The sequence below is a fragment of the Myodes glareolus genome, chromosome 24 (genome assembly GCF_982192425.1).
Source record: "Myodes glareolus chromosome 24, mMyoGla1.1, whole genome shotgun sequence".
Lineage (NCBI taxonomy): Eukaryota > Metazoa > Chordata > Mammalia > Rodentia > Cricetidae > Myodes > Myodes glareolus.
The window spans coordinates 44,906,015-44,968,643 of NC_142049.1; the positions used below are offsets into that span (position 1 = coordinate 44,906,015).

The 62,629-nt window shown below is 39.3% G+C and overlaps 1 protein-coding gene and 2 pseudogenes across 1 annotated transcript; all 3 read left to right on the plus strand.

The window, feature by feature from the left end:
• Nucleotides 1-2,297: 2,297 nt before the first annotated feature.
• On the plus strand, nucleotides 2,298-3,303 carry LOC146889954 (mas-related G protein-coupled receptor member B2-like). Its single transcript, XM_085683035.2, has one exon. The coding sequence runs from the start codon at nucleotides 2,415-2,417 to the stop codon at nucleotides 3,279-3,281; it is 867 nt and encodes a 288-aa protein (XP_085539161.2). The 5' UTR covers nucleotides 2,298-2,414; the 3' UTR covers nucleotides 3,282-3,303.
• Nucleotides 3,304-17,390: 14,087 nt separating this feature from the next.
• LOC146889955 (mas-related G protein-coupled receptor member X2-like) lies at nucleotides 17,391-19,271 on the plus strand (annotated as a pseudogene).
• Nucleotides 19,272-41,240: 21,969 nt separating this feature from the next.
• Nucleotides 41,241-45,465, plus strand: LOC148118199 (mas-related G protein-coupled receptor member B2-like; annotated as a pseudogene).
• Nucleotides 45,466-62,629: the final 17,164 nt, after the last annotated feature.

Here is a 62,629-nt window from a genome sequence, read left to right on the forward strand (position 1 = left end):
TCTGATAGGTTTACCTTTATAAGTTACTTGACCTTTGTCCTTTGCAGCTCTTAATATTCTTTCTTTATTCTGTATGTTTGGTGAGGGTATTTGTTTTGATCCAATCTGTTCGTTGTTTTGTATGCTTCTTGTACCTTCATAGGAATATCCTTCTTTAGGTTGGGAAAGTTTTCTTCTTTAATTTTGTTGAATATATCTTCTGGATCTTTGAGCTGTAATTCTTCTCGTTCTTCTACCCCTTTTATTCTTAGGTTTGGTCTTTTTATAGGATCCCAGATTTTCTGGATGTTTTGTGATGAGAATTTGTTGGATTTGCTGTTTTCTTTGACAAGTGTGTTTATTTTCTCTATAGTGCCTTCAGCATCTGAGATTCTTTCTTCTATCTCCTGTATTCTGTTGGTTATCCTTGTCTCTGTAGTCCCTGTTCATTTATCCAGATTTTCCGTATCCAGCCATTCCTCAGTTTTTGTTTCTTCATTGCCTCCATTTCAGTTCTCAATTCTTGAACTTTTTCCATTACCTGTTTGATTGCCTTTTCTTGGTTTCCTAGGGTATCTTTTAGGGATTTATTCATTTCTTCAAACTTTTTGTTATACTTCTCATCCATTTATTTAAGGGAGTTTTTCACATTCTGTTTAAGGGACTCTATGACTTTCATAATGTTTAAAGTTTTAAACAACCTTGAAGACATTTAGTCTATTTCTTCTACTTCTTCTGGATTAGGGTGTTCAAGTTTTACTGTTGTATGTTCTATGGATTCTGGTGTTATCATGTTGTTTTTCAGATTGTTGGAGGAATTCTGGCATTGGCATGTGCCCATCTCTTCCTTCAAATGCTGTTAGGAGAGTCTTGGTGGCTTGGTCCGATCTTTGCTGTGGCTACCTGTTGTACTTGGGTTTTTTTCTTGGTCTGCCCTCTGTTAGGTCCCCTCAGTACTGGAGTTGTCTCTCAGATCCTCTCCACCCTGAAGTAGGCCCTCCAAATAGATCTTCTGGTACAGGATTAGGGCCCTTGCTGGCCAGGGACCTCTCAGACAAAAGGGCAGGCTTGCTGGTTGCAGACTCAGTGAAACAAAGAAACTCCTGCAGCAGTTGGACTCACCACTTTGTCCCCAGACCCTCAACCCTGAAGCAGGGTGAGTTGGGAGATTCTATGACCTCGCAGATGGGAAGGGGTGCCTAGGGGCAAGCTGGGATGGAATAGGAAGAAAAAGGCAGTAGCAGGGAAGAGAAGCCCTGTTGAATGGCCAGAAAGTTTAGGGGATTGGAGGATGCCTGTGCTCCCTTTCCAGGGCATCCGAAAGCCAGTCAGGCACACACTCACTTCTCCAGATGGAACTTCTGGTACACTTGCTGGCCAGGACCCTTTTTTAAAAGAGGGTTAGAAGTTCAGGTAAACTCAAGCCAATGCCTAAATTCTAGGCTGAAACTCTTTTAGGTCACCAATGTCGTCATTTTTTTTTTTTTTTTTGGACATTCATGGTTTGAGGCTCACAAATCTCATCATTGGTCATCTTGCAGCAGAAGTCAGTCTTTCAAACACACTAGAATTTCCCACTGACAGAAAGCTCAGCAATAAAATTTTCTTCATTTTTTATGTGTTTTATGGCACCAACTTGCTCTAAAATATATGCAAAAAATTTACTCTCAATCTGTAGCTACTCTTGGGTCTATTATTAATTTATTCATTTGTTCAGTGTAAAGCCTTAATTTATCACTGTGTCTCAATAGAGAAATGGATAGTTGTGATTTAACAACAAACAACAGAAATGTGTTTAATGTCTTCAAAGGCTTCCATAATTTCTAGTTTCAAATCTGAAATGGAGACATATTTGCTTTAGCCTGTAGGTCTGCTTCTTTTCATACTGGTCATAGTAAGATTTGCCATTTCCTTCATGATTCTCATTCATGATTTCCATCTTTTCCCATTTGACAGCTTCCCCCCCGCCAGGACTAAAATCAGTTGATGGTCATGCTTTCTGCATGAGAGAAGGAGCATTCTTAGCACAGAAAGGGATTTGGGTTCATGGTTGTTTTTCTTTCTCACATGGTACGAGACACTGCGTGTCTCTACAGGACCATCAGCTACTCTTATTTCCGTACAGTGCATGGGTTGGAGATAGCCCAAAAATACAAACTGGATTTAAATTAAGGTCACAGAAATATTGGATTTGATAAATTATTTAATCTCTACAATCCTGTTTCTACTCCTCATGATCCAGCTCAGTCACTACCACAGAGCAGGGTAGTCCTGGGAATCAGAGAGTACACAACATGTGCTCATATCTTTTTATTTTTTCTTCCAGGAGCACTAGTGCGTATTTCCTAAGCAAGGACTCCAACACCTCAGCCTGGAATACTACCATCACAGCACCAAATGGAAGCATCTATACTAATTCTTCATTTTGTACCATCATGTTCCATGGCACAGTTTATCTTTCCTTCTTCTTTGTACTGGTTGGGTTGGCAGGAAATGCCATAGTGATGTGGCTTCTGGGCTTCCGCATGTGTAGGAATGCCTTTTCTGTCTACATCCTTAACCTGGCCGTCGCTGACTTTCTCTTCCTGAGCTTCCAGTTTGTATATTGCCTGTATCTTGTCATTTACATCTTCCACTCCATTTTCATCAATATCCCTTTGTTTTCTTTTGTTGTGGCAAGATTTGCTTATATTTCTGGCCTGAGCATTCTCAGTGCCATTAGTGTTGAACGCTGCCTGTCTGTTTTGTGGCCCATCTGGTATCGCTGCCAACGCCCAAAGCACACATCAGCTGTCACATGTGCCTTGCTTTGGGCTCTGTCTCTGCTCTTGAATCTCCTGCACGGGGAGGCATGTGGCCTTCTGTTTAATAGTATTGACTCTTTTCGGTGTCCGACATTAAAAAACTTCATAACTTCCTGGCCAATTGCTTTATTTGTGATTCTCTTTGTGTCCAGCCTCATCCTGCTGTTGAGGATCTTCTGTGGCTCACAGCGGATTCCTGTGACCAGGTTGTGTGTGATCATTGTACTCACAATGCTGTTCTTCCTGATCTTTGGTCTCCCCTTAGGCATCTACTTTCTCCTCGACCAATTGTTTGGGAGTTCGCATTTAAATAAAATGTGTCATGTTTCTTTTATAGTATTTCTATCCTGTGTTAACAGCTGTGCCAACCCCATCATTTACTTCCTTGTTGGCTCCATCAGGCACCACATGTTCCAGCGGAAGTCTCTGAAGTTGTTTCTGCAGAGAGCCCTGCAGGACACTCCTGAGGAGGAGGAAGGTAGAGAGAGGGGCTCTTGAGAAGAGCCTGTAAACACATTGGTGCAGCAACTCAGAGATGCTCTGCCTAGAGAGAAGTAAATTTGAGAGAGATTTTTTCTTATGTGTGGGCTATTTTCATAACCTTGTTCAGCTTGTCATCTGACTTCCATCAGCTTTTAAAAAATCATTTTTGTCAAAGCTGAGTGTTCCAAAACTTTTTATGCAAACACTGACTGCAATATTTCTGGAGCTATCTTACACAAAACCTCATCATATCCATTTGATGGGGCTCCTTGTAAGTGTTCTGGGGGCAAGGACTGCTCCTACTCTTGGAAAAATCCCTCCTTCATGAGAAGGCTGAAGAATGCAGAAAGGTGTTGCATTTCATTAGTCACTGAAGTTATACTGGTTAAATATTGTTATAATTTGCTAAACTTCTTTTCTTACAAATGATCTTTATCAGTCCTTCAAACATGAAATAGATATACCTTACAATACCAGTTCTTATTAATTGCTATAAGTTTTGAAGAATTTATAGAGTTATAGTTTTCTTTTATGTAGCTATAAAATTTCTTACACAGTTTGCTTAGTAAACAAGTAAACATTTTGAAGAGAAGTCTGTTTTAAACTTCTTTACACCCAGTGCTTTCCTTACCTTCAATTTTACTTTGTCTGCCATTTTCAAAATTGGAAGACTCTGGTGAGGTAGTGTATTGAGATCCATAGACATGCAAGCACATCTAAAGTTAGAGGGAGAATGTCATCTGTGCTTCCTTTCACAAGGCCTTGCTTAGCAATTTTGGTCAAGTCGTTTCTCTTTCCCTCTTTTCTTTGCCATGATTACCCTCTCCCTAACTGTCTAATCCCTTAAGACAAATTCCCAATGAGTTTCTATAGACCAGGTTCCCTTGAAATCAAACTTGTTTCAAATTTATGCCATTAACAGAGTCCACATCTTTACTTCTTAAATTATGCCTTTTTTAGTGATATTTTTCTGTTAAATAATATTTCTATTTTAAAGCTGATGTAGGCGATAATCTCAACTGAAGCACAATTAAGAGAGCACAGTTTGACCAGATCAAAGAGGAAAACTGACAAATTTCCTTACGTGAGTTGGGGTAGAGGACTGAGAGTCAGTGAAGACACAGATGATTTCTTTCCTCTGCTCATTACATTTTTTATTAAGTCATAACTCTTTGACTCAGAGTTAGTACTGTCAATATTTCTGTTCTGAACTAAAATTTAGATTATAGATTGGAGATTTGTAACATGAAAATTGGTATACATGTTGTGAATTGGTTGTTACAGTTGAACAAACTAATGTAAACATCATCTCATGTAAATATTCATTTCTTTCCTTGTGATGAAACTTCAATTTTAGCAAAATATGTGTGTGCAGTGCACTGTTATTTCATAGAGATCTCATGCTGTTTACAACTGTGGTGGTTTTAATTACAATGGCCTCCATAGGGCTATATATTTTCATTATTGGTCCCCACTTTGTGGAGCTGTTTAGAAATGATGAGAAGGTGGGACCTCAGTTTTGGAGATGTGTCACTAGGGAGTGATGAAAGACAATAGTCTATATTATGTCAATTATGTTTCAAATAAACACTGATAGGCCAGTAGCCAGGCAGGAAGTGTAGGCGGGGCAACCAGACAGGAAGTATAGGTGGCTCAATGAGAACAGGAAAATTCTGGGAAGGAGGAAGCCCATTCCTCCCAAATCCTGTCCCAACCACAGAAGAAGGAAGATGTGATTGCCCTGCTGAAAAAGGTACCAAGCCATGTGGCTAACATAAATAAGAATAATGGGTTAATATAAGTTATAAGAGTTAATAAGAAGCCTGAGCTAATGGGCCAATCAGTTTATCATGAATATAGACCTCTGTGTGATTTCTTTGGGGGATAAACAGCTGTGGGACATGGTGGGAGGACAGAAACCAGGCAGGACAGAAGGCTTCCAACAACAGGGGTGCACTATGAAGTTTTAAAAACCTACTTTATTTCCATTTCCTCTCTTTTTTTCTTCTTTCTTTCTTAATTTTCCTTTCTCTCTCTGTCTTAAGCTTGTGGACCAGATGAATACACTCAGCTATTTATTCAGTACTATGCCTGCCTACTTGTTGGCCTACTGCCAGGCTCTTATGATAACAGCAAAAGCCTATGGATGCCAGTGAGTGAATTGTTCTGGTTTGAATAGAATGAGTCAAATAGGCACATGTATTTGATTGATTGGTCCAAATTTATGGAATGTTTGAGAAAGGCCATGAGATGAGGGCTTCTTGGAGGAGATATGTCACTTGGGGTAGGCTTTGGTGATTTTAAAAACCTGTCCTTCACAGTTTGGTCTCTCTCCTTCTCTCTACAACATTCTTGTGTTTCAGAAGTAAGCTCAGATATAAGCTTTTGATACAGTTCCCTGCTTGCTTGACTGCCTTCTGATAAGTTCTCTGCCATGATGGTCATGGACTGAAGGATTAGTCCCCAAATTAAATGCTTCCTTTTGAAAGTTATATTGTTCATGGTGTCTCATCACAGTAACAGAAAATTAACTAAGACAATGAATGTTACTTTATCTTACATTTATAGTACTCAATGTTATTGACCTATGCTTTTCCTTTTCTGTACCTTATTCACCAAAATACTTAGCTGTTAACATCTTGTCATTCTCTATACATTGACTCTTTAATATGTAGTCTACTTGTAAATGAGATTATGTGTTACATAAGGGGGCCTGATTATTTGTGTTTTCTGTCCTGCCCAGTTCTCCACAGCCTGCAAGCCCCAAATAAAATCACTCAGAGATCTCTATTAGTTATAAAGCTGATTGTCCCATTAGGTCAGGCTACTTATTTGCTCTTGTTGCTTATATTAACCCATTATTCTGATCTATTTTAGCCATGTGGCTCAGTACCTTTTCTACTGGGGCAGATCACATACTGCTGCTTTGGTGATCTGGGTAGGAGTGGGAGGAATCAGCTTCCTCCTTCCCAGAATTCTCCTGTTCTCATTACATCATTTCTACTTCCAGTCTGGTTTTCCCACCTATACTTCCTGCCTGGCCAATCAGCATTTATTTAAAACATGCTTGACAGAATACAGACAATTCTCCCGCACTACTTCCCCCTCTTTTTAAAAAAGAAAAAGGAAAATATCTATAGTCCATTTTTTGGGAATGTGGCCATAGTATTTCAGGCTACTTCCAGCTGGTTGGGGGTGCTGATAATCTTATGGGGACCTAAAGAAAATTTAGAGTTAAGATCAAGTCCCAACTGAAGTATTCTGTGAGTCTTGATCATCTCAGGAAGCAGTCTTGAACCTGTTCTGGATGAAGAACTAAGACATCTGGGCCATCTATTCCTACCGGAGATTTCTCAGGTGGTCTTCCTTGATCAAACTGAATTTTTCTTAACTCTGAATAAATCCAAAGCCTCTAATTTTCTGTGGAAACAAAAGCAAAACCTCTTCTCCAAAGTAGCATACCTTTTGACTTCAATTTTGAAGCCAAGGTATTTTCTAAATACCTATCTTGGATTAATTCTGCAGCATTTATAAGCAAATATATTTTAGCAGCTGTTACTCCTTTCTCAGCATTCAAACAATTTAAAGAGAGTATAATAGCATACAGTATCAAGATTCTCTGTGTATTTTCCATCTTTATGCAGCTTTATTTTAACCTCTATTTCTTTTATTTTTACTTTTAACTTTTGGCTTTTTGAGATGGGTTCTTTGTATATCTTTGTTCTGGAATTCTCTCTATAAACCAGGCTATCCTTGAACTCACAGAGATCCACTTGTCTCTGCCTCCCCAGTGCTGGGATTAAAGGTGTATGCTACAACACCTTGAACTCACAGAGATCTGTCTGCCTCTGCCTCCCAGGCATTGGGATTAAAGGTATGTGCTACCATACCTTGAGGTCACAGAAATCTGTCTGCCTCTAACTCCCAGGCATTGGGATTTAAGGTGTGTATCACACACATCCAATTACTCTATTTTTTCACTTTAAGAACTTTAAACTTTAGCCTGCAAATATTTTTAACACACTGTAAACCATTTAGAGGTTTTCTTCATCTTTGAATCTCTCTTTACTATATATCTCTCTTTTTCTGACCATATGAGTCTATGGAGAGAATTAAAACTGTGGCTTTGATGGCTAGATCCATCCCATTCCTTAGTGGAGGTACTGGCTGTAGCCATTTTTATTGCCATAACTTTATGGTGTTTCAAGGTCCCTACCAGCAAACAAGCTGCAGTATTCTGCTCACAGACTACACTCAATTGGACTGCCTGCCTGAAAGAGTCAGAGTTTGCCCTGGCAGGAAGGCTCAGAAAGCCAGCATTTTTAAATGGCACAGTTTATTTTCCTGCTATGGTTGAAAACCGAAAAGCATGCATCCAGCTTTTCATCAACACTATTTAAGTATTTTGTGGCAGGATCTCTTAAAAGAGCTGCAGGGTTTTGCAGCTAAAGCTGAGTCTGGAAGCGTCTCTTAAATGAGAGTGCTTGCTTGCCTCTAGCAAGCAGAGCAGACCCAAGAAATTGCTGCTACCAAGAAGCCATGCTTTACTCTATTCTTTTTTGTCTTGAATTACTTCCCAATCTCTCTCAGGATTTATGTGGATTCAGTAATCCACATGTTGGTGCCATCTGTAAAAGGCGTAGCGGGCTGCTTTTCATCCAGCCCAGCTCCCGGCAGCCGGGCTAGCTTTATTCCAAGATGGACATGGGTTAGGATCTTTTCCGGTAAGCCACGAGCTTGTGGTGATATACAGATTATTAGAAATGGGTTGAATCAATATGTGAAAGTTAGGCAATAAGGGGCTGGAGACAGTGGGCCAGGCAGTGTTTAAAAGAATACAGTTTCCATGTAATTATATCAGGGGTAAGCTAGCCGGGAGCCAGGCAGGACGAAAAGCAACCCATTTCTTTTTCTACAGAATGGTGCCCAATGTGGCAACTAACTCCACTTAAAAACCTAAGTGGGCTTTAAAAGGAATTCTAGACACAAATATAGAGGGTTTTTTTTTGTTTGTTTTGTATCTGACCTGGAGGCTTCACATAGTATCCAAAGGTACTGTGCACTGTTAATGCCAACAAAGGAAAACAATCAATAATCCTACTGAGTTATAAAGTCTAGAAACCACAACAATTAGCAGAAGGCCAAGTTGTTCTCAAGTATGCACTAGTGAAACATATATCTTAAAGGACAGCCAATAGCTTTCTAATTACACTTAATGAATAAGGCCTGCTCAAGAGGAGGTAGCACAAGCCTGGTAATCTAAATCTGTCACTGGTATTATGGGAGAGCTGAGAGAAGAACCTATGAAGATCACTTTTCTAACCCCACTGGAAGTCAGGACCGCGAAGTGTGCATTCACCTACTGATACAAGGGGACTGATCCAATGAGATCTCACCAAGGTCAGCTGGACTGGGACTGAACGAGCATGTGATCAAACCGAATTCTCTGAATGTGGCTGACATGGGGGCTGACTGAGCCCCCAAGGTCCAAATGAAGACTGAGAAGCCATTGACAATGACACTGGGTCTTGTTTCGTCTGCATGGACTGACTTTTTGAGATCCTGGCCTGTTTGGATGCTCACCTTCCTGGACCTGGAGGGAGGGGGAAGGAACTTGGATTTCCCACAGGGCAGGAAGCACTGACTGCTCTTGGGAATGGTGAGGGAGGAGGAGAGGGAGTGGGGGTGGCGGGAGGGTATTGGGAGGAGGGGAGGAAGTGGAAAGAGTGTTTTTGGATACTTGAATAAACAAGTCTAATGGAAAAAATAAATAAATAAAAAAAAACTAAAAAAGAAAATAAAAAAATAAAAATATGAAAAAGAACAAATATAGAGTTTAACACAGGTTTTGCTGTTTGCTAGGATGTGCCATAGAGAGATTTCCTGCTTCAGCAATAGCGGCAGAAAAAATGCTGTGTCATTTTAAAGCACAGCTTTCTGGGCTCTGCCTACAGCTATGGAGCATTTCTGGGCTTGGATGTTTGTGTGCCTGCTCGGGATCGGCAAGAAAGTACTCTGAGACCATGTCAATGGCTCAGTACTACCCACCTGCACTTGGGCAGACAGCGGAATAAGGCTTAGGTAGGCAGGAGAGGATGGCAGCTTTTGGCTGTCATACAGAAAGATGTTTCCAGGCTGCACAGTGCTCTGTGTGTAAGATTTGGATGTAACTTGGATGAAAAGAGTTTCTATGCTGCACACTCAGTCACAGAGTTAAAACTGCTGAGTGTGGCTCCTACCTGTCGGCCCCAGGGCTAGGAGAAATGGTACATTCACCATTATGAAATTGGAGAGAGGTGGAACCAACATCCAGAGCAGCCTGCCACTGTGCAGCTCAGAGGTGCAACTGATTCAGAGTCACAAGTGGCTCCACCATGTTGGACTGGGTGGAACAAGCAGGCAGTACCTGTTTTTGACCTAGGAATGTCACAGCTTAGATTCTTAAGTGCTTAGTGATTTAAAACTGTAAAGCAAAAAATGTTCCTGGACAGTAAAATATTGCAGATTCACAATAGGACAGATTCCGACATAAAAAAAAACCTTTAAATGGGTCACAGTGTTGGATGAGTGTACATAGGCTTGGGAAAGAGCAGAAAAAGAATATAGAGAATAAAGTTAATGCCTTAAAAAATGGTAAAGTCTTTTAAAGAGACAGAGTACAGATAGTTATAGATTAAAAGAAATAAAGAAAAATAAGCCACGTAAAAATGGAAAATTCACAGAGAATTTAGATTCTGTATATTGTACTTTCTTTGAATTTCTTGACTGTGAAGGAGCTAAGTACAGAGAGACATTTCATTGTATAAGCTACTAGGCTAAACCACCATGTATATTATTATAAGGGTATTATGACTTCGGAGTTTGGATCTAAGGTTATGATGCTTTGGAAAAGTTCTTCTTTTGTTTTCACAGAGGATGAGACCCTGTGGATTGCTTCTATCCCAATATGGTATGATAGACCACACCCTCCTGAAAGGTTGTTGTGAACACCCTCAAAAAATTACTTCACTCAACTGCCGACTGAGATGAATCTGGCACACAGGATACACCACAAAATACCTGATTAACAGTGCCCCTATACAGCAGGAAGAAGTTTGGAGAAAAATCACTACGTCCATATTCCCAGATATTGTTTATAAATGTTCTTTTACATTTAAAGGGGGATATGATATAGATATGAATAATTTGCATTGGTATGGATTTTTAAGGTCAATTTTGTTACATGTATATGTATTTCTGCTCTTGATTAAGGTATTGTGATTGTGTAGTTCATTTAAAAATGTAATGTATAATTAGAAATATAGGTTAATGAATAATCATTGACAATAGTCAAGCTTGAAGTCATGTTAGATTTTCTAGATATGTAGAGATATATTTCAGTTCAATAGGCATTCTTCAAATCTTTCAAAGACTACAGAATATGGCATTTTAAATGCTTTAATAATGTAGGGCTTTTCATGACAATGAGACACGTCTGGTCCTGGCAGCACCAATCAACTTTAAGAGTAAGATGGGCATCGAAGAGGCTCCTTATGGAGTTGGTTAGCCATTTGGGCAAGAAACTGTTCTTGCCTGGACTGATGCATAAACTGGACACAAATAACCCTCAGAAAGAGGACTGCTGAACTTGCCTAAAGGTGAGATGGTCTTTCAGGGTTCCTGATTTATGAAAGAGTTTATGAGACATTCTGCAGAACACAGAAAAAAGTGACTGAACTGTCTTTGAATTTTCCTGCTTTTTGGAAATGTCTGCTGGATACTATGGGCCTGTAGGCTGAAGATGGATGCGCCAATGGTACAAAAGAACTTTGGGTGACTGTCCAGGCAGCGAGATGTCTCTGTCATTTCTAGAGTTTGGAAGTTACTTATTTCTTGTTTACTTAAGTAATATTATATCCCTCTGGAGTCTTTGATGGAGTTGAAGAATGGTTAGTTATAGTTTTCCTTTGTTATTATAAAAGATAAAATAGATATAGATATTTGTGGCTACCAAAGTTTCTTCCCTTCTCTCCTGACGATTCGCAGGGCCGCGTGACCTCCGACTTCCTGGAGTCTCTGCTCCAGCTCTGGCTTGAGGGGATAACTTAGCAAGAACCTGGCTCTCTTTGTTATGGTGATTCCACCTGTATTCAAGGTCTTAGCAGTGAGCCTTAGCCTGCCTCCCCTGGCTGACCCTGCCAGAGGGGCCAGGAAGCTTTAATCTTCTCCTCCTGCTTCTGGTTGGGAGGAGGCCTTGCCTTTTTGATCCTGGTTGTCCACTGGTGTAAATATCTGACTTGAGTTTAATAAAGTTGCCATTTACTCTTGTAGATGAACCAGGTCTCTTTGTGTGTGTGTCTTCTTTCCCAACCCTCAGGACAATGTCCCTTCTCGTGGGCCCGAGTTCAGGAAGCGCGCAGCCTGGGTCGGGCGCGGGTATCCATTGAGAAACGCAGACTCCCACAGATATTGTAGTTGTAATTCTTGCTTGATAACTGTTTTGTTATATGTAATTTTACTATGTTAAATTTAAAGCCTTTCTTTTTTGTTTAAACAGAAAAAGGGGAAATGATGTAGGTGGGCCTTCTGTCTATGTGTTACTTTCATTGGTTAATAAAGAGACTGCCTTGTCCTTTTTGGTATGCCAACCCTTAAGAGGGTGGAGTAGACAGAACAGAATGCTGGGAAGAAGGCAATGAGGCAGAGACTATGGAATCAGCCGCCAGGTCAGACATGCTGAATCTTTCCTGGTAAGCCACGACCTCGTGGTGAGATACAGATGATTAAAAATGGGTTGAATCAGTATGTAAGAGTTAGCCAGTAAGAGGCTAGATATAGTGGGCCAGGCAGTGTTTAAAGGAATACAATTTCCATGTAATTATTTTGGGTGTAAAGCTAACCATGCTGGAGCTGGTTGGGACAAAAAGCAGGGCTGCTTGCCTCATCATTACAACTATGTGATATTTTCTCCCCCACATTCATCTTAAATGGCATAGAACAACGTACATTAAATCATACATACTACAGCAAATAATCAAGACTTCTTGCTCTTAGCATTTGAGTAATCATGTTCAGTATGTGACTTCCACAGATTCATGTTAAATAATCCATTGTTCCTTGTCTTGTTTAAAACTCTGTCTTGGATATTGTGAATAATTATTCAATAAACTTGCAAAACATACTTTTTGTGTGTAATGATATTTATTTGTCCATCACTTAATATTAAGCTGAAATGGTTTTGGTTTCAAATATGCCTCTGGTGACAAAATTTTTTTGTTCTTTATGTTCATGTTATATTTTTCTTTTATATTTTGAGATTATCATAATTTCCCTTCGCTTTCCTCCCTCTAAATCATCTCATACCTCCCTCCTTGCATTGTATTACCATAATAATCTCTTTTATTGATGACTGTTGTTATATATATACATACATACACATATATCCCTATAAATAATGTGCCTGTTTATATTTTATTTGTTTTCACACTTGATACTTTTGTAGGCAGTTGGTGTGTTCTTCCTAGGCGGACATTATTTCTCCCACTTTCAACATTCCTTAGTCATTTGAAGTTTGTTATGTATGATCAAGGCCTTGTGGTTTTACCCCCATCCAGTTTGGCATGTTTATTTTTGTTATCTTTGTTCAGCTCATGTCTAGCCAATCACATCAGTGAGACTGCATGGGTACAGCTTTTGATATTACCAAAACATACTATCTCACAACAAACTTCTAAGTCCTCTTACTTTTAATAACTTTCTGTCACCCATCTCACTTGTTCTTCTTCAATTATACCAAAGCCTTAGGTACATGAGTTGCATTATAGATGTATTTAATAGGACTGGCCTCCACAACTGTATTTTGATTGCTTGTGGTTTTCTGTATTGGTCTGTCTCTTGAAAAAAGAATTTTTCTTTTTCTTTCTTTCTTTCTTTCTTTCTTTCTTTCTTTCTTTCTTTCTTTCGTTCTTTCTTATTTTTTGGTTTTTTGAGACAGGGTTTCTGTGTGACTTTGGAGCCTGTCCTGGAACTAGCTTTTGTAGACCAGGCTGGCCTTGAACTCACAGAGATCTGCCTGCCTCTGCCTACACAGCGCTGGGATTTAAGGTGTGTGCCACCACCACCCAGCTTAAAAAGAAGTTTCTTTGATGAGGGGTGGGGACTATACTTATCAATGAGCATGAGTAAAGAAAATCAATGTTTTAGTTAATGCTTTTTCTGCTTTAGTCAAATGATGGTTATAGATTCTCCTCCAAGATCAATGACTTAAGTATCCCTGGGTTGATAACAAAATTTTCAATACTAGGCATGAGTCCTTTCATGAAAAGAACTCATTTCAAATGTGATTACAGAACTGTTGGTTATCTCCTAGGTATGTTTACCACTATTTACCCTTATGGTAATTATAACATGTTGGACATTATTGTAGTTTATAGCTGGAAAGGACTATTGGTTGTTCCTCTCCTTTGAAATTTTGTACATTACCTTCTGGTCTCTAAAACTAGTTCTCATGGAGGAGGCATTCAAGTCAGTTCCAACTCAGGGGCCTCTGCACTCTGTGTCTAAACTGCATTATGTCCTCAACACTGGTCTAACCTTCTGATAAAGGTAGGGAAGCAAAGAGAAATAAACTGTATGTTTTAGGAGTCTTCTAGATAACCCTGTTGGTCTTTATATTTAATGAACCTCAAGTCTATATTTAGTTTCCATATTAGACAATGCATATTAAAATGCATATTCATATAGGTAAATTATTATTGAAAATACATAGCTCTTATGTGTTTGAGATATTTCACTCATTTATATATGTACTTGTGTGTATTGAGCACAGGTTTTCATGAACAATGAACTATAATCTCTCCTTTATTCAATATTTTGATCTTTTGCATTCTGATATTCTTTAATCTTCTTTGGCTCAATTGAATGCTTTTATTTATAATATTTTTTGCCCTGTCATGATATTCTTTTTAATATTTATTTATGGGCTGACTCACGGCAGAAACTCTTGCTTCCAAACTGATGATTAGAGATTTAATTCTGATTTTCACAAAGTATCTCTGGAGAATTAACTCATGAGGGTATCATTCTGACTTCCAAACCTTATTCAGTGTATCTACATCATTGCATTTATAAATATACACAAGCATATAGAAAATAAAAGTTTAAAATTTTAAAATATTTGTTTATTTATCAACCTAGAGTTTCCAATGTGTATATGAAGTTAATAAAATGAGAAGAGAGCAGTATTTTGGCTCAGTATGATTCTTAGTGACTATTCCTTCATAGTCACATGAAGATGCACAGCTATTAACAACAGCTAAGGAAATGAGTAAACAACAAAGTTTATCATTGTAGTATGATTAAATTACAGGGTACATTAATGAAGATAAAAAGGAAATGGCTGCTTGTAATACTACTCCTAACTCTGACCACCATAATATGCACATGGATAAGTTTGGGGAACTGAGATAAAATTAAGTCTAAGCTTTAATTCAAATGCTACTATCATATCTGCTTTGTGAAGTTCAGTGTTGGATAGAGCCCATGCTTGACTACCTCCAAATCTATGATCACAGTTGAGTCTCTTGAGCAACATTCTCTAATAGAAAACATATTTCTTTAATACCCACCCTTCAATGGTGTGTGGGAGACTGAGGGAGGAGTAAGATTTTACCTGTTGCAAAGAATGCAATGAGAAGAGTAGAGGGTTTTGTTTAGAGCTCCATGCCAAGTCTTTCAGAAAATGATCTAGCACTACTAGCAAAAGAAGCTCTGAACACAGACCATGACTAAAGACAGAGGTGCATGCAGCAGCATATGAGACCTATGCACTCATTAGACAACTTTGAGTATCTTCCCACATCACTGCCCATCATATTGTAGGTACATGGTCCCTTGCAAAATAATGTATGTATTGCTGTGGTTATGAGACTGAGCTAAACACATTTGTTAGTTGTCTTGATGGCCAAGGGAGTGTCTCCATCACTTACCCCCATCCTTGAGTAACACAACTATGACCAAGCTAATGGTCATATACAAAAATCTGAAAGTATTTTGGACCAAGCAGAAAACTCTGCTCAAGTGATACAGATCAATGGTTTGACGTACATCATGAACAGATTTCCCTTATGATGTGGGATTCAAGTCTGTATGCTGTGACTATGATTTATTACCATTAGTTAATAAATGGTGTGGGAGAATTATCTGTATTCTGTCAATCATGTATTTTAATAAAACGCTGATTGGCCAGGCATGCAGTATAGGCGGGAAAGCCAGAGAGGAAGTAGGGGTGGAGCAAAGAGACTGGGAGTATTCTGGGAAGCAGGAAACTCCCATTGCCACTCCTGCACAGATCACTGAAGAGGCAACATGTGAGCTGACAGCTGGAAAAGGTACCAAACCGTATGGCTAACATAGATCAGAATAATGGGTTAAGATAAGTCATAAGAACTATTAAGTAGCCTGACCTAATGGGCCAATCAGCTTTATAACTTATAGAGATCTCTGTGTGATTGATTTTCTCTGGGACTTGCCGGTTGTGGGGTACTGGGCAGGAACAGATACCCCAACAAGCCGGCCCTCATGTTACAAATAAAGAAACTGCTTTGGGCCTATGGCAGTGCAGTATAGAGCAGGGTGGGAATTCCAAGCAGATATGCCTATGGAAGAGTCAAGGATGATGTGGGATTCCCCTCTATATGCTGTGAATATCCATGAATAATAAAGGAACAACTTTGGGCCTATAGCAAAGTATAGGAGAAAAGAGCTAGGTGGGGAAAACTAAACTGAGTGCTGGAATAAAAGAGGAAGAGAGAAGCCATGGAGCTGCTGCCAGAGCAGACATGCTAAAATTTTGTTGGTAGGCCATGACCTCATGGTGATGCACAGATTAATAAAGCTGGGTTAAATTAAGATGTAAGAGTTAGCAAATAAGAAACTAGAGCTAATGGGCCAAGCAGTGATTTAATTAATATAGTTTCTGTGTGATTATTTAGGGGCTGAGCAGCTGGGAACCAACAAGTGGCCTCCTGTTACAAATTGACTTGCCAACATGGTGGACTAAATCTGTGTAAAACCTGAGAAAGCTTAGAAAGGAATCCTTGATACAGAGGAAAAGAGTTAAGCATGATTTGGTAGCATCATTTTCTTGGGTGGTCTCTGTTTGCTAGACGCAACCAGAGGCATGGCTCCTTTAAGAGAGTTTTTCCTGATTCAGTAATAGGAGAAAAAACCTGCTTTTAAAATGCCAGCATTCTGGGCCATGCTGCCATTGCGACCTCTGGCTCTTTTAAGCTGCCGAACATTTAAATAAGGCTTGTGGACAGCCTGCTGCAAGTTACTTGGTGGCATCATGGGTCAACTGGTTATCAGAATTTAGATGGTGAGAAAGGCTCCTGCCAGCAGTCTCAGGCAATGAACAGACTTCAGCCATGTTGGACTGTATAGAACAACCAGGTAGGGATGTATAGACCCTAGTAATGACACAGCTTAAGTTTTTAGGAAGAACTTAGCATTTTAATAAGTGCTCCTTGCCTTAAAGGAGCCTTGCCTCTGCTTGCTTCTAGCAAACAAAGTCCATTCAAGACAATGCTACTACCAAACCATGCTTAACTCTGTTTTTTTGTGTCCTTGCTTTCTTTTTAAGCTTTCTCGGGTTTTTATGTAGATGTAGTTACCCATGTTTGCACAACAATCTGTTCCAGAGAGGACTACTTGTTGGTTCCCAGTCACCCTGCTAGCTTAGCCCCAAAATAATCACACAGAAATTGTATTATTTAAATCGTTGCTTAGCTCATTAGCTCTAGCTTCTTATTGGCTAACTTTTACATATTAATTTAACCCATCTTCATTAATCTGTGTATCACCACAAGACAGTGGCTTACCAGCAAAGTTTTGGCATGTCAGACTCTGGCAGTAGCTCCATAGCATCTCTCTGACTTTGTCCTCCTTTCTTCCAGCATCCACTTTATTTTTCCCTGCATAACTCTGTTCTTTTGCCCTATCACAGGCTAAGACATTTTCTTTATTCATTAACCAATAAAAGCAACACATAGACAGAAGGACCTCTCATACCATAGCTTATACAATGTAATGCAAATCTCTAGTCCTTGAAAATTATTACTACCAACTGTTTAGGATAATAAGGAAATGCAGGTTAGTAATTAGTCACCTATATATTCAAACTTGTACCTACACTAGGTATGCTTTCAAGGTCAAGCAGATATATTTTAGATAGACAGGTCATTTTCAAACACTTCAGAGTTCTACAGAATATGGCATTTGGGATGTTGTTATAGACTAGGTTCTTCTTTTTATGACAATGAAACATGCCTGCTCCTGGCAGCAGAAATCTACTTCCAAGAAGATAATGGACATTGAAGAAATTACACATGGAGTTTACTTTCTTTGTGACAAAAGTAAGCCACTTGTCAAAAAAATGCCCTGCCTTGACTGTTGAGATCATGCAGTCATAATTAGACAACCAGGACATAATATTCTGCTTCATAAAAAGTCTGTCAGATATGATTGGCCCGTAGGTCAAAGATAGGTACCCCAACATTACAGAAGAACTTTAGGTGACTGTCCAGTGATCCAACTGTTTCTGTCATTTCTCACATTTTTTGGAAGTCACTTGCATGCACTTTCTGCTTAATCAGTTAATATTATTTTCTTTTTTTGGTCTCTGAGGAAGTTGAAGACTAGATAGGTATAGTTATAGCCTTCCTTGTTTACCTGATACAGAAAGCAAGTTATGATAGAAAAAAATAGGTATAAGACTCTGGACTCAGCACATTAGGATAGATATGTAATATTTTCTCTGAATTTGTCAGATGCAAATGGACTGGACATTGTTGATGCATTTATTGCCTATGTATATTTTATGTAGTTATTGTACTTATAAAGCTTACCTGAAGATCAGAGAGTGATACAGCCCCACTGTTCACCCTTACAGACTGGGCAACAGAAACACACACATTTAATAACAGTAATCACACTAGTTATCCTAGAAACCAGGTGGTACATGCCTTTCATTTCAGTGGCAAACAACTTTAATCCCAGATATAGAGAGGATTATAAATTGGGAAGAGATAGCTCTCAGACACAGTCTCATTCTGAGATTCTTGGAGACAGGATCTCCATTTCAGACTGAAGTCAAGGTAAGAACCTGTGACTGGTTGTTTTGCTTTTTCTGGTCTTCAAGTGGAACTGCAATATCTGTCTCTGAGATTTTATTGATTATGCTTCAGGAGATGACTTCCTATTCCCCTGTTATCAGAATTCATATTCCCTGGAGAATATATATAGCATCCCCAACTATTTGAAGATTTTGTTAAATTTTGCTTATCTTGCAGGTCTGTGCATGATCACCACCATTAGTGTTGAGCCCTGCCTATCTGGTATGTGCCTCATTTTGCAATGCTGACAAAGTCCAAGACATACATTAGCTGTCATGTGTGCCTTGCTCTGGGCCTTGTCCCTGCTACTGAGCCTCTTGTAGAGGAAAGCATATGGCTTCTTCAATAGTTTTGATTATGGTTATTGTAAGAAACTAAACTAGATTTCATCATTTTTGTTTGGCTACTTCCTTTATTTGTGGTACTCCCAGGATCCAGACTGACCCTGATATTTGAATTTTGTGTGACTCAAGACAGATTCAAGTGACCAGACTGTATGTGACTACTGCCCTCACAGTGCTGGTCTTCACACTCTTTGGCTTGCCCCATGGGTTCAACTGGTTCCTCTTGAAAGCTATAGGGGTTTTATATAATTTTCCCTTCCAATGTTTGTGAAATGAGAAAATTTCTATCCTGTGTTAACAGCTGAACCAACCCCATCATTGACTTCCTCGATGACTACATTAAGCACCACAGGTTTCAGTGAAAGACTCTAAAGCTGTTTCTACAGAGAGCTCTGCAGGATACTCCTGAGGAGGAAGAAAATGGAGAGAGGGGTTCTTTTGGAGAAACTGGAAAATTGGAGTCTAGTGTAGCAGCAGGGACATGCATTGGTAAGACAAAAGTCACTTAGCTTACTGTAAATCTGTTAATAAAATAATTATGCATATGAAAATTGAGTGATTTGGGGATTGTGAAATTGGTGCTGTGTGTAGTATACCTGAAGCAGCTACTAGGAAGCAGAACAGCACTCACTATGGACAATCCTGCCACTCACCCACCCACCATATTCCTAGCAGATGGGTCAAGGCAGTCCAGGAAAGGTCAGGATTTCTTTGATCATTGAACTTGGCAATGATGTAATGAGTGTTATATTTTGTCAAGATGTTCTCTTTTTCTTTTTTTCAATGTATTCACTATGTGTACTTTATCTTCTAATGAACCTCTAATAGATTTAAATTGTTACCCAGGAGTTTATATCATTTTATTGGATAGCCTTACTTCCAAAACTCTAATTTCTGAAACATAAACAGATTAGGCCATCTCCATTATTGCTTTTGTTTATTCTTGAATGCTTTCAAATTGCTCTGACAGCTCCACTGTTCCGGAGTTTCCACTGCACATATGATGTCTCATTCCCAACTTCATACAGTCAGCAGAGCATCTTTTTGGGTACTGCAGTCCTAACCACAGCTGACCTCTATGTCCCCTCAATCTTTTATCCTTCAAAACCAATACTATGAAGAGGTCAATGTCAACTTCTAAGACCAGTAGGAGATGTATTCTGGCCTTTTATATCACAGTCTAACAGCTTCCGTATGTGGCCCCTCGAGAAATTCTTCTCTATTGTCCTAGTGTAGAGCTCAGGGTCTAATCTCTCTAATAGTTACTGCTTCCTCAATGTCCTCACTCTCCTTGCCAAAATTTTATTTTTGCCCCAATCTCTTTCTTTCATCAAATAAATTAGTCAAGTATTATTAAATTCAACTTCAATAAAGTTCTCTGAACAAGAGTAGGATGATCCAATAGTTTTAGACAAAATATTACTGACAAGGACCCTAGCTGTTGCGGAATTTAATTTACAGTTTTTTTTTTTAGTTATTATACATACCAACCACAGTTTTGCTTCCCTCTTCTTCTCCTTCTCCTCACACTCCCATCTGCTCCCCTACCCATTTACTCCTCCTCTGTCTCCATTTAGAATGGCGCAGGCTTCCAAGTATGAGCATGGCACATCGAGTTAGGTAGGACTGAACTACTCCCTCTGTATCAAGGTTGGCAAAGGTAATCCAGGATGGGGAATAGATTCTAAAAAGCCATCTATGTGACAGAGACAGGTCCTGATTTCATTGCTAGGAGCCTTACAACCACACCAAACTACACAACATGCAAGAGGGCCTGTCAGTCCCATTAAGGTTCCCTAACTATGGATCCAGAGTCCGTGGGCTTTCACAAGCTCAGGTCAGCTGTCTCTGTGGGTTACCACACAGTGACCTTGACTTCTCTGCTTGTACAATCCTGTGGCTTTCTTCAGAAGTCTTCTCCAGAGCTCGACCCAGTGCTTGGCTATGAATCTCTGCATTCAGCCACAGACTCTTAATACATTTCACACAAATGACCTCTGGCCTGTTTCTTAATTAAATCCTTATTCCTTCTGAAACCTCAGTAGTTCATCATCCAAGCTCCTACAATAACTTCTTATTAAGTTCTGAAAATTCACCAGAATTCACAATTAAAAGTTCTAATATATTTAAGATAATTTTCTTCTGATTTTTCTGGGTGGGGGTGATTAGGTCTTCCTGTTGTATGACCACTGGGTTCTGGAGTTACCATGTTGCTTTTTAGACTGTTGAATGAATTTTTGCACTGGCGCCTACCCGTGTCTTCCTCTAATTGGTGCCAGCAATTGTCTTTGCTTCTTGATCCAATCCTTGTAGTTGCTCTTTGTGTCTTGGGGAGCTTTTAGTCTATTCTGTGCAGTCACTGTCTGTGTCCTAGGGAGCTGCTGATGTCTCCCTTGGCTCACGCTCTTGTTTTGCTCTGTGCAGTTGCAGCCTGTGCTTCAGAGTTCTTCTGAGTTTGCAGGTGATAGGTGGGTTTAGGGACAGAGTGGACCGTGTTGCTTACAGGGTCTGATCAAAAGGGAAGGGGGTGTTGGAGCAGCCTACCTATAGGAAGCTTGACTGCTGGCTGGCTAGTGAAGCTGAGGCGGGTGGGGGAGGGGCCTGGGGTTTTGCCCTGGTACTCAGGCTCTATCTAGAGAATGGGGTGCCCAGCCTGATGGCTGATCATCCACCTCTTGCTTCACTGTGAAGTTGTTACAATATTTCAATTCTAAAGCTTCAGTATGTGATAATTTCAACTGAAGTAGAAATAGAGCAGCACATTGTGAGCATATCAATGGAAAGAAATCCACAGATTTTCTTAAGTTCGTGTGTCTACAGGACTCAGAACCCAGCCAAGACACAAATCATCCTCTTACCTCTTTAAATATGCATTTCCCATCCAGACAAACCTTTTTGCATGAGATCACTGCTGTGCAAATTTTCTGTTCTAAACTAAACTTTAGAGTGCAAATTGAAATAGTGCAGCATAATGCTTGATATACATGTGGTTAGAGGGTAGTTATAGTTGAACAAAGTAACTGATACATTATCTCATATGAATATTCATATTTTCCCCTTGGAGCAAAAACTTCAAACTTAGAAAAATTCCCAAGTGCCATTTACTGTTTGAATGAGAATGGCTGCCATAGGCTCATATGTTTGAATGTTTGAATTAGCATAACTGTTTGGACGGGGTTAGAAGGCGAAGCCTTTTTGCAGGAACAATGACACTAGGGGGTCATCTTTGGGATTTCAAACACTGTAGCTATTCTCAGTGCCCATGCCCTATGTCTTGGGTTAGATGCAAGCTCTCAAATACAGCTCCAGTGCCCTGTCTGCCTACCTGTTGCCATGCTTCCTACCATGGTGGCCACACACGTTCACAATCTGAAACTATGATCACCCAAATGAATTGCCTTCTTTCTGTAAGTTGCCTTGGTCATAGTTTCTCATCACAGGAACATAAATGTAACTCAGACAGAAGCTGGTTGCAGAGAGTGTTCTATTGCTGTAACCTGCCTAACCATGCTGCTTTTCCAAGGAATGCAGCAAACTACGGAAGCTTGGATTAGGGAAGTAGTTGAAAGTTGTAAGTGGGGCTTATCGAGTCATTATAGTTGGAACTCGGATGACACTTATGAGGAGATCACTGTAGACTATGGAGGCCCATTCTGAGAGTTTTCAGTAGGGAACAATGTTAGCAATTGTGCTACAGAACATTATTGGTATATTTTGTAAAGAAAGTTGCCTCTTTCTGTCCTGTCTTAAGTATCTGCCTGAGGGTAAATGGAAGAGTGTGGGACTAATTTTGTTTGCAAAGGATATTAGGTAAACAATGAAAACAAGTAAACAGGGCAAAAAGAATACAATTGCAGAGAAAATGATCCCCAGGGAATTTAATGTTGGAGCTAAGTCTTGTGCTTAGAGTAGTCCAAAGAAAGCCCTGATGTGCAATGGCATAAAGGAGTGCTGCTCTCAGGGCAAGAACTTGCCCAGCTAAATTTCCATCTTGCAAAAGGGAAATGCCTAAGGACTATCCTAAAACAAAGAAAAACTATTCAACAATGAAAGCAACACATTAAAGCTTATGTAACTGTTACTCAAGGAAAAGGTCAGGTTACATACTAAGCAGAATATAGAACTTGGTGGCCTCAACCATGTGGTTCTGGTCTTTCAGTCAAGAGGGACTCAGGAGTAAAGTTGCTGTGGAATCTTCCCTCTAATTTACTTTCTATCATAACTTACATTACCATCTAAATCTATCTTTTGTTGTCTCTCAACTTTATACACTTTGCATTACCTTAGTGAAATTATTTTCCAAGTCTCATAAGCAATGAAAACTATAACTCTCTAGTCTACAATTACCTCAGATACCCAAGAAGGAAATAATATTAACTGAGTAAGAAGAAAATGCAAGCAAGCAACTTCTGAAAATTGTGAGGAATGACAGAAAAGGCTGGGTGCCTGGACAGTCACCCAAAGCTCCTCTGCAACTTTGGGGCATCCATCTTCAGCCTATCAGCCTAGAATATCTGACAAACTTTTCTATGAGGCAGAGTTTCTGAAGGATTGCCCTATCTTGTCTGCACAAGTCGTGTCAGTCACTCTCTTTTGTGTCCTACTTTCCCCACTAGGACAGCATACTGTTAGCAGTTGAGGCTAACAGTGGCTTACTTTTGCCACAAAGAAAGCAACCTCCATGCGGAGGTTCTTCAATGTCCATTATCTTCTCTGAAGTAGATTGGTGCTGCCAGGACTAGACACGTCTCATTGTCGTTAAAAAGAACTCGTGTTATTAACACATCTTAAATACCATATTCTGTGTATCTCTGAAATGTTTGAGGATGACCTGTCCATTTAAACTATACCTCTACTTGACTCTCTAATGTGAGTCTACAATTTTGAATATAATAGGTAATTAATTACTGAACTGCATTTTCTTATTATCCTAAACAATTGGTAATAATAATTTTAAAGGACTACAAATTTGCATTGCATTGTTAAATGAGTTGTAGAGGTGTAATACCTTGAACAAGAGTAGAAATGCATGCACAATATGTTTTAACAAAATTAATATCAAATTTGTATCAATATACAAAATTTGTAAACAATATACAAAAGTCCAATACAATGTAAAATATTTAAAACTAGTAGTTGTTTTTTAAAAGTAGATTTAATAATCTACCTTTTTATCTTATCATATCTATATTATTCCTTTTTTTCAAAGTAGTCTCTACCCTTTTATCCTATAATTTCTGTAGCCCCCCTTTTTTCTTTTCAAAACAAGAACCTTGAATCTAATTTTCTTTGTTTACCTTTTTTTCCTGACCATTGCCAATAACAATTTGTAATCAATCCCCCTAAACAATGACAATATTCATAATCCATTGAATGATCTAAAACCACCCACCCTACCTCTTGGGAATGTAGGAATTGTGTTCTTAAATTTACTTCTTGCTATATGGGGGCAAAGATATCTTTAGGGCATCCTGAAAAGAAAAATTTGCATTGTCAAATCCTGGGAGAGGTAGCTTAATGGGGGTTACTGAGTAGCAGCCTCAGCATTCCCATAGGTTTCAGAATAGGATATGTGTAGCAAGGGAAACTGGCTAAGATATCTGAGGGTAAATAAAATAAATTAGCTCACATAAGTCTTTTATTTTTTTACCATGTCTCATTTATTCATCCTATGCTTTCTACAATGCTCTCTTGATGTTTCACTGTAAATGGTCTTCCTTGTAGTTCTTTGCAGTTCTACCCATCCCATGTGGTTTCCAGTTTATATACTCAGACAGACAGTCAAAAAGCATGTGTTTCCCAGAATCACAAAACTGGGTGAATCTCACAAGGAGGTACCTTATGCCTCAGAAGTGGAGGTGTGGCTGTGAAGCTCCCAGGCAGACACCAAGAGGAATAAGTATGGAGCTTGCTCCTCTGGGTCAAGCATCCTGGTGTTGTATCTGCTGGCATCCAGGTGAAAAGGAATTTCCTTCTCTAGGGTTGGTTTAGTGACCCAAGGTTTTTTCCAGTATATTTTAGGGATAAAGTTACAAGCAGTTAATTTTCTAATTTTGCATCTAATGAAAGGGGAAAGTAAATACCGAATATTGATAGCTTGTGGGGATAGAGCAAAGATCAGTAGATTACACCTTCTTGTGTCTGTTGCTAGAGAATTCAGGGCCGCCAGACCTGTTTATCAGCAAGAACACACACACACACAAACACACACACACACACACACACACACACACACACACACACACACACACATCCTGTCTCTATTTGACCTGGAAGAGTATGGCAAACAGAAGTTGCATTTGCTCAATGTGTGATCACAGCACTAAGAATGTGGTTTTTTTTTCCCAGTTTACATTGTGGAGTGATTCTTATTCCGACTGACTTCTGCATGAACATGTGCTGTCTGTCATTCAGAACTTTTCATCAATGAACCTTTAAAACATCTCCCCTCAGATAGTTCTCTTGCTTAAATCACTGAAAGGGTAAGGCACATTCTACATAAAATAACTGGTATGATATGCTGGGAAGGAGTATATTACATATCTCATAGAACATAACTTACAGTTTCTCTGTAGATATTTCTGTGACATAGTAGCCTTTATTGAGTGCCATTGACAGCTAACCTTTGTTCCAAATTTGTATTTTACTACTAGAGAGTCTTGATAACTCAACTCAGCACATAATCCTAATCCTAAATTCTTGTCTTAAATAATTCCAGGTAATTATTATGACCATATATTTATTGGTAATTGCAAACATAGCATCATAATTCCTTATGCTAGCATAAGTAATTTTTCCTTTTGAACAATTGTTACACTGTGTATATGTATTTCTGCTCTTGCTTGAGGTATTATGTTTATACAACTCATTTAAAATGTAATGTGTAGGGGCTGAATTATACATTGTCTGGTGGTCAGAAAATTCTGAGTGACCGATAAGGCACAACTTGCACCTGCCACACAGAAGGTGGTCACCTGGCTTTTTATAATAAAACAACCTGACACCATCCTAATCAGGTGATCGTGATATGCTAATATCATTCTGCTCCTTCTGTTGTAAACTAGTAGGTCACCTGGGGAAGAGGTGTTTTTCAGTATGTGACAAAATGGGCATAAACAGGGCATGACAAAATGGGCATCAGTATAAATATGACCTAAGTTATTCTTCTGATACTTAGGAAACAGAATGCTAATGAACTTCCCCATCAGTTTTCATTTGATATAAAAGCTGTTTGGAAATAAATACGGGGGATTTTCAGGATGTGAAGTTATGATTTGGATGATCCCTGAAAACTTCCTTCCATTGCTATCATGTGAACTGTGCCTCAGTTATTCCCACACCTCCACTCTGGTACGAGAAATATTTTATATCTGGGCTGGTCTCCAACAGTAATATATAAGTAAAAATAGGGATAAGTAGGTAGTCATCTATAATAGTCAGTCTATAGTCACGCTAGTTAGGTTTTCTAGATGTACAGAGATGTATTTCAGTTAGAAATTTTCAACACTTCAAAGACCTACAGAATATAACTTAAAATGGTTTAAGAACTTAGACTTTTCTCAACAGTGAGACATGTCTGCTTCTGATAGCACCAATTACTTCAGAGAGGTTGATGGGCATGAAAATCTCATGAAATTTCCCTTCAAGGTGGCAAGCTATTTGGGCAAGAAACTGTTCTTATCTGGACTGCTTGATGGTATGCTGTATGAACTGGACATGCAGGATCCACAAAAAAAAATGATTGCTGAACTTGCCAAAAGAAGGTGAGACAGTCCTTCAGGGTTCTCTACCTCATAGAAGAAACTGCCAGACATTTTGCAGGACAGAGCAAAGCAACTAATGAATTTGCCAGTATAAGGCAGAACAGGTCTTCAAATTTCCTGCTTCCCTGGGAAGTCTGTCAGATATTATGGGCCTGTAGGCTGAAGATAGATGCCCCAATGCTATAAAAGAACTTTGGGTGACTGTCCAGGCAATAAGATATCTCTGTCATTTTTGAAATTTTGCAACTTGCCTACAACGCACTTTCTGTTTACTTAGGTACTATTGTATCCTTTTTGGGTCTTCGATAGTGTTAAAGACTAGATAGATATAATTATAGTTTTGTTAGTGATGGTAAAAGATAAATTAGATCTAAATATTGCAACTGTAATTCTTGCTTGAAACCTGTTTTTTAATATGTAATTTTCAATGTTAAAATTAAAACCTTCCCTTTTTAATCAGAAAAAAATAAGGAGATGATATGGGATGTCCTTTTGTATATGTGTTGTTTTTATTGGTTGATGAATAAAGCTGTTTTGGTCAATGACTTAGCAGAGTAAAGCCAGGCAGGAAATCTGAAAAGAAATATATAGAGAGTAGGCAGATTCAAGACAGAGGCCATGTAGCTGCAGAGGGAGAAAGATGCCAGAAACTTACCTGTAGGCTACAGCCTCATGGTGATACATAGATTAATGGAAATGAATTAATTTAAGATGTAAGAGTTTGTTAATAAGAAGCCTGACTTAATAGGCCAAACAGTGTCATTGTAATTAATATAATTTCTGTGTGATTATTTGGGTTTGTGTGGCTGGGAAATAAATGTAGTTTTTGTTTACAAACTATGGCATATTCTTCATTATCTACATGTGCTTTCTAATAATAAACATATTTTTAAACATTTGCTCAACATTTTTTATAAAATTTCAACAACTATTAGTCCTCTGGTTCATTTATACATCAATTAAACACAAATGTACTAACTTTTCACTCTACCCCTGTAGAGAGCTGCACACTGACATAGGTAACAGAAACATAAAATGCCTTGGTATCTTCCAAAGCCTCCCTGCTTTCTGGCTTACAACATTTGAAATGGAAACCCACTGCTTCTAGACTAACAGGTCCAACTTTTCTAATAGTAGTCTTAATAAGAAGTGACATTCTCTTCATGACTCTTGCACTAGTTTGAATTATATTGTTAACCGCTGGCTCAGGTATTTGAACCCTTGGTCCCTGTTGATGGTGCTGTTGGGGAAGGTTAGTTGAACTGACTCTGCAGAAGGAAGTATGTCTGTGGCGGTGGGGAGGCTTTGAGAGTAAAATCCTCCTGTTAAGTGACATTCTTGCTCACTCTCCTTCATGCTTTCATATGAGGATGTGAGTGATCAGCTTCCTGTTCCTAGCTCCGTGGCTGCTGCTTGCTTCCATGGCTCTCCATACTGGGTGGACTGTATGTCTCTGGAAGAATAAACCCAGTTAAACACTTTCATCCACAAGTTGCGTAGGTCATGACATTTTATCATAACAACAGAATAGTAAGAAATATAATCTTCGTTAAGGATTTTCATGTTTTTTTACATTAATTCTAATTGGTCTTAATAATTAAAAACCTGAATACAGATACTGGTGTAAATACTGAAAGATCAGAGAAGGAGTCAGACAGTAGAGACACCTTTTGCTTCAGACCAACTTGGCAAGATCCTCTCTCCACTAATCCTCAGACTGAAAATAATGAGCTCCTTTCCCCTCCCAACTTATATTCTTCTCTCTGCCAGTCATGTCGATTCCTGTCTCATCATCCCTATTGCTGGGATTCAATGTGTGTGAACCCACTGATCATCTAAATTCAACCTGTGTCCTCTCATTTACTGCCATCACTCCTGGCAATCACCAGTGTTTTTCTGTCACTGTAGAGCAGCATTTGTCAACACTCCTAATGCTGTGGCCCCTTAATACAGTTCCTCATGTTGTGATAACCCACAAACCATAAAATTATTTTGTTGCTAATTCATAATTATAATGTTGCTACTGTTAGGATTTGTAATGTAAATATCTTATATGGAGGTTATCTGATATACATCACCCTAAGAGGTTGCTGTGATACAAAACTCATAGCAGTGGCTCATAACTTGTGTGCTGCACACAATTGAAAAGATTAAGGCTGTATTAGACCAATGTCATTCTGTTGTTGTTTAGGCTTCTTGCATGACTTCTCAAAGTGTGCTCATTTATTAATGATAGTAAATAATGCTTCCTTTATGTAACTGTTCCATTATGTACTTAGCCACTTACCTATGAGGAACATTTTGATCACTTCTAGATTGGCAGAGGAATTAAGAGGTGGTAACTTTTAAAATAATGCTTCTGAGGTGATGATGATTGATCCTAGGACCTTATGCATGCTAAGTAAGTCTCTAGGTAAGACACTGTCAGTGATCTTTAGCTCCTGGTACTTGTGTTGACAATTAAATGGGAGTATATTTTTACTGGATTTGATGAAATTGTAAGAGCATGGTTGATATTTTCAATGATAAGCCTCTATTTTTTACTATTAGGAAATCTTGCCTGATGTCATAAGTATCTGAAGACTTCTGTTCCACTCATTATGTGTGAGAACACCAGCTGCACCTTCACTTCAGACCTTGGTGCTATCAATGCTTTTACAATCCAGTGGACAAATTCTGGTATCTCATTGTGTTTTTCTGTAATTTTCAGAAAATTCTTTCCTATGCACACTTGAGACAAATATATCTTTAAAGGATTTGTTTTTATTAGGATTTGTGTATATGTGAGGGGGGTATGAGCAAATGCCTAATGAGAAAAGAAGAGAGCATCAGATCCTCTCTAGTTGGAGTATGGGTTGTTGTGAGCTGCCATACATGCATACTTTGAAATGAACCAAGGTCTCATTTGCAAGAACAGTACAGACACTGAGCCATCTCTCCAACCTGACATCTGAGACCACATTACCAATATTCTAAGGGCCACCTCATGCTTTGGCTATTAAAATTCACACAAATTTCTAGACATTTACCCTGAGTAACAATCACCAATCACTTGAAGCTTGGGAGATGAAAGAGTTCAAACAAATCCAAATCATGTTATTGTGGCCACACCTATGAAATTGATTCCCTTGTCCATTTCCTATGAGATGAAATTCCATAATAATAATAAGTACCTAAAGTGACTGTAGCAATAAGAACAAAAGGAGAAATCATAGAAAGTGAGACTGGATATGTGAGTATTTACATTATTAGAAAATAAGGAAAGAACAAATCTCCTGAATGAGAGACGAAAAGAATGAGTTCTATGTATGGAATTCTGCATTTCCTCAGGACAGTCTATAGATCCATTTCATGTGGACATATCAACAAATATTTTAATTTTGCATTCAGAGATGCTAATGATAAAAATCAATTAGATCTTGGGATTAGGATGTATTAATATCTGGATAATTGAATTCAGAATCTATTCAATTGCATATGTTTTTATATAATTTGAAGAAATCTATATAGATGGATGTACTGCAATGCTGTAACTTAACTGTGGACACAAGGTATTGAGTGTCATAATAATGCATTTATTCTTGAATCATCAAACATTAGAACACAGTGAACAATGCTTGACATTGCTACCTATGATGGGAATTCACAGTCAAAGAAAATCAGGTACTTAGAGATGTGTAACAAATATTAATGGAAGAGGTTGATGTGTGAGTGGAACAGGGCAAACACCATGAAACACCTTAGTGAATACCTGGATTTAAATGTTTCTGATCTGTGATTTGCTCCGGCACATGTTTAAGAAGTCACATGTCATATCATAGATTTTATAAGCCTCAATTATAAAAGTTTCTATGGTTATACTTGCTCACAAACACTCACTTTCTAAAATCATCTACTGAGTTAAAGAACAAGGATGTGAACTGTGGAGTCACTCACTCTAAGAAAGTCTCCCTCTCCTGTAGCACTGGCCTGCTCCCTATCTCTGGACTGGAACAGAAAAGGAAGGTCAGGGTATATTACACAAACTTCCAGGGAGTTCAGGTATCCTGTTTTCTCTGAGTGTACATCCTCCTGATTCTACCACAGAATACCACATGCAGGGGTCTGGAGCCTCTTACAATGAAAGACAAGAGACCAGCTTTCCTATGAAGCATTCTCCTTTCAAACACAGCCCCTGTTTCATCCAAAACATTTACATTTGATGCCATGGAGAGAAGACATCCTCTGATATTCCTTTAAGAAAAATACTATGTGGATGTATTGCTTCTCAGAGCTGAGGCCTGTCAAACAGGTTATAGCATTTTGCTTGCTTCCTCAAATCATTTGTATGATAAATGTGATAAACCAACAAGAGGAACACTGACTCAGATGGGAGTCATTGAAGCATTACCTCAGGATGAGATGACCCATAAAAATGGGCAGAGTTGAGGGAAATTTGAAATGCACGGTGAGATTTTATGGAGTAGCACACTGTATTAGGGTTTACTCCTAGGCTTTAAGTGCCAAGCGCAAGAGCTATCACTAGGAAGAGCACAGCCACAGTTGTCCCTTAGGTAGTGATGAATGACCAGGCAGGTGGAGAAGTGTTCTGACACAGTCTAATTAGAGGACCAAAGAGGAAAGCTCAAATCCTCTTATCTGCCCCCACAGTCCTGGAAAATCCCAGAGAAGCTCAGCTCAGCAGAAAAAGCACATTGGCATTAGGACACATATTTCTTCTGTGTTAAGTTTTCTATATCACAAGACCACTTTTCTTCAGATATCTTTAATTCATTTTCATTGTCTGCCTTTCATTCCGGTATTACTGCTTTTGTAGTACAATCACATACATTAATAAAAAATTTCCCTTGAAAATAGCTTGAAATTTATGAAGAGAAATTTTTCTCATGGACAAATTATCCTATGGCCAAAAGATAAAAATGGTACCATAATAACTTAAAACAATATTTATTAAATTAAGATCCACCTGAAATCTATACAGCAACATTCCCAGAAATGTTTAAAATGTTGTTCTCCAAATTAAGGGGCACCATCATTCTGTAGTCAGCATGAATCAGCCACATCAGTGTGTTGACCCGAAAAAGACAGAGATGGAATCAGGCCAGTTTATTCCTTTTAAGCTCCTTGATCAGGAGGTACTAAAATTATCTGCTTATATCCAATAGTAAGTATTTATTCATATTTCACCATAAGCAAAAGGAGTGTGGTAAATAGAATCATTTTTTAGTGTAAAACTGAGAGTATTTCTATGTTGCCATTCTTAAAAGCCCCCCCCCATCCCCTCCAAGCTGTCATGCTGAGTGAACAATTGCCCACCACTGGCTGAGCAGGACACAGTTAAGCCATATCCAAAGCACAGCGTTCCTCCCATGGCCTCAAAAAGACATGTCCCTTGTATATTCTAGTTGAAATGACATTTTAAAAAAACTGAATGGGAACATAAGGTGCCTGTGATTTGAAGAATATAAAGGTGAATTATTGAAAGGTCTTTGACTATGGACATTTACAAATAAAGGATAACAAATTTTATGTAGTGTTGTAAGAAACATACAAATGCTAAACTCTACAAATTATGAGGATGGGCCAATACACTTCATCACATTGACACTATAAAACAAAAATAGCATTTCTATTTGCAGAGATTAGTAAAGAAAGTGTAAAGATGGGTGTGAGTTAGAACCTAGGACACCTGTAGAGTATTCAAGGGAACTGTCAGCTTGAATATCATTTGGAAGAAAACCATATTTAGTGCAGTACTGCTGTGGAAGAGGCAGTATCAATAGTGACACCACCTTCACATTTCAAAGCCCTTCAAGGTTGCACAGTGTGTTTATGCTTCAGTAATACAGTAACACATACTACACCGACACTTCTCAATGATTTTATGATAGAGATTGTCCCTCAATGGAGTGAAGAATGTTTACTTACACAAAGATGGATCATTTAGTAAGGAATGGTGGAGGCTGATATGTGAGGTACAATATACTTATGTTTCAGTTATACAGTAGCACAGTAATACACCCCAAGCTTATACTGCTCATTGGTGCTATAATGGAGATTATTCCTTAATTGAGAGAACAACAATAACTGACGTGGATTTGGAGCAGTTAGGATACATGGGAGAGGCTGATATGTGAGACATGATCTTCTTATACTTCAGTTACACAGTCACACACTGCAAGCTGACACTGTTCAACGTTGCTACCTATGATAGAAGTTGGTCCCTGAAGGAGGAAGCAGCAATTATCTGGAGAGTAGTAGACCTAAGAGGATGTGATGAGAGAGGCTGATATATGAGTGTAATTGGGAAAGATGCCAAAAAACATCTTAGTGGACATCTGCACTTGAAGGTACCTGATGTGCAACTTATTACCAGTATACATACTGGAAGTCATAAGGTCTTCTCAATGTTTTTATACACCTTTTCTGCATCAGAATCATCTATTCAGTTTCAGAAGACAAATACTAAGTACAGCAGAAGGAAGCAGAGTCTAAAATCAATCCATGGAAGGGTCTTCTTCAGCCTTGGTCAGCTCATCACCTCTAGACTGGCAAATAGAAGGAAGGTAAGGATATATTCCAAGAATGTTTAGAGAGTTATTGTCATGGTGTTTCTCTGAGTTAACTTCCCTATGATGCTACCACAGAACGCAACATGCAGGATCTAGGACTTCCTCCAGGGAAGGCATGAGATCTATACTTCCTATTGAAACAGAGATAGTCTGGCTTCAATGGTCTTTTTCTAGTTTCCCACAAATCATTCATTTTCACGCCTGTTGTTCCTTAAGGAGCATAGGCTAGAGTGTGAGAGTCACTTCTCAAATACAGAAAGGTAGAAGAATATCTTGTCAAGAAAGTTGTTGCTTTCAGATTGGCAGCTTCAACAAGTCACACCCATGAGCTTCAGAATTGCTGGTCCTTAGAGCTATGGAAGCAGTAGCAGATTGGGGTGAAGGTCTCTCAGTCACATCAACATGTCAGTATAGGGAAGACACACAGTGGAACAGGAAGATTGTTTCTGTGCAGTGACTCAGCCTTGGGGCATTTCTCCATTCATCTCTGAATCTTCAATTTCTGGTAATGTTTTTGTTATCAGACTCAAGAGAAAATGTGAATTATGTTCAAATTTAATTTAAAACTTGGATAGTCATTAAGAGATAAATTAAGGGCCTCAGACTTTCTGGTAGTGAATAAAGTTCTTAAAGTTCTCTCAAGCATTGCATTATATAAAGATTTTTGGTACGTTTTTAAAAACAGGGGACAACAGCAGATAAGAGAGAAAAAACATCCGAAGAGATGTAGAAGAAGAAAACTCAGAGATCGAATATTAATGTGACTTTGGGAAAACCATTTTGCACATTCAGACATGCTCACTCCTTTGATACAACATCACAGCAACTGGAAAGAAAGCATGTCCAGAGCTGAGGTCATTCAGAGAGTCAACAGAGAAGGACGAGTGGATTAATATCCCTTTTTTTATTTAAAAAGGTTTATTTTTCCCCACTCAGCAAGCTGTAATAGAGTTTCTTCATCATGTTGACTTATCATGTTTAGATCCTAAGTTTTGTTAGAGTTTTTCCTTCTGAGGAGACATTCATTTTTTCAATATTGTTTCCCTTATAATGATTTTTGGAGGTTGACTTTACTTATGTGCTGTATTACATTTGTGATTTCTTTGTGTGTGAAAGGATGGTAGTGGGTGTGGAATGGCTGCTCTGGGTGTCCGGGGTTTGGTATGTGGGAGTAGAGGAATGGGGTGTTCTTCCCTGTACCCCCGGTACAAGGGCCTAGAGAGCTGAGCTCTTTATGCAGAGATTCAGGCACTTATTTTTTCAGGGGCAGTCCGGGCCAAGGCTCCGGTGGATACTGATGGTGAGGGGCAAGTTTTTGTTTCTTCATTTCTGTCTTGACCCATTTTTCATTCCGTAGTACATTGTCCAGTTTCTATGAGTTTGTAAGCTTTCTGTTGTTTCTGTTGTTGTCCATACCCAGCTTTAAATCTTGGTTGTCAGATAGGATACAGGGTGGTAACTGTATTATCCTCCTTTTCCTTTTCCTTTGATGAGTATATAACATCCTTCCTCACATTTTCTGATTAGTTTTGATTTCAGTTCTATTTTGCCAGATATTAATATGTCTATACCAGCTTGCTCCTGGGTCCATTTGATTGGAGTATCTTTTTCTATTTTCTACAATGAACTGATATCTATCTTTGATAATATGAGTTGTTTGTTAGAGGCAAGAGCAGGATTGGTTCTAATTTGAATCCATCTGTTATTCTGTGTCTTTTTATTGAGAGCTTTAATGAGCAATGTTTATCGATTCTTGGTTTTTTTGTTCCTAAATCGTTTGCCCCTCCCCTGTATCTGATTTTTCTGGTCTGAGAGTATTTGTTCTTAGGTTTTCTCAGCTGTGCTTAACTGATACCTTTTGGATTTTTTTTCTAGTATCTTCTCTATGGTTGAATTTGTAGTTAGATACTGATTAAATTTAATTTTAGCCTGGGAAGTTTTTTCTCCATCTTTTATGATTGAAAGTTTTACTCAGTATGGTGGTCTTGGCTGATATCTGTGATCTCTTAAACATTTGTATGACATTCATTCAGGTCCTTCTGGGTTTTAGTGTCTCCATTAATAATCCATTTGTTTTTCTGATCTTATACATTGTTTGTTTGTCCCCTAGTAGCTTTATAATATTCTCTCTTTGTTCTGTTCATTTAGTACTTGGACTATCATGTGTTTCAGGGAATTTCTTTTCACTTCGATGTATTACTTTTTATACTGTTTTACCTTGATAAGCACCTCATTCATTAGGTTATAGAAATTTTCCCCTAGGATTTTTTGAGGTTATTTAATGTTCCTTTGACCTGAGATTCTTAAATTTGCTGTTTTCATGGTGTCCCAGGTTTCTAGGAGGTTTTGTGCCTGGATTATTAGACTTAAATTTTTCTTTGACTTATGTTTCCATAAATTCTATTGTATGTTTGAGGCTAGGATTTTCTCTTCCATGTCTTATAATCAGTCTCTTAGTTAGTGAGCCTTACCTCTGAGGGTTTTGTTTGACTTCCTAAATTTTTCATTTCCAATTTTACTTTAGTTTGGGCTGTCTGATTTTATTTCTGCTTCCAAGTATTTACCTGTTTTTTATCATTTCATTACATTTGGGTTTTCAGGCTTCATTAAGGAATTTATTTATCCATATATCATTTAATATACTTGAATGTATTCAAGATAGCTATTTTAAAGATACTGTTTTGTACTTCAATTATATTGGATTTTTTAAACCCAATGTAATAGGGTTGCTGGGTTCTCTTGAAGCCACACTCTCTTGAGTATTAATAAATGTGCTTTTGTTATGGTGTCTTGGCATTTATGTTTGGGATGGTAGTGATTCTAGGTGTTGATACCCTGTCCTGTCTTTGTTGAGTGAGTGTTCCATTGCTTGGTTTCTTTTGCACTTTATGGATCTTAACAAAGTGGTGGCTGTGGGTTGCCCCTGAGTCCTTTGAAGATATGGGCATTGGTGTCCTGGGTAGAACATGTTTCTAGGTATTGGGAGCTGACATGAATGAATTAGGATGCACTATGGAGGACATGAGTAGGTCTTAGAAAAGGGGGAAGCAAGGTCTGTGTAGTGGTTCAGTGGAGTCCCTAGAAAGTGAAGTCAGAAAGATAGGAAAGGGCCCTGCAAGTGGACTGCCACAAGGCTGGGATTGAGACTGAGACTACAGTATTGGAGGACAAGAAGAAGAGCGAAGACTGCCTACACAATTGCTAGACTGGCATGATCAGTGGGTTCCCAGGCATAGACTGCCTCAGTGAACTTGTGATAAAAGTGTTGGTTTTAAGAAGAGATGAGGATAATATAGGACAAGTCCAAAACTGTTATTATTTTCAAGTATTATAGATTTCTATTTATTCACAGCTATTTTCAACCATACATACATACATACATACATACACAGTCATTCTCCTCAGAAAACAGAAGGCATGAAAGAAAATGGTCACTGATATATCTTTAATGCAGCATTTTTGGAAAGGGGTAAGAATGGCTAGGAGGAACACAGAAAGCATGTTGTGGCAGAGAGTGTTATAGTGCCTCTACTGATGGGATGGAGAAAAGCTAAAAGAATCCAGAATTGATTGTAGTAGCTATGGTTGTGGATATGGGTCACAGGAAATGTAGTACTGCCTTACTTAGGCACTCTTCTGGGTCTTTATTCAGTGTGATGAATTGGCCTCTATGAACTTGTACCAGGTGCTAAATTCTCCTTATCCAGCATCACTTCTGTGGAATGATCTTACTGCTACCATAAATGCAAATAGATTGAAATGCAGAAAATGGAGTACGTAGGGATATGTGTTTTAAAACTTGTATGATTTGATTCTATACATAGGAATAGTGACTTCAACAGAAGGAAAGAGTGTTAGTACTTGGCACACGTGGGGAGGTCTCTCATCTTCCTTATTCCACTTGACTCAGAAATGCATCAGCTGTCTGATTTGAAGGGAAAGAAATCTGTGCTCCAGATACTGATACCAAAATTGAGGGAATATTTGTAAAAAAAAAAAAAGTTTATTCACCTCCTATTTATCAGTACACAGTCATGTTCTGTCATCTAGTATTGAGAGAGGCTGAAAATGGGGATAATTTTTTGAGTATGAACTCTAACAATCACTATGTTGCATAGGAATACAAAAATTGATTAGAAATAGAATATTTCCATTCCTCTGGTTGATAGTCATTTTTTACATTTTTGTGAGGATTTTCTCTGGGACACCATGCAAGTAACATTTCTCAAGGCTGTGTAATGGGGAAAATTGAAATAATTATCCAGGTGATTCTGGTTGTTGTTGAGCTGACTCTGGACCATGTGATTTCAGCAATGTTTTTGTACCTACGCATCAGGTTCTCGAATGCACATGTATTGGAACCTTGGTTACAATCACAAACACCAGACAAGTCTAGACTTATATAGGGCATTGTTTTAACAAAAGGGACATGAACAAGCCAGCTCATCAATAGACAAACAGTGTTCCCTGCAGGGAATGAAAAGACAAAGTTGGCCTAAGAAAGGAAAAAAGAACTATGGCTTTCCATCCAATCATTAACCAGCCATGGTGAAGGACTGCAGGGCATGTGACTGATGCTTCATCCTGACTCTCATCTCAAATAAGAATGCAACTTCTTTTCACTCAGATTCTTCCAGCCCAGGTGAGTCTTCAGCTGTGTGGATGATTGACAGTTGTCTGCTCTGAAGCAAGAAAGAGATGGTGCTTTTAGCTGTCTGCATTACTTGACCTTATTTATTTTTTCTCTTTTTGATAGTTTTCTTCTTGATTTCTGGATTTTGCTGAGGAAAAAAAAACCAATATTTTGGTGTGGGACAATTCTTTATTCTGTCAATTATGTTTTTAAATAAATGCTGACTGGCCAGTAGCCAGGCAGGAAGTACAGGTGGGACAACCAGAAAGGAAGTAGAGGCGGGGCAATGAGAACAGGAGAATTCTGGGAGGAGGAAACCCATTCCTCTGCAGTCCTATCCAGACACTGAAGAAGCAGGATGTGTCCTGCTCTGCTGAAAAAGGTAATGAGCCATGTGGTTAACATAGATTAGAATATTGGGCTAATATAAGAACTTATACAAAGTCTGAGCTAAGGGGCTAATCAGTTTATAACTTATGGAGACCTCTGTGTGATTTTCGTTGGGACTTGCCAGCTGTGGGAACTGGGCATGACAGAAACCCCAACAAGCAGGCCCCCATGTTACAGTGTTTGAGAATTCATGTTTTCTTCAGATTCCTTTCTTCTTGTCTGCACCCTGCAGTACTTCTTTCTCCTTAACCTTAGAATGAAAATATTAACAGCAATCACCTTAATGGGCTATGAAAAGCTTTCAGTTCTCTTCTACCATACCATAATGATTCATTATTCAAGCATTGCAGTGTAAATCCAGTCATGAACTTATGACTGAGGGTATTTCAAATCCTTACTGTGAAACTACTGGTGTTTCATAGTTAACTTGACATAGTATGAAACAATCTTCAAATATTATTGTTTATATTCCTAGACAAATATCTACTCTCAAACAGAGTAGGTTTACTTTTCAGTGAATGCAGGGGTAGTCAGAGACTTATGGCTATACAAGGTGTTAGCAATAAAGGATGGTACAGAGTTTGTCCCTAAACAAGGCATTTATACCATTACCCATGATATCAGGGAATGGTCCCAAAGAGGGGGTTCAAGAAATATAAGAGCTGATGCTAGGGAAAATGCTTTAAAGTGCTGTATTGTAAGCATGACATGGTAATGGCTATCATGAACACACAGCTGTTTTGTCTACTGGCCTACTGGCCCTGAGCCTAAACACACTGTGTCCTCTGAACAAGACTTGAAACAAGACAAGCTTTCAAGAGAAAAGGGACTCATAGGTTGATGCCACTATTGACAGATACAGTTTCTGGGAGTAGAGAAAGCATTGTATCAAGCTTTGTAGCTCCTTTGAGTCCAATAGACTGTGATGGCACATTGTAAACTCATGGTTACATATTGAGCCTACTTTAACTCTGGGATACAAAATCAACCCAAAAGTCATGAATATAGAAGAGATAATCGTAAAGAAGTAGTGGGTCTGGAAAGGATGGGAGGGAAAGAAGAAAGGGAGAGTAACCATAATGTAGTGCATAATAAAAGAACTAATTTATTAACAAAATAACTGTGTGGAATTGACTCAGATTTTCAGCAACAATATAGCCTCTCCTTTATTTTTTTCCTCTTTCTGACCTTTCTTCCTGTTTTTCCTGCCATACTACAAATAATGTTTCTATATTCTATGAACACTTAATATAACTCTGACACGGAACTAGATTCTCAATTGCACAATACACAAAAGGCCTCCCTCTCCTCATAAAGCCAAACCCCTTAGATATTCATATTCAAGAAGTATGGCATCCACACATAGATCTGAGCAAGAGGAGACACCACCTTCATGTCTCCATCATGATTTCCTTTCTACCTCTAGGAAGGAGCTTACAAGTCTCTGAGAGTGACCTTGCTTCATGACTGAGGGCCCTAGATTTCTCTCCTATTCCTGGATAGAAGCAGTGATTGGCCCAGAGTCCTATCACTGCCCCACATGGCCTGCTCAGACCTCTTTTCTATTTTTAGGACATAGTAAGGTTCAGGATACTGGGTTGTAATGTTGGGAATACTGAATATTCCAATGTCATTATAAGACTTTTGTCTTATAATAGAGGTCCCAGGATGAGGTCATTTGGTTGTTGAGCTTTCTTGCTTTGGTGGGCCTGATAGGAAACAGACTGTGCTGTGCTTTTGGTTTGTTGAAGAAGCAAGAATATCTTCACTGTCGAATCCATATCACATTATTTCCTGGTTAACAAGAAAGCCAACCAATCAACCAACCAACCAAATCAATAAGCAAGCAAAAATCAAACAAATAAATCAAGTGAATAATCTCATCTCTTTAAAAACATTGTATTTAAAAGGTGGTAAAGGTGAGGTTGGATATCCTTCATCATAAAATCTTCCCAGACCCCGGAGGTGGTTCTGTGGGTAAAGCACTTGCTCTGCAAATGAGAAGACTTGAGTTCAAATTCCAACACCCACATTTATGCTGGGTTATGGGCTGCCTATATTCATAGCACTTGACTGTCCCTGGGGAATGACCATTAACTAGACTGGCTGAGTAAATTGGTTCCAGTTTTAAATAGGAGATCTTCCTCAAGAGTGAAGAGTGATAAAAAACCAAAGACACTGAGCACTGTCCTCCAAAAGCAGAGTCGAGATGTCTGTACATATTTTATCAGACAGACACATACCAACACACGTGCAAACATAATAAAAAGAGAAATGTTCTAGTGCTACTAAGAAATTATCTTTGCAAAAACAGTTAATGAGTTTCACAAGGTCAAGTGGGAGGCAGAAACCCTGAGAGATGCCTCTGAAACCGCATAGACCTGACTCCTTTCTGTCCTGCTTTCTCAGAGTCGGGGCCCTCTGCACTATTACTTGAAGTTTTATCCTTTTATGCTGCCTTTTTGGTTTCCTTCAATTTGTCCTTCATACAATTATTTTTATCCAGCATTCTTGGAGAGGACATATTGACTCTTTTTTATGGCTCTGTTGTTGAGTCTTTAATTGACCTCTTTCTTGGCTGTCTTCTGCCTTTTCGAAGTAAGAAGTATGTCTCAGGAGACTGCTGTCCAAATGTTCCTTAGGTCCCTCCCTAGCTAGCTATTTGATGGAAGCATTGTAGTTTGAAGATCACGACACCGACCTGATAGATTCCATGTCACTATTCAAAAAACCCATCAGATATGATCATGATCTTTATGTTTGTTGTTAAATTGTTTCCTACTTTTGCAAAGATTAAGTTAGGATGGATACTCAGACAATGCAACAGCACTGGCTCACACAGTTTGACTTTGAAGCCTTTTGGGTTCAAGAAACACAAATAAGGAAGAGGAGCCATAGGATTTGCCTGGCCATTGGATAAGAGATAGAGACCAGCCAAATATTGAAGAGCATGACTCAAAGGAAACACCCTCATTTATAACCAGATCCAAGTATAGGAAGCCACAGATCTTTCTTCCTTTCTTGATTATTTTTCTTCGACATCATTTTCTCTACAGTTTCTGCACTACAGACATGTTTCATATTGATGACTGACTTACAGAGCATTTCTGTTTGCCACAGACCAGTTTACCACCGCCAGTAAACAGAATGGAGGAAAGGTAAGATGCTTTCTGAGATCTTTTCCCTTAAAGTATTATTATTTTTCTTAGTCTCTGACCTCATAACTATATTTGTTATAGAATTCAGAACTATCAGCTCAGAGATGACATCACTCATAATGGGCTGGGTCCCTCTGCTCTGTCTCTAAGTAAGAAAATGCCCTATAGGTTTGTGGACAGCCATATCTTATGTAGGAATTTTCTCAGTAGAGCCTCCTCCCTCCTCCCTGCTGATGCTATCTTGTGTCAAGTTGACATGAAATTAGCTAGTACTCTTACTATAACAGTTTTATCTCACTTTCTGAGGAATCACCCTACTGATTTCTGTAGTGGTAGTTTCAGTTTGCATTCTCACCAACAGCTGTAACTGAGTGTTCCTCTTTGCCCATATTTTCATGAGCATTTCCTGTCTTTGAATTCTTAATGATAGTTATTTTGTTTGAGATAATATGGAATCTCAAGGACATTCACTCCATGCTTTTAGTTGTTCTTTGAATCCCATGTCTTGAGCTTCATCTAAATTGTACTTCCTTTGGTTACATATTATAGGATTCATAGACTTTAGCAGAGATATATTGCTTTTATTTTTTATATTGTTTGCAATTTTACAATGGGACCTGGGCATCTGGATTTTAGTTCTTGCTTATATATTTTGGTAAGCTTTTGGTCACCGTTTTGGAGTGCCCATGTTGGTTGTGGACTACATACTTCTGAGAGAATCCCAAAGAACAATATTTGGGAGGGAGTTTCTCATCAGGAGCCTGTGAGTACCTGCAGAGAAGGCCAAGGTGGGTTATCAAGCTGGATAGCTAGGGTAGCCCCAAGACAGTGTAAACAGGGAGAATGGTTTCTATCAGGATGGTTGTGACACTTGATTGGCAGTTACATATTCTCTCAGGATGTGGAACATTATCTTTCTGTGCTCTTCCTGCTCTAAGATGTTTACAAAGAACTCTGTTATTTGGGGAATAGGTTTTACTTTGTTGGTAAAATGACACATGTGCCTGCATCCTTTAGCATCAGCATCTGTTATGTGACAACTACTCCTGACACTCGCCACTGCATCTTGTTATATAGGCTCTTTCTTTTTCATGTGCATTTGGCAGTCACCATTGTTGGATTGTCCCTGTAGTTTTGCAAATTAAAGGATATACTTAATGCTGTAAGGTCATGGAATTAATCTTCTGTTTTGTTTTTGTTTTTATTTTTATCTCAGATCAATCATTTGCAGAAAGGATACTCAGGGTTGATCTCTAAATCAAGCCCCAGAGGTCTCCAAATTTGAGATATTTTTCTATTTCCCCTTCCATTCCTTTCTTCCTTCATCCTTCCCTTCCTTCCTCCTTTTCTCCCTCTCTCTTGCTCTCCCTTCATCTCTCCTTTCTTTCTTTCTTTCCTTCCATTTTTTCACGGTTTTTGTTTCCTTTATTTACCTTCAGCCCAGGCTTTTCTGGGCCGCACTGTGTAATTTAGGTTGTTCTTGAATTCATGGAACTCTTTCTCGCCCATTCTCTACTCTCTGGTATTCCACAGGGAAGCTGCTTGCCTGGTAGATGGTTTCTATTATACTCTTTCTCCCCTGTAGATATTTCTGTGTCACAATCCCTCTATCAAGCCAGATGGCATTTCTTTCCTTCTGTAAGCTTCCGCACTTTTCTGTGGACACCCGAACCTCGAAACAGGCGCGCTTTTCCTGACTCGAGCCCACGAGAACGGACGACTGTCCTAAGGGTTTGAACACATGACACACACACAAAGAGACCGGGCTCATCTGCCAAGGAGCAAGTGGCAAATGGCAGCTTTATTAACCATAAGTCGGATATATATACTGTGGGGCAAAAGGACACCAGCCCCCCATCAGGATCAAGGAAAGAGAAAAGTCAGGGGGCCGCACCCAAGGTCAGAGAGCAGCTGAACAGAGAAAAGAGGAAGCCAGGTGGGCGTGCTCAGGCTCAGAGAAAAGCTGACCTGGGAACCTTGCCTGTGGAGAGGGGGGGGGAACCTTGCTTGCAGGTGGAATTACCACGATAGAAGAGTTCTCTCTAAGCTACACCCTTGGGCCATAGGTGAAATCAACATAACAGGAGAGGGCAGTTCTATGCTACACCCTCAAGCTGATGCAGTGGAACCAGGAAGCAGAACAGCCCTGCATAGCGCCTCGGGAAAAATGGGGACCTGTGTACCTACGCCTTCTTTCTGCAAAATTTCTTTTTTATTCTTTAACAGGGTTAGAAGTTCAGTTAACTTCAAATCAATGTCTAAATTCTGGACTGAAACTCTTCAAGGCTATGAGCATCAACATTTATTTGTACTTTTATGGATTTGGGTATGACAAAGCCCAACATCTGCTATCGTGCAGCATAAGTCATTCTTTCAAACACACTAGAATTTTCGACTGACAGAAAGTTCAGCAATAAAATTTTCTTTCTTTTCTATGCGTTTTGTGTTACTAACTTACTCTAAATTATTATATGCAAAAGATTTACTCTCAATCTGTAGCTACTCTTGGGTCTATAACTAATTTATCCCTTTGTTCAGTGAAAAGTCTCAATTTCTTACTGTGTCTCAGTAGAGAGATAGATAATTGTGATATAACAACAAACTAGAAATGTTCTTGATATGTTCAAAGATTTTTATGATTTCTAGTTTTAAATCTGAAATGGAGACTTATTAGCCTTAGCCTGTTGGTCTGCTTCCTTTCATACGTGTTTTAGTAAGATTTGTCATTTCTTCATGTCTTTCTTTCATGATTTCCATATTTTCACATTTGACAGACTCCCCCTGCCAGAACTGAGAGCAGCTGATGGTCATGTTTCTGGCTTCCAAGTTTCTGTACCAGAGAAGGAGCAGTTTTAGCACAAAAAAAAATTGGGTTCACAATTTTGTTTCTTTCTCACATGGTCAGAGACACTGAGTATCTCTATGGGATCAACAACTGCACCTTTATCAGTACAGTCCATGGGTTGTAGATAGCCCAAAAATACAAACTGGATTTAAATTAAGGCTCTAGAAATACTGAATTTGATAAATTACACTTAATCTCTCTAATCTTGTTTCTTCTCCTCATTAACCAGCTCAGTCATTACCACAGAGCAGGGTAGTCCTGGGAATCAGAGAGTGCACATCATGTGCTCATGTCCTTTTATTTTATTTTTTCTTCCAGGAGCACCTGTGGAGATTTCCTAAGCATGGATTCCAACATCCCAACCTGGGAGACTACCATCATAGCACCAAATGGAAGCATCTACAGTGATTCTTCATATTGTGACATCCTATTCCAACCCATGTTTTGTCTTTCCCTCATATTTGCCCTGGTTGGGATGGCAGGAAATGCCATTGTGTTGTGGATTCTGGGCTTCCACATGTGTAGAAATGCCTTCTCTGTGTACATCCTCAACCTGGCTGTGGCTGACTTGCTCTTCCTGAGTTTTCAATTTGTACATTGTCTTTCTTTGGTCATTTCCATCTTCTCCATTATCATCAACATCCCTTCATTTTATATTGCTGTGTCGAGATTTGCTTATCTTTCTGGCCTGAGCATTCTCAGTGCCATTAGTGTTGAGCGCTGCCTGTCTGTATTGTGTCCCATCTGGTATCGCTGCCAACGCCCAAGGAACACATCAGCTGTCACATGTGCCTTGCTTTGGGCTCTGTCCCTGCTGTTGAGTCTCCTGCATGAGGGGGCATGTACATCACTGTTTAATAGTTGTTCACATTTATGGTGTCAGTCATTAGATTACCTCACAACATTGTGGTTATTTGTTTTATTTGTGGTTCTCTGTGGGTCCAGTCTCACCCTGCTGGTGAAGATATTCTGTGGCTCACAGAGGATTCCTGTGACCAGGCTGTTTGTGATTATTATACTCACTCTGCTTTTCTTCCTAATCTTTGGTCTCCCCTTGGGGATCTACTGGATTTTTTACATATGGTTTTTATATTTGTATAAATTTAAAAGTTGTTACCTTCATGTGACAATATTCCTATCCTGTGTTAACAGCTGTGCCAACCCCATCATTTACTTCTTTGTTGGCTCCATCAGGCAAGGCAGGTTTCAGCGGAAGACTCTGAAGTTGCTTCTTCAGAGAGCCCTTCAGGACACTGCTGAGGAGAAAAAAGGTGGAGAGAGGGGCTCTTCAGGAGAGCCATGAGAACTGTGAACAGTCTGGTGCAGCAGCTCAGAGAGTTGAGTGGAACAAAACTTTTTATGTAAACACTGACTGCAGTATTTCTGGAACTGTCTTACACAGGGCCTCATCATATCCACTTGATGTGGCTCCTTGTAAGTGCTCTGGGGGCAAAGACTGCTCCTTTTCTTGAGAAATCCCTCCTTCATCTGATGGCTTACAAGGTGCAGAAAGGTGTTGCATTTCTTTAGTCACTGAAATTATACTAGTTAAATAATTGTTATAATGTGCTAAACTTCCCTTTTTACAAACAATATTTTTCAGTGCTTCAAGAGTTATATAGATATACCTTATATATCTTATATAGGTATATAGATATACCTTATGTATTATATAGATAATGCCAGTTATTATTAATTTCTATAGCTTTTGAGTAATTTATGTGTCTTTCTTACACAAACTGCTTAGTAAACAAATATGCATGCTCAAGAGTCTATCTTAAATCTCTTTTTAGTCAGTGGTTTCCTTCATTTCAAATTCACTGTATCTGCCATTTTCCACACTGGAAAAGTCTGGCCAGATTTTGTAATGAGGTCTGTCAACCTCCATGCACATCTGAATGTAGAGGAAGACAGTCGTCTGTGATTCTCTTCACAAGGTCTTGCTTTGTATTCCTTGATTAAGTTGTTTCTCTTCCTCTTTTCCTTGCCATGATTTCCCCTTCCTCATTGTCTAATCCCTTAAGACAAATTTTCAGTGAAGTTCTTTATCCAGGTTTCATTGGAATTAACCATGCTTCAAATGAACCAGTGTCCACAGCTTTTATTTCTTGAATTCTGCTTATTTTAGTAACATTTTTCTATAAAATGATATTTCCATTTTAAAACTGAAATATGTGATAATTTCAATTGAAGCACAATTAAGAGAGCAATATATGACCAAATCAAAGAAAAACAACATATTTCCTTAAGCAAGTTTGGGTACAAGACTAAGAAACGATGAAGACCCAGAAGATCTCTTTACTCTCCTCATTTCCATTTCCTTTTCAGTCAAAACTCTGCCTGAGAGGTCAGTACTGTCCACATTTCTCTTCTTAACTAAACTTTAGAGTGCAAATTGGAGGACTGTAACATGAAGATTGGTATACTTGTCGTGGAATGGTTGTTACAGCTGAACAAACTAATGTATATATCATCTCATGTAAATATTCACTTTTTTCTTGTGGCAAAAATTTCATATTTAGAAAAGTTTTGTGAGCAATGCACTGTTATTTCGTAGAGATCTCATGTTGTTTATTACTGTGGGGGTTTGATTGACAGTGGTGAATTCTTGGCTCCTAATTTGTGGAGAGGTTTGAAAATGTTGAGGAGGTGAGACCTCATTGTGGAGATGTGTTACAGGGGGTGCACTTTAAGGTTTCAAAACCCTACTTGATTTTCATTCTCTCTCTCTCTCTCTCTCTCTCTCTCTCTCTCTCTCTCTCTCTCTTTTAAGCTTGTAGACTGGATATATACACTCTTCTATTTTTTTTTTAGTAAATTTTATTAAATTATAAAAGTTTCCATTTCCGCCCCTCCTCCCAACACCCTCCCACTCCCCCCACTCCCTCTCCTCCTCCCTCTTCGTCCCTCAGGGCAGTCAGGGTTTCCTGCCCTGTGGGAAGTTCCAGTTCCTTCCCCCTCCCTCCAGGTCCAGGAAGGTGAGTGTCCAAACAGACTGGATCCCCAAAATCCAGTATATGCAGAGGAAACAGGTCCCAGTGTCATAGTCAATGGCTTTTCGGAACGACTTCGGGCCAGCCACATTGAGAGAATCCGGCCAAATTCCGAGAATCTGGCTAGATCACGTCCTCGTTCAGTCCCAGTCCAGCTGGCCTTGGTAAACTCTCATCAGATCCGTTCCCTTGTATCAGTGGGTGATAGCATCCCTCGCATGCTTGTCTACCTGCTGGTCTATTACCATGCCCTTATGATATGGCTAAAGCCTACAGAGACCAGGGAGTGAATTGTTCTGGTTTGAACAGAATGATCCAAACAGGCTCATGTATTTAATTCATTAGTCCAAAGTTGGTAGAATGTTTTTGAAAAGACCATGAGGTAAAGCCCTGTTGGAGGAAATATGGCACTTGGGTTATGCTTTTGAGGTTTTAAAAACATATGCCCTTCCCAGTTTGCTCTTTCTCTTTCTCTCCCCCTCATGCTTGTGGATCAGAAGTAAGCTCAGATGTAAGATTTTTGCTCCAGTTCCATGCTTGCCCAACTTCCTGCTGCCATGCTTTCTGCCACAGTGGTAATGGCAACTGAACTATAGTTGCAGGCTTATTGCTATACCCTGTTGTGTGATTCCTATTTCCTGGGGGAGCAAAAAGTGAGAAGATGTGAATTCAATGACACAGACTCTGATAGATTCCAATTGAGAAGCTCTTTATTATAAAAAGATTGTGAGATTTTTATGGGGTTAGGGAAATTAATCTGCCGCAGGAACGTTTTGGTTGGTCTTTCTGAAATTGGCAGTTGCTGCTGGTATGTTGTGATTAGCCAGTAGTGCATGTCATTAGTTACCATGCTTTTGGTCTGCTTACAGGTTGTTTTGACCAATTTTACTTACTCATTGTGACTTTGCATGTACGTGCTTATGCTTGCACTATTTCCCTCCTTCATCTCATCCTTTTTATTTTATTTTTATTGTGTGATTTTTATAACCCCACCTCGGGGACCCCTTCCCCCCCCCAGAATTTTGGCCTATATCTGTCTTAGCTCGACCCACTGGACAGTCTCTTACCCATTTTTGATTACCATTCCTCAAAGGTTTGGGCCCTTGGAAGGTCTCAAGAAGTCAGAAGTATGGGAAGACTTTTAAGAGAACTAGCTCTTTAAATGGTGTCCTGTATTTGTGTTAGACAAAGATGTACCACCTTGGAGATTTTGGTTCAGTGTGCTCCATAACTGTTAACACCTGGAGTGTTGCCTTGTTCACCCACTGTGTTAGAATATTAGCTGTAGGAGACACTTAAGTAGAAATATTAGAGCCACTAACACCCCTCCAATAAGACACCGTGCAACAAGTTTAGAGGGGTCTAGTGGGATTTTATGTGGTCCTATACTTGGTCAAAGAATGTGATAGACAAATTCAATGGTTTGATTTGTGCTAAGTTGTATAGATTCTGATTGAATGTTACAGTTGGGCAAGGGTAAACCAGGTCAAAGCTTGTTCAAAATTTGAGGGGACAAATAAAATTGCTGAAGAAGGAGCCTAACCTGTTCTTTCAAAGACAAGGACACTGTCTTGGTCATAATTAGACAGTTTACTCTGTGGTTGCCTATTACTAGCTTTCCTGGCAGTCCTATATACAATCTGATATGGGACATGTGCCAACTGTGTCCTCTGGACTGTAATAAGTCTTGATTAGTTTGAATGATTTTGGAAATGGAATCCTTTGAGGACTTTAATTTTGTAAAAGATAGAATTTTGTATGTTTCTGTGGCATAACAGCTATCTGAGAAAATATTTACAGGTTCTGACTGGGTCATTTCCAATACATTAAGGACCACCAATAACTCCCCTAGTTATACTGATCCAGGATTTGGCTGAGTATAGGCCTTTCCCTTGTCATTCATTTAGATTATTATTAACCTAAAATTAGGGGTTTTTGCATCTGTAAAGGCTATAGTGGCCTCGGAGATGGTATTTTTGATGGTGCTGCATAATTTTGTATTTTTAATTTTCAAAGGGGGAAGGCAAAGTGTTGTCTGTTCTGAGAGAAATGATTATCCAGCTTGCTCATACAGGACCTAGCAAGTGCCTTAAGACAGACTTCCTCTCTAAGTAGTTTGTTGATTTTCCTGAGTTTGCTTATGACAAAGTCTCTGCTGTATGTCTATTACTGTAATTCCTGAATCAGAGAGTACACCAAGTACCACGATGTGCCTCTGACTGGCCTGAAGGGCAGCAAATGGCTTTTCATAGACTGTTTTGGGATGCTACCTGAGCACATAGAACATGAGCAACAGAAACTCCCTGCTGCCCCCTTGGCTCTGGAAAAGGACCTAAAGGTGTTCCACAATGCTCTCAAGATTGTTCATAAAGACAACAAAATCTCTATTAAGATGGGTTCTATTGCTGTTCAAGTAACCTCAGCAGAAAGAACAAAAGTATTGGAACAATCCATTTTTTACATGACATCTCTGTGCTTCTGAAATCGAAGATATCTGCCTATTGGATGAGAACCAGTTCACCTTAACCATTGCAAACCAAGGCACACCACTTACCTTCATGTACCAAGAGTGTGAAGCCATTGTCCAGTCTATCATTCAGATCAGGACCCACTAAAAGCTTCTACAGTCTCATGCCCAATGATAGCTCTCTTGCCATTTAGGACATTAGGTCTTTGGATGAGCCCTGGGAAATCCCTACATAAGTGGCCAGACTGTCCACATGCTCAGCAAGTACAGTCTGGCAGGGTGAAATTATCACCCTTGCCAAGTTTGGCATTTACCAAGGCACTGATGGAAGTCATAACGGTGTGCGTAAATGGACCTCTTCTGTGTTTCAATATCACAGGTGGCCAAGACCCACTTATAAATATTTTCATTTCTAACATGTGAGATATGTCATGGTGACATGGGTCAAAGATTCAGGAAATGGTTCTGCATCCTGCTGGACAAGATTGCAGAAATAGCCTACACTGTCCTCAGGCATACAAAGTTTGAGGGCCTTGAAGGCTAAGGTTGGGCACTTGTTGGAAATAGACATGTAGGCCTGTCATTTATTGTGAGACAGGATCAGTATATTGACCATGGACAGTAAGCTTGTCAAGTGTGACCTTAAGTTCAAATTTTAAATTTGTATGGGCTTGGGTTTCCATTGTATCGTCATAGGCTCAGCATTACTGGAGGAAAACTGAGGGGTCAAGAACGGCCTTTAACAGAGTACCAGTTATAATAGATTTGAAGCTGCATGGTCCATTTTCTAAGTGCTTGCTCAAAATAAGGAGAATTAGGGTAGTATTGATTACCCTTGCACACCTTTTCATGACTCCAAACTTGCTCCTGGCCCTGCTGCCACTGGGAAGGCACACAGCTGACAAGGACAACATCACTGGAGCCTCCAGAATCCATAGGGTTGAGATGCACCGGGAAGTGGTAAAGTACATCTAAAACAGACTGGAACACAGATGTTTGACCTAGCACTGACCCTCATCATTCAGTGACACACAGCTGTTCGGCCTTGCCCTGGAAGTTGAAAGTGAGGACATATTCCTACATCTTTTCTCACTGTGACATACCAGGAAGATACCACAGGAGTTAGTGCCTCCTTCCATCACTAACTGGGCAGCCTTGAGTCGAGAGTGCATGCCATGGAACCAAGGATATCTTGGTAGGAGCTAATCACCCTCAGCACTCTCTGACTTCCCCAGAACAGAAATGGCCCTGTGTCTGCTTCTGAAGTGTCCACGGGAAGGGAGGGTGTAGAGAAAGAAAGAATTTTCCCCTCCATGGGCCCCTGTTGAATAGTAATGCAAGGGTGAAACTTCAGAGGAAGAAGTTCTGTTGAGTCAAAGTGGGAGGCAGCAATGGAAGCAGAACTAGAAGAGAAGGATGCTGATGACTGGTCAGAAATGTCCCCATAAGCCACCAGTGACAGGTGGTCATTACTTTCACTGGGTCTCAGAAGCAGATACTAGCTGGGCTTATTCTCTATAATTCAGGTAGGACAACTCCAGGATGTCTGTGTTATCCTTTGTGATAAAAGAGGTCCCCAAGGCCAGGGGACTTCATCTCAGACCCTGCCTTCAGATCAAAGATCAAGCTAGTGGAAGTAGCCACTGTCCGAGGAGAACTTTCTAATCCAAGAAGGGAAAGGGGATTCAACCACAGTCAAACAGTCAATGCCTTTCTGTGAATTGAGACCCACAACTGTCCTAATGGCCTTTAATAGCTGGTCATGTAACTGGATTAGTTGAGAAGAGAGACTAGGAGAGGAAATCCAATAGTCCACACCCAGAAGAATGTCAGGACTCCCGTAAAGCAAGAGAGCCACCTTCAGACAATCCTGGAGAGTGGATTCAGGCTAAAGTCATCAGTTACTCAGACTGCAGGGACAAGGATGGAAGGGAAAGGGAAAGTCGTGCTAGCAGACAGAGTATGCTGTTTATAGTGAGAAGCTTCCTTGGTTTGTTAGGCTATGGCCATATGCTTACATGGTGTCTCTGGGTGAATAGGACCTGTTGGAAGGTCCTTTATTGGTTCTACCTCCTGGGTGGTCATCCCTTATGTGGAGGTACCAGGACAAACAAATCACAATGGAGAGCTCCTAATCAGGAAGGAAAACAGGGAAAAATAAAGTAAAAATGTAGGGACAGGAAAGAAAGCTCCAATTCACCAAGGGGTTAAAAACAAAAATAGGGATCAACTCACCAAAAACAGCTGAAGGGGGCAAACTGAAGATGCTGATGGAGAGTCAGAATTGGGACAGCAGCTGGGAGAATATGTGGAGGACCGCAACCACATACTCCATTACAAGATGGCGCTGGCATCCGGTTTCACCACCAGGTGAACGCACACGTGCTTGGTAACTTTTCACTGCTGTCCCTGCCTACTCCCGAGGCATCATCTGGGATAATGGGCAGCGGACCAATCCAAGAGTGACACGTCCGAAGCGAGGACTGTTTCCTATATAAGGGATGGGTTCCCTCATTTCTGGGTCTCCGCCATGTAAGCTTATGCTCTCTCTCTCAGGAAGCATTAACAGCTTTTCTGCAAAAGGATCCTAGTGTCCTGCGTGGTTCTTGCTGGCGAGATGGTAGCGTGGGACAAGAATAAGCAAGAAAGACAAATGCCCCAAAGAGTATAAGGAGGACACAAAAAGTGAGCAAAAGGTAAAGGTCCATCCACGTTGGGTGCTGGTTGTTGCGGGCTTGTTGCTGCTGCCTGTTGTGTGATTCCCCACTTCCTGGGGGCACATTTCCTGTGAAGGCAATGACACAGACTCCACGAGATTCCAATACAGAAGCTTTTATTGTAAAAAGGTTGTGCATTTTATGGGTTTAGGGAAATTAAGATGCTTCAGGAACATTTTTGGTTGGTCCTTTTGAAACTGGTGGTCACTGCTCACATTTTGTGCTTGGAGAGGAGTATGCATTATTAGTTACTATGTTTTTTGGTCTACTGACAGGTTGTTTTGGCCAGATTTGTTTATTCATTGTGAGTTTGCATGCTTCTGCTTGTACTTGTGCTATGGGCTTGTCCTTGGGGATTATGAGTCCCCAAATTATATTTCCCTTTGAAAGTTGTAATAACCTTTTGTATGGTGTCTCATCACAGCAACAGGAAATGAACTAAAGAATGAATTTTATTTCATCTTGCATTTATATTACTCAATGTTATTGACCAGTGCTATTCCTTTCATGTACCTTATTCATCAAAAGTGTTAAGTATTATCATATTGTCATTCTCTATATATTGACACTTTAATATGCAGTCTACTTGTAAATGTAATTATATGATATTTTCTCCTTACAGTCATCTTATATGGCATAGCACAATGTACATCAAATTACCCATACTACAGCAAATTATCAGGACTCCTTTCTCTTAGCATTTGAGTAATCATGTTCTATATGTGACTGTCAGTTTCATGACCCATTGTTCCTTGTCTGGTTTACTGCTCTACCTTGAATATTATGAGTCATATTTAAAAATCATGCAAAACATACTTTTTATGTAGAATGAAATATATTTACCCATCACTTAATTTTTGATTTTCAAGCAGGCACCTGGTGACAACAGTTTTAGGTCTTTACATTTATGTTATTTTTTTTTTTGTATTTTGAGATTTTCATAATTTCCCTTCCTTTTTCTCCCTCCAAATCATCTCATCCTCCCTCCTTGCTTGGTGTCACCTTAATGGTCTCTTTTATCAGTATCTTTTGTTATATACGTACATACACATACATTCCTATGAATAATGTGTCAATGTGTATGTTATCCGTTGATTTGGTCTTTCTAGGGAAAATCTATTTTTTCCACATTCAACATTCTTTAATTGTCTATAGTTTGTTGTATAGGATTGAGGTCTTGTGGTATTATCCCCATCTAGTTTATCTTTTTTCAGCTCATGTTTAGTCAGTAACATTGGTGAGAATGTATGGGTATAACTTTTGATATTACCTAGAGACACAATCTCACAACAAACTTATATGTTGACAGAGATATATGTCCCACCAGGTCCTGCAGCCATTCAATCACAATGAAATACACAGAAGTCTACATTAATTATAAACTAATTGGCCTATTAGCTCAGCCTTCTTATTAACTCTTGCATCTTAAATTAGCCCATAATTCATGTCTGTATTACCCACGTGGTTTGGTACCTTTTATCAGTGAGGCATTCTTATCTTGCTTCCTCTGGGTCTGGGTGATGACTACAGACTCAGTCTTCCTTCTTCCCAGTATCCTCATGTTCCGGTTGCCCTGCCTATACTTCCTGAATTGAAGGCATAAGTCACAAACAATTCCACACCAGTTTGGAATTATTATTAATAGAAGGTTTATTTATTTAAAGGGGTAAATCTTACAGATCACCGTCCCAGACAACAGTCCTTTGTGTGGTCAGGAAAGGAGTCTAGGAGCCAGAAGCAGAGAAGGAAGCCAAAGAGAATGGAGGACAACTGCTGCCTTTTTAAAGAGAGAGAGACCATGCCCCAATGGGCTGGTATCTCAGTGGCTATTGGCTGAAGAAGCAGAAGAAGCTCCCGCAGCACTTCCCCCTTTTGTTTAAGTAAGAGAGTTCTAAACCCACTACGAAATTATATAAAATAAGTACTAATATCCCATTCTAACTATCTTAAGTCTTATATAATAAAAAACTTGGCCAAGTCATAAGAGAAAAGTAACTATATTTATCTAGTCTTCAACCCCATTGAAGATCTGAGAAGGAAAATAATGTTACCTGAGTAATTAGGAAGTGCAATCAAACAACTTCCAAAACTTGCAACAAATCACAGAGACAACTGACTACCTGGGTAACCACCCAAAGTTACGTTTGCAGCATTGAAGCAACCAACTTTGGCTAAGGCCTGATGTAACTGACATACCGTTTTCTTTTTTTTTTTCTTTTTTTTTAAAGTAATTTTATTAAATTATAAAAGTTTCCATTTACGCCCCTCTTCCCAACACCCTCCCACTCCCCCCCTCCCTCTCCACCTCCCTCTTTGTCCCTAAGGGCAGTCAGGGTTTCCAGCCCTGTGGGAAGTTCAAGTTCGTCCCCCCTCCCTCCAGGTCCAGGAAGGTGAGTATCCAAACAGACTGGATCCCAAAAATCCAGTATATGCAGAGGAAACTAGTCCCAGTGTCATTGTCATTGGCTTCTCAGAAAGACTCTGGGCCAGCCACATCCAGAGAATCCGGCCACATTCAGAGAATCTGGTTGGATCACGTGCTCGTTCAGTCGCAGTCCAACTGCCCTTGGTAAACTCTCATTAGATTCGACCCCTTGTATCAGTGGGTGATAGCATCCCTCGCAGTCCTTCGTCATTTTCTTCTTCCTTCTGTTCCTCATTTGGACCTTGGGGGGCTCAGTCCGGTGCTCCAATGTGGGTCTCCGTCTGTATCGCCATCCATCGCCAGATGAAGGATCTATGGTGATAAGCAAAATATTCATCAGTATGGTTATGGGCCAAGGCCGGTTCAGGCACTCTCTCCTCTGTCCAGAGAACAATCTGGGGATCTCTCCTTGGACCTGGGATCCCATATATAATCAAGTTTCCTATAAACCCTAAAATGACTCCCTTAGATGAAATATATTCTTCCCTGATCACGTATTCATCCTTCCTCCCTTCCCCCCATCCCGGTCAGCCGAGCTTTCTCCATTCCTCCCCTACTCCCTTCTCTCTAACCCTCTCCCCTTCCAACCACCCTCCCACCCCCCCCCCATGCACCCAAGGTTACCTGGGACTCTTGACTATTTCCTACCTCCTGGCGGATAGCTAAATAATCTTCATCAGGTTCGTCTTCTCATTTAGCTTCTCTAGGATCACAAATAATAGTCTCAAAGACCTTTAAATTATGGTTAGAATCCACTTATGAGTGAATACATACCGTGTTCCTCTTTTTGGGTCTGGCTTACCTCACTCAGTAAAGCGTTTTCTATGTCCATCCATTTGCATGCAAAAGTCAAGATGTCATTATTTTTTACCGCTGAGTAAAACTCTAATGTATATATGTTCCACACCTTTTTTAACCATTCTTCTATTGAGGGGCACCTAGGCTGTTTCCAGGTTCTGGCTATTACAAATAGTGCTGCTATGAACATAGTAGAACAAATGCTTTTGTAGTATGCTAGGGAATCTCTAGGGTATATTCCCAAGAGTGGAATTACTGGGTCCTGAGGGAGATTGACTCCCAGTTTCCTGAGAAACCGCCACACTGATTTCCACAGTGGCTGCACAAGTTTGCATTCCCACCAACAATGGATGAGTGATCCCCTCACCCCACATCCTCTCCAGCATAGGCTATCATTGGTGTTTTTGACTTTAGCTATTCTGACAGGTGTAAGATGGTATCTCAAAGTGGTTTTGATTTGCATTTCCCTGATCGCTAAGGAGGTTGAGCATGACCTTAAGTGTCTTCTGGCCATTCGAAGTTCATCTGTTGTGAATTCTCTGTTCAGTTCAGTACCCCATTTTTTAATTGGGTTAATTAGAGTTTTAGTGTCTAGTTTCTTGAGTTCTTTGTATATTTTGGAGATCAGACCTTTGTCTGATGAGGGGTTGGTGAAGATCTTCTCCCAGTCAGAAGGCAGCCTTTTTGTCTTACTGACAGTGTCCTTTGCTTTACAGAAGCTTCTCGGTTTCAGTAGATCCCATTTATTCATTGTTTCTCTTATTGTCTGTGCAGCTGGGGTCCTGCTTAGGAAGAGGTCTCCTGTGCCTATATCTTGTAGACTACTTCCCACTTTCTCTTCTATCAGGTTCAAAGTGGACGGACTAATGTTGATGTCTTTAATCCATTTGGACCTGAGTTTTGTGCATGGTGATAGGTATGGATCTACTTTCATCCTTCTACAGGTTGACATCCAGTTATGCCAGCACCATTTGTTAAAGATGCTTTCCTTCTTCCATTGTATACCTTTAGCTCCCTTGTCAAAAATTAGGTGCTCATAGATTTGTGGGTTAATATCCGGGTCTTCTATTCGATTCCAAAGGTCGATTTCTCTGTTCTTATGCCAATACCAAGCTGTTTTCAATACTGTAGCTCTGTAATAGAGTTTGAAGTCAGGGATGGTAATGCCTCCTGAAGGTCCTTTATTGTATAAGATTGTTTCGGCTATCCTGGGTTTTTTGTTTTGCCATATAAACTTGATTATTGTTTTCTCAAGGTCTGTGAAGAAGTTTGATGGGGTTTTGATGGGGATTGCATTGAATCTATAGATTGCTTTTGGTAGAATTGCCATTTTTACTATGTTGATCCTCCCAATCCAAGAGCAAGGGAGATCTTTCCATTTTCTGGTATCCTCCTCAATTTCTTTCTTCAAAGACTTAAAGTTCTTGTCAAATAGGTCTTTCACTTCCTTGGTTAGCGTTACCCCAAGATATTTTATGTAATTTGTGGCTATCGTGAAAGGTGATGTTTCTCTGATTTCCCTCTCAGCTTCTTTATCCTTTGTGTATAGGAGGGCCACTGATTTTTTGGAGTTGATCTTGTATTCTGCCACATTACTAAAGGTGTTTATCAGCTGTAGGAGTTCTTTGGTAGAGTTTTTGGGGTCACTTATGTACACTATCATATCGTCAGCAAATAACGAAAGTTTAACTTCATCCTTTCCAATTCGAATCCCCTTGATCCCCTTATGTTGTCTTATTGCTATTGCTAGAACTTCAAGCACTATATTGAAGAGGTATGGAGAGAGTGGACAGCCTTGTCGCGTTCCTGATTTTAGTGGAAAGGCTTTGAGTTTCTCTCCATTCAATTTGATGTTAGCTGTCGGCTTGCTGTATATTGCTTTTATTATATTTAGGTATGATCCTTGTATCCCGAGTCTCTCCAACACCTTTATCATAAATGGGTGTTGAATTTTGTCAAATGTTTTTTCAGCATCCAATGAAATGATCATATGTTTTTTTTCTTTCAGTTTATTTATATGATGGATTACATTGATAGATTTGCGTATGTTGAACCATCCCTGCATCTCTGGGATGAAGCCTACTTGATCATAATGAATAATTTTTCTAATGTGTTCCTGGATTCGGTTTGCCAGGATTTTATTGAGAATTTTCGCGTCGATGTTCATGAGTGAGATTGGCCTGTAATTCTCTTTCTTGGTTGTGTCTTTATGTGGTTTTGGTATTAAGGTAACTGTAGCTTCATAAAAGGAGTTTGGCAATGACCCTTCTGTTTCTATATTATGGAATGCATTAAGGAGTATAGGAATTAGCTCTTCCTGGAAGTTCTGGTAGAATTCTGCATTGAAACCATCTGGTCCTGGGCTTTTTTTTTGGCAGGGAGATTTCTGATAACAGCTTCTAATTCTTCATGACTAACAGGACTATTTAGATTGTTCACCTGTTCTTGGTTCAACTTTGGTATATGGTACTTATCTAAAAAAAGTGTCCATTTCTTTTACATTTTCCAACTTTGTGGCATATGAACTTTCGTAGTAAGATCTAATGATTCTCTGAATTTCCTCTGTGTCTGTGGTTATATCCCCCTTTTCATTTCTGATCCTATTAATTTGCATGTGCTCTCTCTGCCGTTTGATTAGTTTGGATAAGGGTTTGTCAATCTTGTTGATTTTCTCCAAGAAGCAGCTTTTTGATTCATTGATTCTTTGGATTGTTTTCTCTGTTTCTATTTTGTTGATTTCAGCCCTCAGTTTGATTATTTCCAGTCTTCTACTCCTCCTGGGTGAATCAGCTTCTTCTTTTTTTAGAGCTTTCAAGTGTGCTGTTAGGTCTCCAATGTGTGCTTTCTCCGTTTTCTTTAGTTGGGCACATATTGCTATGAACTTTCCTCTTAGCACTGCTTTCATAGTGTCCCATAGGTTTGAGTATGTTGTGTCTTTGTTTTCATTAAATTCAAGGAAGACTTTAATTTCTTTCTTAATTTCGTCCCTGACCCAGGGGTGATTTAGTAGTTGGCTGTTCAACTTCCATGAGTTTGTTGACTTCCTGGGGGTAGCAGTGTTGTTGAATTCTAATTTTAATCCATGGTGATCTGACAAGACACAGGTGGTTACTAATATATTTTTTTTTTATCTGTGGGAGTTTGCTTTGTTACCAAGTATGTGGTCAATCTTTGAGAAGGTTCCATGAACTGCAGAGAAGAAGGTATATTCTTTCCTATTTGGGTGGAGTGTTCTATAGATGTCTGTTAAGTCCATTTGATTCAATACCTCCAATAAATCTCTTAATTCTCTGTTTGGTTTCTGTCTGATTGACCTGTCCATTGGTGAGAGAGGAGTGTTGAAGTCTCCTACTATTAGTGTGTGTGGTTTGATGACCGCCTTGAGTTCTAGAAGAGTTTCTTTTACATATGTGGGTGCCTTTACATTAGGGGCATAGATATTCAAGATTGAGACTTCTTCCTGATGAGTTGTTCCTGTTATGAGTATGAAATGTCCATCTCCACCTCTTCTGATTGATTTTAGTTTGAAGTCGATTTTGTTAGATATTAGAATGGCCACACCCGCTTGTTTCTTAGGTCCATTTGCTTGGAAAACCTTTTCCCAACCCTTTACTCTGAGTAGGTGTCTGTCTTTGTGGTTGAGGTGTGTTTCTTGTAAACAGCAGAATGTTGGATCCTGTTTTCGTATCCAATCTCTAAGTCTGTGCCTCTTTATAGGTGAATTGAGTCCATTGATATTAAGAGATATTAATGACCATTGGTTGTTGACTCCAGTCATTTTTTTTGAGGGGTAATAGAGTGTATGAGTTTTCCTTCTTTGAATTGTGCTAGTGAAGGGTCGCTAGATGTCTGAATTATTGTAGTCAGTGTTGGCAATGTTGGATTCCTTGGGATGTAATTTTCCTTCTAGTATTCTTTGTAGGCTGGATTAGTAGTTACGTATTGTTTAAATTTGTTTTTATCCTGGAAAATTTTGTTTTCTCCGTTGATAGTGAACGAAAGCTTGGCTGGGTAAAATAGTCTGGGCTTGTATCCATGGTCCCTTAATTTCTGCAGTACGTCTATCCAGGACCTTCTGGCTTTCATGGTTTCTATAGAGAAGTCTGGTGTAAGTCTGATAGATTTACCTTTATAGGTTACTTGACCTTTTTCCTTTGCAGCTCTTAATATCCTTTCTTTAATCTGACTGCTTTTTGTTTTGATTATTATATGGCGAGGGGATGTTTTTTTCTGATCCAACCTATTCGGTGTTCTGTATGCTTCTTGCACCTTCATAGGAATATCGTTCTTTAGGTTGGGAAAGTTTTCTTCTATAATTTTGTTGAGTATATTTTCTGGACATTTGAAATGCAATTCTTCTCCTTCTTCTACTCCTATTATTCTTAGATTTGGTTTTTTTTATTATGTCCCATATTTCCTGAATGTTTTGTGATGAGAATTTGTTGGATTTGCTGTTTTCTTTGGTCAGGGCGTTTATTTTCTCTATGGTGTCTTCATAATCTGAGATTCGTTCTTCTATCTCTTGTATTCTATTGGTTAAGCTTGATTCTGTAGTCTCCGTTCGTTTACCTACATTTTCCATATCCAGCCGGCCCTCGGATTGTGTTTTCCTCACTGCCTCCATTTCAGTTTTCAATTCTTGAACTGATTCCATTACCTGTTTGATTGCTTTTTCTTTGTTTCCCAGGGTATCATTTACGAATTTACTCATTTCTTCAACCTTTTTGTTATATTTGTCTTCCATTTATTTACTCATTTCTTCCATCTTTTTGTTATATTTGTCTTCTATTTCTTTAAGTGAGTTATTCATACCCTGTTTAAGAGACTCTATTGCTTTCATAATGACACTGTTTTCCACTTCTTCCAGAATAGCGTGTTCCAGTCCTTCTGTCGTAAGATCGCTGGGATCTGGTGTTTTCATGTTGTTTTTCAGATTGTTGGAGGAATTCTTGCCTTGGCGCCTGCCCATCTCTTCCTTCAGATGCTCTCCAATGGCTCTTCCCTCCGCTGGGTCTTCTTCTACTGGATTAGTGACCCTTGCTATCCAGGAATCACTTTGCCTGCAGTCTTAGCTTACTGCAGGCAGGCTATTAGAACAAAGGGACTTCCTTCCCTTTGCACTCACCGCCTGCCCCAGGCCGCGGTGCCCACCCCAGCTGAGATGGAGGAATTTAAGCCCCGAAAAAGGGAGAGAGGAGGGGAGGGGTGCGAGGCCGAAAGCTGGGATGGCGTAGCAGGAGAGAGGGATTAGCTGGGGGAAGCTGCCCCTATGGAGCAGCCAGGGAGATAAGGATGGCGGGAATACCGTGTGTACCTAACCGGACTAGTATGGCGGTCAACACACTCACCCCTCCACAGGATCAGAGCCCCTCGCTGTTCAGAAGACTCCGTGCCTGCGGTCTTAGCTTGCTGCAGGCCGGCTATCAGAATAAAGGGACTCCCGTCCCTTTGCACTCACCGCCTGCCCCGGGCCGTGGTGCCGACATACCGTTTTCAAAGGCAAGAAACTTTTCAAAAATATCTTACCCTGTCTTGGCAGGATATGAAAGTCCTGTTTTATCCATTTACGGATACTATGTATCTCTGACAGTGGTTGAGGTATGGGCATTTCTTTACCCAAAGGTCAGTTCTGCCAAGAAGAAAGGCTCCAGGTAAAGCGTCTTTGGTGCTCAACATTCTCTTGGGAATAGATCGGTGTTGCCAGGAGCAATTGTGTCTCAATACCACAGAACTCTGAGTTAGATTAAAGGCCATTTTTGACAGATCTTTGAAGAGGTTGAAGATTATCTATCTATACTGAATATAATCCCTATGTATCTAAAAAACCTGGTTAGTCTATTTATAAATGACAAACATAGGTGACTATTGATCTATATAATTCTCAATACCCTTCTAACTTAAAGACTAAGACAATAAACAACTGTGCAATAAATGAGGACAAAATGATCTCCAAATGTAAACAAAGTACAAGTAGACATTGAAATATGGTAAATATATATATATCAATATATAAACGATATATAAGTATCTTAATCATAGGTAGAAATGTACACTGCATTATGATCTATCTATATATATATCAATATAATATATATATATCAATATATAAAAAATGTTTTAAACAGGTAGAAGCATGCATGCATACAATATAATATATAGTGAATATAATTTAACTTTGTATCAATATGTAAGAATCAATACCAATATATTAGTCTAAAAATAATAACTCACAAGTACCAATCTATTATCCCATTATCCCTCCAATTATACATCCTATTATCCCTCATTTTTTTCAAAAAGATCCCTGAGCTTATAAAATTCCTCCCCAAACCCTAAACCATATATTAATTGTAATCAACCCCTAAATGATGTCCTTGAACCCAAGGACAAACTTTTCTGGGAGAGGGGACTTTGTCCTCTAGAATTACTTTCAGCTGTCATAGGGACAAAGTTCTGTCTGGGGGATCCTGTGAAAGTAAAATGATGGTTAAATTTCAAGAACAATGTCTTTTAAAACTGCAAATAGTCTCTGAGTATTTTTTGGAGGTCTGGCTAGAATGTATTACAAGATATGCAACATTTCAGCTAACCAAGTTGGAACCATCCCTGTGCAGGTGGCACTCAAAACAGGTCTTGTAATAGCGCTGTCAATATCATGACATCATATCAATCAGGTGGAGTTGTTGTTATGGGGCCCCATCTTCTTCCTGGAAACTTCAAATGTCACTGCAGGATAAACTCATTGTTCATTGTGGAAAACTTAAACATTAATCATATAGACATATACAGACATACATATATTCAATGAAAGGCATGATAGATAAATTCAATGAAAAATATGATAGATATGAAGAAAAGCAACGATGTTTTCTAAAATCATATTTCTTTCTGTCCCATATCATGGCTCTTGACATGAGACAGAAACTTCAGAAATTCTGGGTTTCTCTCTTAACAACAGGTTTGGAATTAGAGAGGGACAGAGTCAGAGTCCAACTCCAAAACCAGCTCTATAAATTTAGAAATATGATTTAGTACATTTTACTTACAGAACTTATTCAGTTTTCCTGTTAGTACCTATTGGGTAGTTATTTTTCCATCTGTCAGTA

Coding starts and splice junctions, on each gene's coding strand:
- LOC146889954 (XM_085683035.2), top strand. CDS start 2,415: ATGTTCCATGGCACAGTTTATCTTTCCTTCTTCTTTGTACTGGTTGGG.